We start from the raw sequence: 59,360 nt of genomic DNA, 5'->3' as shown, positions 1-59,360 counted from the left end.
CCATACCTGTAATAGTATATTTTGTGTTAAATGTTTTCCAGCTAATTTGCTTTTAAAAATTGCAAAAACATTAAAGAGCAAATTCTTTACGGACCTATTTGATTTTCGATCGAATAGGTCCGTATTCGGCCGAATCGAAGGAATAGTGCATTCGATTGAATTCAATTCAAAGTTTTTCCCAAAAAAACTTAGATTTTTCAAAGTCCACCGATTGACTCCAAATAGGTTCTAGGAGGTCCCCCATAGGCTAAAACAGCAATCCGACAGGTTTTAGATGGCGAATGGACAAAGTCAAATTTTTAAAGAGACAGTACATGATAAATTTTGATAATTGAATTTTTGAATTTTTTCAAATTCGAATCGAGTTCGGACTATTCCCTAGTCGAAGTACACAAAAAATAGCTCAAAATTCTAATTTTTTTCATTAAAAAATTCAGCACGACCTTTGATAAATCTATCCCTTTAAATATATTTTGCTTCTGAAATTATTCTTGTTTTAGTTGCACACCCACCAAAAAATTCTATAAATGTGCATGTTAATAAAGACAGTATAATAGTTATTAACAGGCTTCAGATTACCAAGAGGAATAGATCTTATTGGAGCTTTCAGAAACATATTACAAACTCTACACTAAGGGGCAGATTCATCAAGGGTTGAATTTCGACCCTCAAATTCGACCATCGAAGTAAAATCCTTCAAATTCGAATATCGAATTCGAAAGATTTTAGCGCAAAATCGAACTATTTTAAGCGATTGATCGAATGATTTTTATTCGATCATAAAAAGTGCCCAAAACCTATCTACAATGTCCCCATAGGCTAACATTCAATTCGGTAGCTTTTATTTGGCGGAGTATTGAGTCAAATGATTTTTTAAAGAGACAGTACTTCGATTATTGAATGTTCGAACGATTTTTACTTCAAATCGTTCGAATCATTTGACCAATTCGATGGTCGAAGTACCCAAAAAATTACTTCGAAATTCTAATATTTTTTGGATTCGAACTATTCACTTGAGCTTAGTAAATCTGCCCCTAATAGTGGCAAATATACATTTTTATAATACACACACATTCCAAAGTCAATTTTAAATCAGAGGGTTTTTTTTAATGTTATATAATCTTTTATATTATTCCTGATTTGTTTAGCTGCAGAGAGCTGCTCATTTTTGCCTGCTGAGCTGTAACTTGGCAAAGCCACATGATTTGCCAAACTAAAGTGGCCAGGTGCATTCATTAAAATATTACTCACAGCTTGATGGTACATTTATTTGGAGGAGAATAGATTCTGCCCTGCTTTCACAGAATATTTCTGCTGTATCCAAGATTTTATTAAAACATTGTACTAAAACATTTAATTTGTGTTAGGGTTTTGATTTGTATTTGTTTGCAAAAAAAAAATTTGTTAAAAGAATAAGTAATGATTTTGAAAAATAAACTCTGCTCAAGCCCAGAAAATCTGTAAGTACGTACCAATAATTAGATTTCCTACTTATATTTTTAATTATTACAGTATCATACAGATTAGTGTGGCAGATCTATTTTGACACCAAGGGGCAGATTTATTAAAGGTCAAGGTGAATTTTCAAATGAAAAAAATTCGAATTTCAAGCTATTTTTTGTGTATTTTGACTAGGGAATAGTCCAAAGTCGATTAGAATTTGAAAAAAAAATCAAAAATTCGAATATCGAAATTTATCATGTACTGTCTCTTTAAAAATCCGACTTCGACCATTCGCCATCTAAAACCATTAGCCTATGGGGGACCTCCTAGAACCCATTTGGAGTCAATTGGTGGACTTTGAAAAAGTTTTTTGGGGGGAAAACTTTGAATCGAATTCGATCGAATGCGCCATTCCTTCGATTCGTATGATTCGAAATCGGCCGAATATGAACCTATTCGATCCCATGTAGAGTTCCTTAGTACTTAACATGGCAATTTTCAATTTAGCATTACCCAATGGTACATACTACACCAAATTATATATTTACAAATATTGTTTATTTAGTTAAAACAGAGTTTTAAAAATAACCTGTTTTATGGAATATATGTGATATATATTATAGTTTTCCTTTAAGATTGAATACAATATTCAGTACGCATATACAGTATATTCATTGAAAATTTTAAAAAGTTAAAACCAATCTCTCCTACTTCTTAGGGGCCAATTCACCAAGCTCGAGTGAAGGATTCGAAGTAAAAAAACTTCGAATTTCGAAGTGTTTTTTGGGCTACTTCGACCATCGAATGGGCTACTTCGACCTTCGACTTCGAATTGAAGGATTCGAACTAAAAATCGTTCGACTATTCGACCATTCGATAGTCGAAGTACTGTCTCTTTAAGAAAAAACTTTGACCCCCTATTTCGACATCTAAAAGCTACCGAACTCAATGTTAGCCTATGGGGAAGGTCCCCATAGGCTTGCCTAAGTTTTTTTGGTCAAAGGATAATCCTTCGATCGTTGGATTAAAATCCTTCGAATCGTTCGAATGATTATTCCTTTGATCGAACTATTTGCGCTAAAATCCTTCGACTTCGATATTCGAAGTCGAAGGATTTTAATTCCCAGTCGAATATCGAGGGTTAATTAACTCTCGATTTTCAACCCTTGAAGAATTTGCCCCTTAGTGTAGAGTTCTGTTTTTAAGCAGTAAATTCCTAAATAAAATCAGTATATATATAAGAGACATTGTGCATTCATTAAACGTCTATACTTGTTCTTGACTATAACTGCCTACAATTATGACCAGTTGGGCATTTTATGGCAATTCAGGTGGGTGATTTTCACTACATTATTCTACCACCTTATCAGTTTGCAGTAAATCTATCCAAAATAAAAACTTAAGGTGGCCATACTCCGCTCGTTTGGAGATGTCGCCAAATGAGCGGATCTCTCCCCGATATGCCCACCTTGAGGTGGGCAATATCGGGCTGATCCAATCGCGGGCCCTAGGGTCCAACGATCGGATCCTAACAATGCCTAACGGGCGGTCGGATCGCGGGACCGCATCAACGGACAGAAGGGCTGCATTCCGACGGGATTTTTAGTCCCATCCGATCGAGATCTGGTCGGGGAAGCCCGTCGGGAGGCCCCATACACGGGCCAGTAAGCTGCCGACTCGGTCTGTCGGCAGCTTTTATCGGCCGGTGTATGGCCACCTTTACATGCCAGTGCACCTACCTGACAGTTGTAAGGGAGCATCTATAAATGAGAGGAGCTGGCAGATAATGCAAACATTGGCCCATATATTTATTGATAGAGGCTTAGAGGCTAAGTTAAATCATATTTGCTTCAAAGAACTTGGTTCTAACACAAGGGGGAAATATTTATCAAGGGTCGAATTTCGAATTTGAAAAACTTCGAAATTCTAAAACCGAAATTAAGTCAAAGTTTTCACCTCGACCTTTGATAAATCTGCCTAGGCTTATTGAAAATGTTATTGATACCTAATAAATGACAGCTCCAGGCTCCCAATATATGGTTTTGTGTGTGCGTGTAACATACTATTGTGAGAGAAATGCTGGATTAGAGGTGGAAGGTGTTTATATTTCTCCCAGATTTCTCTCTTATATATACTAAGCTCCAGGGAAAGTATGTCAGCAGTGAAAGAGTGTTCTTTCACTGCATTTGGCTTTTGGAAAAGCCGGTAAAAAGGGCCCTGGAGTGAATGGAAGTGAGCGGGTGGGACTTCCATTCACCAGGCTATCCAGGTTTTGGTGAAGCCTGGCTAATTAGTGGCCTCGTTAGACTTCAGGGGAAACCCCTTTAAACAGTGAGTCTCAGAGTTACTCTCTCTCTCTCTTCCTGGGGAACTGCCTGCATGCAGTAAGGGGAGAGCCGGACACAGTGAGTAACCAAACAAACAACTGTTTTTTGTAGAGTTGGATGCTAGATCCTCTCTATTGTATAGAGAGGGAGCGACTGTATGTTAGTTAGAGCCGGACAGGCTAGGATTTCTTTTTATGTTTTGTTTTCCAATATGCTCCTGTGTGCCGGTTATATGTGAATAAAGCTGATTGCGGTCAGCCTAAAACTCAATGCTGAGTGTGAACTGTGGTTTTCTGAGACCAATCCGATCCCTGCAATCTACCTAAACCCCCCGAGACGGCACCGTTTGGACGAGTGACGTTACACTATATAAAGTATATAACTTGAGCAATCAGCCTCCAAAATTGCATTGGCCTAATCTGACCCCTGCACTGTAGTGTGGTAACAAGTTTCTGCCTATATTTTTTAAAGACAATATTCTGCAAAATATTTGAAATAGATCAGGTGAAATAACTGAGCAGGAGAATTGGTTGTAGGTATTTTATGCTGTCAAATACTTGTAACTGAATCCATGTTATCAGTTGTTTTATATTTTAATAATATTACCCTTTTCAAATACCTGTGTATTCAGTGATGTTAAGTAAACATGTGTACACTTCCAGTTCTCATAAGGGTGTAGGGTCAAGAGAAGTACTCAGAATGCAATATATGTATCTGTACAGTTTTATAAATTACAGCTATTTTGTAAGACGCGCCGGGAGATGCCAGAATCTTTTACCTCCTGGCGCGTCTCATTGAAGAAGTTGGCGCGCACTTCCTGATGTTGCGCCAACCTTGACGCCAATCGTCATGACACGTGCGTCACGGCACCATGCATTGTGACGTCATAGATGCGGCGCTGGATTTGAATTTGGCGCCAAAACACCTTTAAAGCTCCAGTTCACCATTTTGTAAATGCCCAAGCTAGGCTTAAGTTTACTGTTCCTGCTCAAGCGTATCTTCTGTTCTGATTATCTGGTTTTTGACTTCTGCCTGACCTTCGTTTACAATTTCTGCTGCCAGCCCTTGAGTCTTCGCCTGTCTGACTACGCCTTCTTCTAAATCCTTGCCAGTACCTCATTTACGGACTTATTTTTTTTAAACCTGCACTTCCTTGTTGGGTTTCCGCAGCAGAAAGCCCGGGGCCCCAAAAGGGCGTCGTGAACACTGGAGACCACAGGGTTAACCTGTGCAACCGATTGTACCTATCACTGCGCAAGGTTCTGAGAATGAAATTGTTACATATTTTATCCAAAACCATATGAATATATTTTTCTGTCAACATAAATGTTAGGGGCAGATTTATCAAGGGTCGAATTTCGAGGGTTAAAAAACCCTCGAATTCGACCCTTGGAATAAAATCCTTCGAATTCGATAAAATCGTGCGATTGATAAAATCGTTTGATCGATAAAATTTTTATTCAACCAAAAAAAAAGTGCTGTGGAAGGTCCCCATAGGCTAACATTGGAATTGGCGAACTTGGAATTTGGCGAAGTTTTTTTTAAAGAGACAGTACTTCGATTATGGAATCGTCAAACAATTTTTACTTCAAATCATTCGATTCGATCGGATTCGATCGAATTTGATCAATTCGAAGTTCGACGTACCCAGAAAATTACATCGAAATTCGAATATTTTTTGATTCGAACTATTCACTCGAGCTTAGTAAATCTGCCCCCAACTGTGTATACAACCTCTCATTATTTCAACCAACAAAAAAACACGTTCCAGCCTGACATGCTGTCAGTTAAATTGTATAGTTAAATCTTGTAGTTTGGATTATGTGAATTTGACCTCTCTAAATTTTACTTGAAAGTTTAACAGTTCATGACTTAAATCTTAGGGCAAACTATTAGTAATTCCTAGTGTCTTAAGCTTCAACGCAGGAGGCTTTGTCTTCTTCAGACAAGGAGTTGTAATGAGCCCTCACTACATTGTTAGGATTTGTTGCTCAGTGAATGGAGACAGTAAAATTATTGTCACTTGTTGTTTTCCAGGACTCCTTTATAAGGGGACCTTCTGACTCCAATTAAAGAGATTATGTCACATACTAAAGAGAGAGTCATAGTCTTATTGGCTAAAGCTGTGATTAGTTGAGTCTGGATCAGTGGACTCCGTAGGACACTGGATGACCTTGGTGAAACCACCTTCCCAGCTTAGTTCATAATTAACTCTTTTCACTTAACCTTTTGTGCAGCTAAGTGGCTTGCAGTGCATTTACCAGCGCTCTTACACTGGATTTATGATGGATTGAGTAGACGTAGCATGAGCCTTCTACAATCTCAAAACCATTAAAAGGAGTCAAAGTGTGAAACAGTAGACATCATATTCTGAATAGCAAGCTAAGAATATGGATTATATTTATTTTTTCAGCAAAATTGATAATTTCATTAGTAAAGTATTGAGTACAGCCTGTTTATGAAAGCATTTTTTTTCATAGGAACTATTTTTAGTTTATTAGGGTTAAAATATTCAAAATTATGCCATAGATATTCCAAGATGATAGGAAGTGTAAGGAAGTAGGAAAATATATATATAGAGAGAGAGAGATGGAGAGACACAAAGACAAGAGGTCCTCTGCACTCCCCATTATTGGACATTAAGGGGCATATTTATCAAGAGTCGAATTTAGAATTGAAAAATCTTTGAAATTCGAATTCAAAAAGACCAACCGAAATTAAGTCTAATTTTTTTTTTCTTGGTCGAATAGGTCCATTTTTGATCGAATAGCTCCATATTTGGCCGTATTCGAATCGTATTAGATCCAATTCGATTCAAAGTTTTTCCACCAAAAAAACTTAGGTTCTAAGAGGTCCCCTATAGGCTAAAACAGCAATTCAATTTTAGATGGCGAATGGTCGGTCGAATTTTTAAAGAGACAGGACATAATAATTTTCGATATTCGAATTTTCAATTTTTTTTCAAAATCGAATTTGGACTATTCCCGGCGCCTAGTCGAAGTACACAAAAAATAGTTTGAAATTCTAATTTTTTTCATTTGAAAATTCACCTCGACCTTTGATAGATCTGCCCCTAAGACAATTTAGGGGGAATGTAATTAAAATCACATCTTTGTGAATGTGTAACACTGCTTGCAATGTCAAAATTATTCGCTGGCGCATGTTACATCTCACATTATCGCTAAGCAAAGGTTAGTGTTAACACCTGCTCGGGAGTTTCATTAAATATTTTGGTGCAAAAAAAAAAAAGCTTTGCGATTGCAAAAATTTATTACATACACTTACATTTGGGGCATATTTGTGCTTCATGTGGGCAGGCTTTTTTTTTATAACAGAAGTAGTTAATGGCAAGATTATTGCTTTACAGGACTGAAATTTGAATAGGCAGTTGTGACCCAAACACCACAAAAAAAACCTCAACTGTTGGGGTCAAACCCAAATTGGTGGCAAACCTGAATTGAACTTTTGTAAATTTTTTGTACAAAAAGCTTTGTTAACCACCTTTCAATGACAAAGTGCAAAAATGCACACTTGTTTTACAAAATTCCAGCAAAATAGTTCTGCCTAATTATGTGACTTTTTCAGCCATATTTCAGTTATACCAATGACAACTTAGGGGCAGATTTATCAAGGGTCGAAGTAAAAATTCGAATTTCGAATTCAAAATTTCTATTTTTTTATGGCCAAAACTGTCAAATTCAACTAGAGCATTGTTAAAATGTGAATTTTAAATTCAAATTCGATTTTGAAAAATTAAATTTTTTTAATAAATTTCTATTGGTAAAATTTCAAGTTCAAGGAATTTTAAAAAGACTCCAATGACCTTGGGGGTACGTGCAAGATAACTAATTGGTTGTTTTGTGAAAACAACTAGTGGTGGGCAAATAAATTCGGCAGGTTCAAATTTGCAGCGAATATTTGTGTTTCGCCATCGACAAATAAATTTGCAAAATTGTCAAGAAAATGTGCGTGCGAAAAATCAGCCGCGTCAAAAAAATTCGCCAGAATAGTCGCGCACATCAAAATTGTTGCGCATCAAAATTATTCGGACGCCCATTGACTTTAATGCATTTGGACATAATAGGCACATGTGTAAAAATTGTCGTGGGCGTCGAAATTTATGCACAACAAAATAATTTTGACGCCCATTGACTTCAATGCGTTTTGTGAATTTTTGGCAGTTTCGAATTTTTTTGCAAAATGAAATGGGACAAATTTGTCCCATCACTACTAAAAATAACTACTAATGTATACCATACATTGGTACTTTTGGTCCTGACCAGGATGGTCCTTAACCTACTGTCCCATTTTCTGTGGGACAGTCCCGAATTTCTCCCTACATTGAGGTGAGACGGGCGATATCGGGTTGATCCGATCATGGGCCCTAGGGCCCAATGATTGGATCAAAATGCATTGAGAAACTTGGCTCAGACAACAATGACCTACTGATTACACCTTGAACCAGATTAAAAATTCAGCACAAATGGAGCCCTGCACTTTATATTTGCCACAGGTAGTTGTTAAATACAGGGTTTCCAAGAACCTTGCCTCTCTGGCTCTTCCCTACTTATGCTTTCAAAATAAAGTGCAATCTGTGCTGCTTGTATTTTATAGTCCCATTCTAAGAGTGCAAACCATTGCTCGGTGCAAAGTGAACAAAAAATGGCTGTTTTATCCATGCTAAATAAAAGCATAATAATATTATTAGTAGTATTCCAAAGAAGCACACCAGTTGTGCCAAGGTAATCTCCAGTGCTAGGAAAACCTTAGAATTAACAAATACTCAAACGCACATGTTACGTACAGGGTTCTCTTCCATGCAAATTCAATTCGCTTGTTGTAATACAACAAAAACAGATTTTTTTTTTGTACATTTTTGAAAGCACATCCATATGCCATCTGCACTGAACATGCAAGTAAATTGGGTTATAAAGCCATTCTTGAGCTTCCCTTTGCTGCTGAAAACTCAATTTATGTCTGCGGACCACCCACGGAAATGTGTGTTTGTGTGGGGGTTTTTTTCAATCGATTGTAAAAAGTGAAAAGAAAATAGATACTTGTCTTTTAGCCTTTCCTCTGGCTGCTAGGTACTTGTTCTTTGCAAGCTAATTATATTAACTCTGTGACAATAACTCACAGGTGTACAGACACCTGCACATGCTAAAGTGCTTTCATTCAGCAAAACAATCCTTAAAGGGATACTGTCACAGAAAAACATGTTTTTTTCCCAAAACACATCAGTTAATAGTGCTGATCCAGCAGAATTCTGCACTGAAATCAATTTCTCAAAAGAGCAAACAGATTTTTTTATATTCAATTTTGAAATCTGACATGGGGCTAGACATATTGTCGATTTCCCAGCTGCCACTGGTCATGTGACTTGTGCTCTGATAAGCTTCAATCACTCTTTACTGCTGTACTGCAAGTTGGAGTGATATCACCCCCTCCCTTTCCCCCCCAGCAGCCAAATAAAAGAACAATGGGAAGGTAACCAGATAACAGCTCCCTAACACAAGATAACAGCTGCCTGGTAGATCTAAGAACAACACTCAATAGTAAAAACCCATGTCTCACTGAGACACATTCAGTTACATTGAGAAGGAAAAACAGCAGCCTGCCAGAAAGCATTTCTCTCCTAAAGTGCAGGCACAAGTCACATGACCAGGGGCAGCTGGGAAATTGACAAAATGTCTAGCCCCATGTCAGATTTCAAAATTGAATATAAAAAAATCTGTTTGCTCTTTTGAGAAATGGATTTCAGTCTAGAATTCTGCTGGAGTAGCTCTATTAACTGATGCATTTTGAAAAAAACATGTTTTTCCGATGACAGGATCCCTTTAAGAGTGATGGGAGACTGGGGTACAGAGGCCAAAAATCTGGTAACTCTTCTACACAAGTCAGTCCCATTGCATGCTGGGTATTGTAGTCTTACATTAAACTTGGCAGTCAAGAAATTGTTAAAGAAAAACTACATTACCCAACATGCATTGGGAGACACAGGCTTGGCACACTAGGGCTGGCTTCCAAAGTACAAACCAGCCAAAGGCCCCAAAAGTAGCCCAAATCCGTCCCTTGGCTAGTTTGTACTTTCAAACCCCTCCTGGGCTATGAATTAGTAGCCCAATTTGGCTGGAAAACCTCCAATCTGGCCACCCTGTCTCTCGTGCACATCTCCCTTTATCTTAGGGGGTTATTTAATAAACTTATTTAATTATTTATTTTTTATTTTTTTTATTTTTATAAAATCAGACTTTTAAAAAAAATCACAAATTTTTCGGGAATTTATTAAACCCCGAGGATAGAAAAGTCTGAATCTGAAAATTCGGCATCTCAGATCTGTCGAGGTTGCATATAAGTCAATGGGAGACGTCCCAATGATTTTTTTGATGTGCGTTGGGTTTCATTCGGGTGAAAATTCCGATGGATGAGAAAATCCCAAAAAATTTGATTTTTTTACTGCAAATCAAATTTTTGTGAAAATGTAATAATAAATAAGAGTAAAAAATCTAAGCGGATTTGATCAGATTTTGTAGCAGAAAATATTGAGATAAATTTCTGTAATTGTCTTGGTTTCTCATGTTTTCATTATAGCTGGAACAAAAAATACTGTAGTAATGTCAATACTATTGATCTGCACCAGGACAGTGAATAAACCTTTATACATTCACCCTTTTCTTTTCAGAAACAGATAACAACCACCCTTTGTTCCCAGCAGAATATGAATATATTAGTAATTAGGTTTCTACACAATGTGAACATTTCTGCTTCAGTGAGCTCATGAATAACTTGCGCCCCCTAGTGTTTGTCATTAACAATCCAGCCCTCAAACTGGAACCGAGTTCAGCAAAAAAACAAATCCATGAGAAAGTGGAAAAACAAGCATTCTCAATGGTACATCTTTCACAAAGGAACATCCCAGTGTTCCAATATAGGCTGAAAAGTTTGATTTGCAATTCCCACTTCGTTGATCCAGAGAGGCCTCTTTGCTGTCAGCCAGTACTTGGTGCACCATACCTCCCAACATTTTGGAAGTAAAAAGAGGGACAAAAATTTTTTTCCGCCCGTAGCGCAGCAAATTTTATGACCACACCCCTTTCTGTGGCCACACCCCCTAATTACCATGTTTGTTTTACAAAATTTGGCAGGTTATGAAAGTTTGAAAATATTTCTCCTTTTCTAAACTGTGTTTTTGTGTCTCAAAATTGTTACAAAGTATCTTATTTGCACCTGTTAGCTGTTCTGGGCTCTCTGCTAGAAGCCAATTAAGTGAGAAACTTTGTTTTTTTTTTCTGGCTGTTCAGTGCAGAGAAAAGAGAGAAAAGAAGGACTTTCCAGTACAAATGAGGGACTGCGGGTTGAGCTGTCAAAAGAGGGACTGTCCCTCCGAAAAAGGGACAGTTGGGAGGTATGGTGCACTAATCATGGACCCAATAATCTCATTTTGAGAAGTGATGCATAAAAAGATACCCATTACTGCCATATCCAGATGTGATTTCATAGGCCATTATTTCTGGTTGTGTTCATCATTAAAAAACATAAACTGGAAATTTAATGAAAAGCGCTTAATACGGCAGCAAGATATTGTTTGTAGTCGACTGAGAATTTTAGCTTTGCTTAGAATTAGCTTCGTTTGTAGAGCCAATTTGTGTATTGTGCACACTGCAGATATTTCTGGTCATGTTATACAGGTATGGGACCTATTATACAGAATGTCGGGACCTGAGGCTTTCTGGATAACGGATCTTTCTGCAATTTGGATCTTCATACCTTAAAGGGATCCTGTCATCGGAAAACATGTTTTTTTCCAAAACACATCAGTTAATAGTGCTACTCCAGCAGAATTCTGCACTGAAATCCATTTCTCAAAAGAGCAAACAGATTTTTTTATATTTAATTTTGAAATCTGACATGGGGCTACACATTTTGTCAATTTCCCAGCTGCCCCTGGTCATGTGACTTGTGCCTGCACTTTAGGAGAGAAATGCTTTCTGGCAGGCTGCTGTTTTTCCTTCTCAATGTAACTGAACGTGTCTCAGTGAGACCTGGGTTTTTACTATTGAGTGTTGTTCTTAGATCTACCAGGCAGCTGTTATCTTGTGTTAGGGAGCTGCTATCTGGTTACCTTCCCATTGTTCTTTTGTTTGGCTGCTGGGGGGGGAGGGAGGGGGTGATATCACTCCAACTTGCAGTACAGCAGTAAAGAGTGATTGAAGTTTATTGGAGCACAAGTTACATGACTTGGGGCAGCTGGGAAATTGACAATATGTCTAGCCCCATGTCAGATTTCAAAATTGAATATAAAAAAATCTGTTTGCTCTTTGGAGAAATGGATTTCGAAGACGTAGTATCCTATTCGAAGTTTCCAAAAAATTACTTTGGAATTCGAACTTTTTTAACTTCGAAAATTCACTCGAGCTTAGTAAATCTGCCCCTAAATGTTGCAAAATTGTAACAGTTTAGAGTCTGCGCTTGAATTACTGAGCTGCCAGACTCAAACATCCAACTTTAGACTTAGATTTTGGAAAAAACGTAAAAAAATAAATAATGGAAAGTAATTTAAAAAAGTCTTTATTTCTGGGGAACAATCTGAAAATAACTGAACTGAAAAAAGTGTTTGAAAGGTGAAGAAAAACATTTTTTACTTTGCACAGGCATTTACCCAGTTGAATTTTTTCATTGAAGTTCCTCTAATATGGGAATAGGATTAATTATTTCTTTCCTTTATTTTTTCACTTTATTTCCTATTCTTTGGCTTCAATTCAGCGCTGACGGCTGCTTCACATTCCTGGGAAGTGAAAGAATGGTCTGTCTATTTTTTTAAAAAAAAGGCATAATGATAAAATAGTTGACAAATAACTACATTTTCTTTATTCTGGGGCTCAAGCACATGATGTCGGATAACAGGAATTCATAATTGGATTACTTTTTTTCCATTATGTATTCTTTGGTGTATCAATTCAGTGCTGAAGGTTGCTTCCCATTGCTATGATGTAAAAGAATTTTGTATTATTATTTACTGTACCCAGTGCATTTTTCTGCATTGCACTAAACACCGAATAGCTAGAATCGTTCGTTTTTATTTAATTCTAGTGTATTCATCTCCTAGGTCAAAGGTATGCAACTGTGTTGATATAGTACTAATATGGTAGGCAGCATTATAAAATGCATTGGAGAAATAGTCCCTTGGCATAACACACTCCTTAAAGGAGAACTAAAGCCTTACTAAAAAAAAGTAGCTAGAAATGTTTTACATTATGGGGCCCATTTACTTAGCTCGAGTGAAGGAATAGAGGAAAAAAAACGTCGAATTTCGAATGCTTTTGTTGGCTACTTCGACCATCGAATGGGCTACTTCGACCTACGAATCGAACGATTATAACTAAAAATCGTTCGACTATTCGATAGTCGAAGTACTGTCTCTTTAAGAAAAAACTTCGACCCCCTAGTTCGCCACCTAAAAGCTACCGAAGTCAATGTTAGCCTATGGGGAAGGTCCATATAGGCTTTCTAAGCTTTTTTGGGTCGAACAAAAATTGTTCGATCGATGGTTTAAAATCCTTCGAATCGAACAATTCGAAGAATTTAATCGTTCGAATAGCGCTAAATATTTGAAGGATTTAACTTTGACAGTCGAATATCGAGGGTTAATTAACCCTTGATATTCGACCTTAAGTAAATTTGCCCCTATGTGTTGTGCTTCTGTACCAGCCCAAGGCAACCACAACCCTTTAGCAGTAAAGATCTGTGTCTCCAAAGATGCCCCAGTAGCTCCCCATCTTCTTTTCTGCTGATTCACTGCACATGCTCTGTGCTGCTGTCACTTACTGAGCTTAGGGACCCACTCACAATATACAGTACACATAGAATAGAAATGTCACAATATAAGGCTGATTAGTAATTAATACACATAATTACTACATGGCAGCACAGAAACCAGTGCAATTAGCATCAGAATTTAATAATCAGCAAACCTGTAGCATCAGCTTATATTACAGCCAGGGAAGCTCATTTTCTGCTGGATAATTAGTGACGAGCCCTAAGCTTAGCTTCTCAACAGCCAATCAGAGCCCACTGAGCATGTGAGTGTCACAGACACTTTCCAAGATGGTGACCCCCTGTGACAAGTTTGAAGTCCTGGATCATTGCTGCTATTGACAAGCTCAAACTTTAGCCTCGTGCAATAAGTTCACTATATAAAATATGGCATTTTTACCCATATTCATTTTTAGGGTTTAGTTCTCCTTTAAAACACATACAATGTATCCCATCTTCACATTTATAAAATGCATGTATTTGCAGAACACATCAACAACATGTATCAAATATTAAACTGGGTAATACCAAATGATTCCTGGCAGTTATTGTTTCCTTTTATAAACACTTTTATTTTTGAGCTGACTGCCATTATTTTCTATAGAGATATTATCTCAGCCGCTGAACTATGGAGCATTGAGCTCTAACACCAAGCACAATCATTCATCCCTGTTGCAAATTGCAAACTAATCGTTTCCGTTTTGAAAGTAAATTGTTAAACCTGAATCTATTTTTTGCAGACTTATGATTGTGTCCTAGTGATTGGCGATATTCGCCGGCCTTAATTTTGACGCCCATGAATTGATGCCGGCATCAAAACTCGCGTTTCGTGAATTTTTCACCGTTTCGCAGGAAATTAGTGAAATTTTCGGTGAAGTGAAACGGGGCAACGTTTTTCACCGCCGCTGACATTTTACCGCACACCCATTGACTTTAATGCAATTGGATTATATAGGTGCGCATCAAATTGTCACCGGTGTCTGAATTGTCGCCGGCCTCAATTTTGACGGCCATGAATTATTAATTCATTTAGTGTAGCAGTCAAGCTCCATTCTGCTCTGTGGGCTGTTAAGAGTTTAGCTGTAGAATCCCTAAATATGTTACAATCAAACTGATGTAAATACAAAAGCAAGCAAGGATTGCACACGGTACATAGTAACACTTGGGGATAGATTTACTAAGCTCGAGTGAATAGTTTGAATGCAAAATATTCGAATTTCAAAGTATATTTTTGGGTACTTTGACCATCGAATTGGTCAAATTCGATCGAATTCGATCGAATCAAATGATTCGAAGTAAAAATCGTTCGACTATTCCACCATTCGGTAATCGAAGTACTGTCTATTTAAAAAAACCTTTGACTTCACACTTCGCCACATTAAAGCTATCGTAGTGCAATGTTAGCCAAGGGTCCTTCCAGAGCACTTTTCTACGTTTTTTTTGATCGAATAAAAATCATTCGATCGATTGCTTAAAATCATTCGAATCGTTAGATTCAAAGGATTTTATTGAACTATTGAACGATTTTCATTCGATCAAACCTTTTGCGCTTAAATCCTTCGAATTTGATGGTTTTTTAACCCTCGAAATTCGACCCTTGATAAATCTGCCCCTTAGGTTTACTTAACCTCAAATTTATCTGGTTGGACTTTTTTGGGGCAAAAACTGGAATTTTTCATGGAAACAAAAACTTAAATTTTCAAGACTTATTTTACCCTGATGCTGCAAAAAGCCCAAATTCGAAAATCCACCATCTCAGACCTGTCAAGGTCCTGTATAAGTCAATGGGAGGGGCACCAATCTGCATTTAGCCCAAAATCCGAAAAATTCCGGGTTTTCGGGCAAAAACACTAAATACTTTAGAGATTCGGGGAACAAGTCCGAAAAAATCTGAAGATATGTGTTTTCACTCAATTTTATCGGGTTTTTCTAAATTTTTCTTATTAATAAACAAGGTCAAATCAGGTATGGGAGTTGGTTGTGTTTTTTTTTTTTTTAAATAAAATATGAGATCAATTTGGAGTTTAGTAAATAACGCCCTTAGAGTAGTTGTAAAAAGTGGGGTAAGTTAGAGCCAAGAAGGTGAGCCCCAGGTGGGGGTTCATGTAGGTCCCCTCCTCATTGGTGATTAAAAAGTGAAACCCCTTCCCCTATGGTGGCTGATCACACCCACATGAGTCATCAGGGAGTTGGGTCAACTGAGGTTTATAAAGTAGAAGAGGACTGTGGTTAGGGTTGTGGTCGGGTCTATAAGTTTTCAACCAGCTCATTATCACTACACTAGCAAATGTTATAATTTTCTCCTGAATATGTTTTAACATCTTATAAGCCATATGTAATCATATAGAGAAGGGATCCCCAACCATTTTTACCATTGAGACACATTTAAATTTAAAAAAAGGTGGGGAGCAATATGGCTTTCTAGGGGGTGCCCAATAAGGGCTGTAATTGGATATTTGGTAGCCACACTGAGGCTGCTTTTAACAGTACACATGGAGACAGATTTACTTACGGGCGAATTTTCGCCAGCGTCAGCTTCGCACCCATTGCACCACTTAGCCAGGCGCACATAAGCTACGAATACGCTAAAATGCAATTTCGCTAGCATTTTTTCGGCTGTGTATTTCATAGCAAAGATGCGCTAAGGTTACCGGGTTTCATTACACATGTCCAGGGAACCTTAATACAGACAAGAGAGTTAATATAATGCCCTACACATGAGCCCACTGTAAAATGAATGTTCCATATGTTATGAAATGTCTGGGGAAAACCACTTACCCAAAAAAGTAAGTCAGGACTTTTGCAGCCAATCCCGCTTCAAAAAAGGAAAACTCACCAGATTTTTTTGAACTTTGATGCATTTTCGGCTCACAGGATATGATGTAAGTGACAGATGATTGAGGAAGATCTATCTGCTTTATAGCACTTGGCCTGGACTAAGGTAATGTAACGTCCGTTCACCAGTCACCTGGAGATAGAGTGCTAGTGACCACTAGTGACGGTCTCATTCGCTAGTGAATTTGCGATGTTTCTGATGACGCTGGCCACTAGGCTCATTAGCAAATCTGCCTCTTGGTCTTTATGCCTCCAAACTTGGCTTCAAGTTAGAAATTTAAAAATAAGCATCTGCTTTGAGGCCACTTGAAGCAACATCAAAGCCCTTGGTGAGCAACATGTGACCGTGTGATCACTGATTTAGAGCATGTATGTAACAGATGAGCACAAATAATCATCAACTTACCAATTGGGTTTTGGACTCATAAGAAGTATATTGGATAGGATTTGATGCAAAAGAGATCAACTGAGACAGAAGGAAAGTAGATTTCACCATCAACTTTAGGACAATTGTTCCCTATGTAAAGAAGTGGTGGCTTTTTTATGGCTGAGAGGTATTTTTCACCTGTATAATATGGAAGCTGCCTTGTTTAGTATTTAGTTTGCTTCCTCTGGGACTGTTTGTAGAGTGTCTTCAAAGGGTTGTCTTCAACTGACATGAGTTATTTTCCAGCCGGTTGTTAGATCATTACATTAATAAGAGTCTGTAAAGGGTTATTTAATAAATACAGGAACTATTTGCATCAAATACCTTTGTATCAAGACATTTACATGTCTTGTGTTTAATAACCGGTGTATATACTAGATTTTTTCCCCTCTGGCTATAAATGATTTGTATTTCTCCAAGCAACCTTGTAATATGGCAGCTTCCTAGGGATTGCACCTGTATTGTATATCATTCTGAATATTTATTTTATATAAGCTTATTGTGGACAGAATTATTTTTAAGAAAACCTACTCCTGTCATACAAGAACTATACCTAGAAACCATTATTAGATACAATTCTATCATTTTTCCTTTGTTACACATTTATGGAGAGAACCTTGAAGTGTGGCCTTGGGGACTCCATTCAGTATCAATTGGGATATAAATTATATCTTAGCGTCTGCCTTCCATGACAAGAAGCATTGTAAGCAAGATTTAACACATCATTTTCTACATCAATTAGATGTAGACTATAGACTATAATTAATAGTGCTGCTCCAGCACTATTCATGTGACTTGTGCCTGCACTTTAGGAGAGAAATGCTTTCTGGCAGGCTGCTGAAAAGGGAGGGGGTGATATCACTCCAACTTGCAGTACAGCAGTAAAGAGTGATTGAAGTTTATCAGAGCACAAGTCACATGACCAGGGGCAGCTGGGAAATTGACAAAATGTCTAGCCCCATGTCAGATTTCAAAATTGAATATAAAAAAATCTGTTTGCTCTTTTGAGAAATGGATTTCAGTGCAGAATTCTGCTGGAGCAGCACTATTAACTGATTCATTTTGAAAAAAGTTTTTTCCCATGACAGTATCCCTTTAACTCTATGCCTCCTTCTCTATGGAAAGCAAATACGGGAAAACGTGTAAAGCGGAGCTCACCCATCCATCGTTACCGAAGCCCGTCACTCCTCCAGCGGCATCTCGCGAGAACTATGCCGGAGTAATTGCAGATATAAAAAATCTTCATCCAAAAGCGGCTTTATTATGGCAAACAATGTGAAACAATGGCAATCTCAGTGCAAATCAGCCTATGTGTTTCGTGCCCAAATCCAACGGCACTTCTTCAGAGCCCTCCTTCGCTATGGACCCTGAACATGGTTGGAGAAGCAGCAACAAGTGAGCACATGAACCACCAGGCATCTGCTTGGAGGAGAACAGGGTGGGGTGGCAAGTAGGGGCTGGCAGCCATTGAGGACCTGGTGCTTGCCTTGGGGTCACTAGATTTTTGCCCAGCTCTGCTAAATGGTCCATGTGCATTCAAGGGACCACTTGTCCATCAGATTTTAGTCTTTTATTTCTCTATATAGAAATATTTTCTTCAGTCATATTCTAATCTTCATTGTCCATTACTATTGTTCTCTGTCGCATAAAGGCATATCCCCTTATTACAACAAACAGTCAAAGGAGACCGTGTGCTCATCAATAACATCAGTCCCCTAATTTAATAACCAAAATCTTTTTCAGGCCTCTATTTGGATAGCTTGGATTTTGCTCAGGAAAATTAACTTTTTTAAGTTAAGATTTACAGGATACATGTGGCACTAGTGGAAAAGAGAGAAATTTGGATCCTTTCCACTCGTTACAATGCATGTGCTTAATGCTACAATATAAAAAGGATCGGTTGTTTACTGAAAAAAAGATGGCTCTTCGCAGCTCGAATAAAAATGTAAAGGAAGCACTTCTCCATTGGTTTCATATTAACACAGTCCTCTAAAATGCATGTAATATACGTTCATCTTGAATGGATTTATATTGGTCAGTGTTTCAGGGAGATTAGGAATTAAGAAAAACCTAGGGTGCAAGAAAATAAGCTTTTATCTTGATCTCTAGGAACATTTGCCCTTCGATCATCAAAAAATATCCTAATCCAAGACAATCATTCCAGCATTTGCCTTTTGACTTTTTACCTTGCACGCGGCCCTTTTTTCCTCTCGCAGGCGTGTAATTATCTCCACCAGGTGCAACCCTGCTATACATGACTTTACTATTCAGAGGAGCATGAATTGCAATTTGCCAGCCTTTACTTACTTTACTTTGACCCTGGGCGTATGGTTACTTTGACAAGTAGCACGGCACAATGAAAGGCAAATCAAATGGAGTCACTTAACAATGGGCATTAGCCCCAGGTGACTGGACAGCAGACATTACTGGGTTTCCACTACTCAACAACATGTCATTTAAATGTCTATCCTATAGGATTTTGTGTACATAAATCATTCTAATGCAGGTATATAGAATTATGTTGCTGTAAAGGTTTTACAGAAATGTTTTCATAATTCATAGGTTTTAAATCACATATTTATTTAAGAACCCTGTTTATTTAGATCAGGATAATTATAGTGAGGTCTGTAGAAAGGGATTTATTAGCACAGTTTAATACATCAGTTTTAGCAAAAGGTTCATTCCTTTGATTAGAAAAAAAGACAGTATAAGGAAACAAATCATAACATACAGTCCTGCATCGGGTCAAGTATCTGCAGAAAACCCACAAAGTGGCCAGGTTTTGGGAACATGCGGGTTGTCCGTGGAGACCCTTGTATTAGTGATGTGCATGTTGCGTTTTTTATCTGACCTGCACCCGACCCTAACCTGCCCTCTCTCGACCCGTGCCCAGCCGCATCCGAATTCGTTTTTTTTATAGACCTGCCGATGACATCACAAAAGGGGCGGGGGCAAGCAGACGCGTCTATAAAGCCGTCATTTGAAGGTGGCAGGCAGAGAAAGCAGGAGAGTTCAACCCGCAGCAGTGAAGAGGAGTGCGATGTCTGTCCGAACCCGCGAGTATCGGGCCACCCCGCACAACACTACCTTCTATGGGTTCCCAGGATTGCAGGCTTGTATTCCCTCTCACCATCCAAAGTCAAAAGTAACCTTTTTTCCCCAACCTGGTTGATCCGCCTCCAGAGTGACATCACTTCCGCCCATTGGTGATGTCACGTCCAGTTTGTATGGGTTTTGGGTTGGGTTAAAGTTTCAGGTAGGTTTGGGCAGCAGAGACAGCATGTTTGATAGCGGGTTAAGGGGCCTGAATTGGTTACAGGTCTGCCCAACTGGACCCACGCAAAATAAAAGTAAAATGAATTTGCCAAATAAGGACACGTATAAAAGCAGATGCTGCATGGCTGATTAGTAAATTAGTTCAGTTACATTCCACATGGTTTCAGATAAGCCATCCACCCCCATGGACAAGTTATCTAAAGACAAAATTAAATCTTATAGCAATAAATTGAGTGCAACCCTCCAGGATCTGTCCCACGTGTATCACCAGTGAAGGAGACAACCAGGTAAGCATATTTTATTGTTGTACAGTTTTAATATTTAATGTTGACCCAACGTTCCTAAATTAGATCATACCATTAACATTTAACTCAGCCAGCAGAACAGGCTTGCACCGGACATGCTTAGAACGACTTTGCTTTGACTAATCTTAGATGTATGTACCCTTTATAGATGGAGTTATCTCCCTTTTTGAAGGGATCTCTCAAAACGTAGGACTATGGAATAAGCATAAAATCCAAAATACTGTCCATACCTTACTCATTCCGATACCTCGTTACTAAATTTGTTTAGCGTTTTGGGTATTGAAGAATAAATAAAATCACCCTACAAAGGCTAAGAAATGTGGAGGTTTTTGGTTTCTCCAGCATATAGAGATATTACCAATTGGCTCAATTAGCTCCATTTTCTTATTTTTACAGTATATGTCTTATCTTATCAGTATCTGCCAAACTGAGTACAAATTGAAAAAAAACTTACTGTACGTCTTGCACTTTTAAAGCTGGTGTGCCGTGTGATCATCACGTCTGGCCGAAATTTAGATATTTAGCTGCATCTTTCCTATATATACGAAGTCTTTCTTCCTGATCAATAACACTGGCATCAAGCATGTGACGTGAATTAAAACACTGGTCTTGGTACCATGATTTGCATTGCCTTACAAATAACGGTTGTCTTTAGGCAAACGTTCAGTCTGATAGTGCTGAACTAGAACACAACACAGCAGTGAACTCAACTTCCTTCTAAAAGCAGCTAGCGGAAATCTGAAAAATAGGCACATTTGTCAGAGAAGCAAAATAAATTGTGATAGTCGGGAAGATTTCCCATCAGGAAAAGTATTCTGATAAATAGGATTGGCTTGCAGTTAAATGTGTTCTAGTATTTGTCTCATTCTAATGATCTGTGGGAATGTGTAATGTAAACAATAATAAACACACAACATACAGCCTACACCTTGTTTCTTAAGGCCCCAAACTGCCAAGTTACATTTCAAACTATCCTTGGAAGGTTTCATCGGCAGCATCTATACATCACCATGCGTAATGGCAGCCATCAGCTAGAGGAGTGTAACGGGAGTCTTCTTTGGACAAGCCGTGAAAATGTTCTTGGGATTGTTAAATTGTGCGTCGCCATCTGGCACAGAGACAGGCAAGTGTTGGTTTGCACAATTCCATATTACTTGTGTGTAATTTGGTGGCAGAAGAATAATTGCCTGGGGCTGTTCTACATGACTTGGGCCACTGGTTCCAATAAAAACAAAGCTTAGGGTTTAGATTTATTAAGGGTCGAATATTCATTTTATTTTTTTTGGTGTCATAACTCACACATTTAAATTTTAAAGGGCAAGGAAACCTAGTTGGCGCAAAAACCCTCCCCCCCTCCCGTGTGTTGCCCACCCTCCCTCCTCCCCCCTGGCCTACCCGTCAAATGTCCCTAACTTGTTACCCTTCTGCGCAGGTCCAGTCCAGGGAGTTCACAGACGACATCTTCTTCCATGCGATCTTCTTCCTGCTTTGACCGGCGCATGCGCAGTAGGAGCATTTCGCCCGTACGATCTACTGCTCATGCGCCAAAAGTACATTGTGACTTTTGGCGCATGCGCAGTAGATTCGTACCGGCAAAATGATCCTACTGCACATGCGCTAAAACGCCGTTCAAAGCAGGAAGAAGATTGCGTGGAAGAAGATGTCGTCTGTGAACTCCGTGGACTGGACCTGCGCAGAAGGGTAAGTAACAAGTTAGGGGCATTTGCCCAGCGGCACGGGTAGGCCAGGGGGGAGGAGGGAGGGTGGGAGGGTTTTTGCGCCAACTAGGTTTCCTTCCCCTTTAATCCCCCAATTTGAATGTGAGATTTATCACACCTCGAACATGGAAAAAATTCTAAATCGAATATTCACCACTTTAGGGTCAGTGCACACAGGCAGATTTGGGGAGATTAGTCGCCCGGCGACAAATCTCTTTTTCGGGGCGACTAATCTCCCCAAACTGCCTCCTCTGCCTTCCTGCCGGCTAAAACGAATCACTCTCAGAGTGCCATTCCGCTGGGGATTTATATTTTAGCTGGCGGGAAGGGAGTTCGGGGAGATTAGTTACCACTGAAGAAGGAGATTGTCACCGGGCGACTAATCTTCTCGAAATCTGCCTGTGTGCCCTGACCTTAAAAACTGCAGAATTCCTTAAAAAGTCAATGGCAGAGGTCTATTCGAATTTATTAGAGTAAAAAAAACTAGGGATGCACCGAATCCAGGATTCGGTTCGGGATTCAGCCAGGATTCTTCTGCCTGGCCGAACCCTAATTTGCATATGCAAATTAGGGGCGGGAGGGAAATTACGTGACTTTTTGTCAGAAAACGAGGAAGTAAAAAATGTTTTCCCCTTCCCACCCCTAATTTGCATATACAAAATAGGGTTCGGATTCGGTTTTCGGCCGAATCTTTCACAAAGGATTCGGGGGTTCGGCCGAATCCAAAATAGTGGATTCGGTGCATCCCTAAAAAAAAACTTCACATCAATTTGAAATTCGACTTTGGAACACTGACAATTATTTTAAAGGTGAATTTTAACTTCTGTAAATTTTTTACAGAGGTTTATATATGAATTCATTAGTGAGTTCTTCAACCTAACTTTTTTCTTCAGGCTGCAATCAACACAATCATGCTGTGAGTCACTGGCAGGCTGGTTCCAGTATGAGTCAACAACTGCAATGAACTGTTTCCACTGTATCGATAGGCTGTTTGCAGTGGTTAATGAAAAATGTCAGGTTGGGAAGAATGCCAGTAATCCATTTATATCTCAAAGAGAAAGAAAAAGAAGTAAGGAGCTTGGCATCATCTTTATATCGACAGCAGTAGAGAAGCCAGACTCAACATATGAAGCATTTGATCAGACAACACAATATAAGGTTTATTACCAGCTCTGCATTTGAAAAATAATTGTCAATTTGCAAGATTTGTCACAGAACAGAATGAAAACCACACGTTTCCTTCTTTTATTTAAGCCCAACTTTGTTTCTTTTAATCATAATTTAATTTGTGAAAAAATTCATACAAATAATCTTTCATACAGTGGTCCAGAAAGTTCTCTAGTCAATTCACTGGAAAGCTGCAACATAAATATTGTCACCTTCTTGCCCTGCTCAGAATGGACATTTAGTGGAAGTTGTTGGACTCCAGTATTTCTCACTTGGGAGGACAAACAAATTATACAGAATGATCCCCATAATTAAAGAGCAGAGAGCGAATAACCTGTCTCTGACTTCCTGTTCAGATGCCATTTTTAATGGAAGGAGGCAAATGCGGATAAAAGAAGCTACAGATTGTGGAGGTTGCAGGAAAATGCCTGAGCACTCCTAAGGGCAGAGACACGCTCAAATTCGGGGAGATTAGTCGCCCAGTCTTCTTCGGTGCGACTAATCTCCCTGAACTGCCTCCCGCTGGCGATTTACATTGTAGGCAATCGGTGCGCTTTGTTTTCTGATGTCGTCCGAAGTTGCCTCACAAGGAAACTTCGGGCGACTTCAGAGAAACCCAAGCGCTCTGAGTGCAATGCCAATGGCGATTTAGATTCTAGCCGGCGGGAAGGCATTTCGGGGAGATTAGTCGCCCAAAGAAGAGGCGATTTGTCGCCAGGCGACTAAATCACCCCGAATCTTAGCGTGTGTCCTTACCTTACACTAGGGATGCACCAAATCCACTATTTTGGATTCAGGCGAACCCTCGAATCCGTCGTGAAAGATTCGGCCGAGTACCGAACCAAATTTGCATATGTAAATTAGGGGTGGGAAGGGGAAACCATTTCTTACTTCCTTGTTTTTTGACAAAACGTCCCTCCCCGCCCTTAATTTGCATATGCAAATTAGGATTCTGAATTTCCGAATCCTGCTGAAAAAGGCTGAATCCTGAACGAATCCTGGATTCGATACATCCCTACCTTACACTGAGCCCAGCACAGAGATATATAGTCAAAGTTTTACACATCGGAATATTTTATCTGCCCTTTTAAAATGTTTTAGGACAGGGAGATGCAACCTGAATAGAATACACTGGTCAATCATGTTCAGTATGGGCAACTTAAATACTGAACTTCATATTTAAACGGATTGGGTTGGACTTATAGATCTATTCGTGTCTTATCACATCTATCGTCTAGTCATGTCTTATCACATCTATCGTCTAGTCATGTCTTATCACATCTATCGTCTAGTCATGTCTTATCACATCTATCGTCTAGTCATGTCTTATCACATCTATCGTCTAGTCATGTCTTATCTGTGACACTAAGCAAGTGAGACCCCTGCGAAGCTTCATATGGGTCACACATACTGAAATAAAGATGGGAACAAACACGGCTATATATTAGCCGCACCTTTACAGTGAAGATAATAAAAAAAAATAATAATGGGGGAAAAAAACAAAAAACATGGTTTTGTCACTTTCATATGCAGAATTCTATATTTAATTCCAAATATCCAGAAATTAAATCTTTTTGTCCTGTAACATGCTACAATTCTGAATTGACAAATATTCAAGCAAGTTTATCATTGTTTAAAAAAAGAAAAGTGGTCAGGAGAAATACACACATTAGCCAAAGTGTTACTGTTTGCAGCTGCTGCAGAGCTGACACTCTACGTCCTCTCCTACTGGCACAGTCTCCAAGGACAGAGTGAGAAATTACTCCTTTGTGAATATATTTATTAGTCAAATCAAGCTTTATTGATAAAATGTAATTGAAGACTCTGTAGCAGCAACAGACCCAGCCAGTGGAATTTTAAAAATAAGTTTCCCCATTATTCTCCCTCTCTGCACGCAAAACGATTAGTTCCCCTTTCGTCTTCATTCTCAAAATTGCTTTTCGAAAACCCAAGGAATGCGTTTAAGCTCTAAGGCGGCGGAGGCATTTAACTCAACGTGATTGGCTAAGGGCCCCTTCAGCATAGAATTTAACCACAGAAAGTTCAACATTCATTATGATAAGAATGGCAGGCTAGTAATATTCACTAACATTACAATATTATTAACAAGATCATGGGAATCCAGCTGGTTATGTTGCTGCTTCCTTTTCCATCTAAAACCATCACATATATGTATAGGGTTAGATAAGTGGTGGTGTCACAAACAAGCCAGACCTCCTGTTACCTTTAGAGCAATTTGCAGTCCATAATTAAATACGACCACTTTATACAAGGACAATTGCACTTTACAAAAACAAAAATCATACAACAAAAAAAAAAATTTTTTTTGCTGGAGTCTGATTTACATGTTGAATTCTTGTTTGAATTAAAGGTACAGAAATTTTACAAAAAAAAGCCTGTGGGGAGGAGATGGGGGATAAACAGGAAAACAAATTATTGGGATAATCTGTATCATCACTCTCACCCACATCACATTCCCTTCTGTAAATGGCAAGGTTATGGTTGGACGCTAAGAAGGATCACTGAGGTTGGGTTGTAGGTTCTTTCGGAGGATGAGTGTAAACTCCATAGTTATAGGAACAGATTTACCACATATCATCTGTTGATGCAGAATCCTAGAGGAGACACAAGATGCAGGGAGTGAGACAAATCATTCAATAATCACAAGATACATTTAAAATGGTGAGTTCCTTCACTTTTTCTATACGTAAAGGAGAACTAAAGCTTAAAGGGATACTGTCATGGGAAAAATGAATCAGTTAATAGTGCTGCTCCAGCAGAATTCTGCACTGAAATCCATTTCTCAAAAGACCAAACAGATTTTTTTTATATTCAATTTTGAAATCTGACATGGGGCTAGACATTTTGTCAATTTCCCAGTTGCCCCAAGTCATGTGACTTGTGCTCTTATAAACTTCAATCACTTTTTACTGCTGTACTGCAAGTTGGAGTGATATCACCCCCCCTCCCCCCCTTAAATTGGTACAGTGTGTGCCAAGGAATTGGTAGGGTTTTTGTGTGCCTTCATGTATAGTCAGAAAGCCCCTATTCTATTTCTCATGGCCTGGGTGTAGAGACTGCTGTGCATTTATGAGCGTGGCCAGTATAGATATTCCCATGGACTCATTAATACACAATACACAGTATTCATACATGTAGTGACTTGTCCTCATACAGACACTATTTTATTTAAGGTCACAGATGACACTTTGTGTAGCAACCCTTGCTGAAAGGTCTTGTAATCTCCCATACAGACACAGATTTTCCAATAAAAATATTCAGTATTGGGATTTTTGTCTACCAGTCTAAAGGTACAATCAGTGAGCCCCCCCACCACCATAATACTTCTGGAGGAGAGCACTGCTGGGAAGTAACTACAGCAGCCAATGGGTAAATAGTTTTGGTCAGAAATCTGCATGAAGAAGACTAAAGCAATAATCAGTGTGCTCTGTGCGTGTTTCTATGCGTTAGTGCTCTGTGCATGTTTTTGTGTGTTCGTGCTCTGTGCGTGTTTCTATGTGTTCGTGCTCTGTGCGTGTTTCTATGTGTTAGTGCTCTGTGCATGTTTCTATGTGTTAGTGCTCTGTGCATATTTCTATGTGTTAGTGCTCTTTGCATGTTTCTATGTGTTAGTGCTCTTTGCGTGTTTCTATGTGTTAGCACTCCATGATCTTTGTCCCTGCAGCTGGATGCCCTTTAAAGGAGAAGGAAAGCTACGGAGGCATTTTATTGCCAATAGATTAGCTGCAATATTGCAAGCTAGAATGCTATATTTATTCTGTAGAATGTTTTACCATACCCGAGTAAAAAGCTCTAGAAACTCTCTTTTTGTTTAGGATAGGAGCTGCAGTATTAATGTGGTGTGACATCACTTCCTGCCTCAGTCTCTCCCTGCTCTGGGCTCATTACAGTAGAGAAGGGAGGGGTGGGGGAAGAGGGAAGCAAACTGAGCATGCTCTTGCCCAGGGCAATGAGGTTTAAGCTGAAGGCAGGAAGTCTGATACAGAAGCCCATGAGTACACAATATAAGGAAAGAAATGCAGTGTTTCTTTTGACAGGGGACTCAGAGCAGCACTACTTTGGGGGTTTACTGGTATATTTATATAGACCTTTCTGATAAGGCTTACTTAATTTTAACCTTTCCTTCTCCTTTAAGACTTTATGTCATCCCTGTGACGCAAAACATTTTTTTCTCCCCCCCTAAAAAACAACCTTTTTCAATTTCAACATTTGATCTGTTGTCTTTATATACAAGCCCATATATAATGAAAATATTTAAATTCTACTTACAGTGTCATCATTTCTATATGGATTCAATCTGTTGTACACTGCTTCAATCACACTCCGTCTAGACAGAACGCACAAGGAAAACAAAGTCAGAATATCCAAGAACTAAAGGAAAAATGTCATTTGAGCGGATTTTCCTAATAAAAGAGCGAGTTACACCAGGCACATCACAAGATTTAATCACTATAATATAATGGTGTAGAAAGATCAAATACTGATAGTGAGTATGAAGTGAATTGTGAAAGGCAAAACACTTGTATCAATTGCACACCTGGAACACAACTGGCACGTGGGCTGAAAAGGGCAAATACAGGTATGGGATCCGTTATATGGAAACTCATTATCTGGAATCTCCCATAGACATAAGAATTATTTCCTTTCTCTCTGCAATAATAAAACAGTACCCAGTACATGATCCTGTACATGCAGTAATATGTCCTTATTGGAAGCAGAACCAGCTTATTGGGTTTATTTAATGTTTACAGGACTCTAGTAGGCTTAAGGTATGAAGATCCAAATTACAGAAAAAGACCCTTTATCCGGAAAGCCCCAGGTCTTGAGCGCTCTGGATAACAGGTCCCATACCTGTATTTAAAAAGTATGAACCAATGAACCCTGTCCACACCAGCCCCAACAAAAAGACAAACACGAAGGGGCTGATTTATCAATATTTGAATTCTATTTTTTACCGATTTTTTTTTTTGTTCTACAAATCAAAAACTAATTTTTAATGCAAAAAAACCTTAAAAAAAGTAAAACTATCATCTGAAAGCTTTCTAGGTCATATAGAAGTCAATGGGACCTGCCTTTGGCAAATTTGAAGTGTTTAAGTTTTTTCGCTTTTTTCAAGTTTATACCCATTGAAAATGATAAGGAGAATACAAAAGTTTTATTCAATGTTTTTTCTTATTCAACTGAATTTTTTAAATTCAGATTTTTTTTATATAAATAAACACTTGAGTTTTTTTTAAATTGTTACTTTATTCGAAGTAGGAGAAAAAACCCTCAAACTACACAAATTTGAATTTTGATAAATAGGCCCCCTATTTATACAAACACATATACAACATGCAGACATATTCAAAGAATAATGCACAATATACAAAACATGCTACATAACGTTACTCACTATCAATTTATATATATATATATATATATATATATATATATATATATATATATATATATATATATATATATATATATATATATATATATATATATATATATATATATACATATACATACACACACACACACTCTTGGAAGACTCCTTTAAAGGAGAACTAGACCCTAAAAATGAATATGGCTATAAATGGCATATTTTATATAGTGAACTTATTGCACGAGGCTAAAGTTTCAGCTTGTCAATAGCAGCAATGATCCAGGACTTCACACTTGTCACAGGGGGTCACCATCTTGGAAAGTGTCTGTGACACTCACATGCTCAGTGGGCTCTGATTGGCTGTTGAGAAGCTGAGCTTAGGGCTCGTCACTAATTATCCAGCAGAAAATGAGCTTCCCTGGCTGTAATATAAGCTGATGCTACAGGTTTGCTGATTATTAAATTCTGATGCTAATTGCACTGGTTTCTGTGCTGCCATGTAGTAATTATCTGTATTAATTACTAATCAGCCTTATATTGTAACATTTCTATTCTATGTGTACTGTATATTGTGAGTGGCTCCCTAAGCTCAGTAAGTGACAGCAGCACAGAGCATGTGCAGTGAATCAGCAGAAAAGAAGATGGGGAGCTACTGGGGCATCTTTGGAGACACAGATCTTTACTGCTAAAGGGCTGTGGTTGCCTTGGGCTGGTACAGAAGCACAAAACATAATGTACATTTCTAGCAACTTCTTTACTTAAGCTTTAGTTCTCCTTTAAAGGATTGTATTTCATTCATGTAACACACAATCGGGTAAACTCACTTGCTGGCCAATTCGCCCCCAGGTGGGAGATGAGGGATGTTCTCGGAGGCTAATGTGCGCATCACATGGACTAAGTCTGGTACACCTTCTTCACCCTGCTTCTTTATGATGTCTAGGAATTAGAAGTACTTATTTTGTAAGTGATATTCCGGTTAACATAGATTTCTTGCACAGTACAACGTCATACATTCATACAGGAGAGTGAATACAATTGGTTCACATGGCTTACACAGCAGTCATTTTATCCGTAGATCATAAAATAAGCATTAACCTACCTGCGAAACAAAACAATCAAATTCAGATGTCTCAAAAACCTTAAGGGCAGAGACACACGTGGAGATTCGGGGAGATTAATTCGCCCAGCGACAAATCGCCTCTTCTTCGGGCGACTAATCTCCCCGCTGGCTAGAATCGAATTCACACTTGGATTGCTTAGTTTTCCGAAGTCGCTTGAAGTTTCCTCATGAGGCAACTTCGGAAAACGAAGCACTCCGAGCCGGCGATTTTGATTCTAACCAGCGGGAAGGCATTGCGGGGAGATTAGTCGCCCGAAGAAGAGGCGATTTGTCGCTGGGTGACTGAATCTTCCTGAATCTCCAAGTGTGTCTCTGCCCTAAATCTAACATGACTGGTATCTACTGATCAAGCCCCCGTGCTCCCCACCTATAATCATAAAACTTATGAAGACAGAGTTACAAATTAAACATGAAACAAGTGCTCTGAATAAAATGCAGAGATCTCGATTGGTTTGCGAAACGTGTTTATTTGTGATGATAAACATCTAGTCAGGTCTACAAGGTTCTATTGCTCTATAGGCTTTACAAAAATAGACAATTTTAATTCTAATTAAAACAATTGACAGCCTTATATAGTGAATTACATTTAACATACAATCTTCTCTATACCAATACATTTGTTTAATAAACCGTCTCCACAACAGATCACAAGTTATATTCCTATATAATTTGTTATAACAAATAACCCATGCTCCCATTAAAGGACAAGGAAAGTGTAAAATAGAATAAGGCTAGAAATGCTGTATTTTGTATACTAAATATAAACATGAACTTACTGCACCACAAGCCTAATCAAACAAATGATTTATGCTTTCAAAGTTGGCTACAGGGGGTCACCATCTTGTAACTTTGTTAAACATCTTTGCAAGACCAAGACTGTGCACATGCTCAGTGTGGTCTGGGCTGCTTAGGGATCGTCATAAACAAAGCTGCTTGAGTTCTGCATGGCTGGGAAGTAAGGCGGGGGCTCCCCCTGCTGTACATAAGTATGATTGTTTCCCTGCAGAGCAGTTAGGGACCGTCTGACAATTCCTATCCACAGCAGTAAATGAAGGGAGAATTTCACTGCATACTGTCAGGTTTCTTATAAAAACGGTACACATTTTTTAATTAAAGTATATTGGAGATAGGTTTTTCATTAAATAAAGTAAAAATGGGATTTTATTTATTTGCCTTTCCTTGTCCTTTAACTAACCATTTGTTATTATACCTCTAAAATTATAAAAGCGGAAGCTAGCTTAGTACACATCTCATTATTATTACTCGGACGCACGTACATTGTAACTGGGGCGCAAATAAACCTCAATTTGCAGAAAAAGTCAGCTACATCTGTACTGTTTGCTAATTGTGTGACCCTACCAGGAGTGTTTTGGAGTAAATATTAAGTTGAGATTTAGAAAAATATCTATTGAATACTAATTTACAGATTCTTGTTTAGTTTAAGGGCAGGACTAGACGAAGCGCGTGGACCCGACACGTTGCAATACGGCTAATCGCATACGACGTGTCGGATGTTTTACAGAAAACGGTAGTGAAGGAGAAATCGCAGGAAACACTACATTGATCCGACTGTCAGATGAAAACGCAGTGTCGGGTCCACGCGCTTCGTCTAGTCCTGCCCTAAGAGACAGAGACTCACGGTGGAACGTCAAACATATATTTTCAGTTAAGAAGAAAGGAAACCACCCTTTCTACAACATGAATCTAAATCTGATCTAAGGTTACAATTAAAGCCATACATGGGTCATTCACAACTGCCACCTGATTGGACCCAGCACAAAGATGTCCAAAATCAAAGAATCATCCTGTAAATCTATATTAAGTTTAAAACATTCCAAAAATCATTTTAAAAAGATAGGCATATAGAGCATATGGTACTCAGCCTTACGCGTTTCATACCCTCCGGTACTTAATCATAGGCATTGATATTACCTATGATTAAGTACCAGAGGGTATGAAACGCATAAGGCTAAATACCATGTGGTCTGTATGCCTATCTTTTTAAAATGATTTTTGGAATAGACGTATTTTTAACTTAATATAGTTTTACGGGATAATTATTTGATTTTGGACTTTTGTACTAGGGGTTTTATCCCAGTAACTATGGGCCCTTTTGGGCAGGTCCTTAAATGTTAGCATCCCATTATAATTAGATTTTTGTAGCAGCACATAGATGGCCAAATCAGGTAAAGATCAGCTCGCTTGGTGACCTCGACTAACAAGCAGATTTGGTTTATAGCCAGCTTAAAGGGCACCAAGTCCACACAGGGCAATTGAGTTCCAGGATTTTGCCCCAGTTCCCAGGGCACCCTCAAATAGTCAATTTACAAAATTATCCCGTGAACTAATAGTTGTAAAAGTCAAGATTTGTATTACATTAACATAGTACATATAGTACATACTGACCCATATAACCCACCTTACGCGTTTCTTACTTAGACACCTATGAAGCAGGGTTTTCCATATGAGCGGTTTTATGCATTATATTTTTATAGACCTACATTTTTCCTTTAATATATGTTGGACATTTCTATAGTATATTTTAAGCACCACGGCAGTTGGTCTTTTTGTTTCCTGCTATGTATTATTTGGACATAATATATACTCAACGTAAGTAAAGGACTAATGACTTGGTTTTCAGGAGAAAATCTCAAATAAAATACAGAAACAACAATTCTCAAAGTAAATTTGAATGTTTTACTTTAGGTGGCCATAACGGGCCGATAAAAACTGCTGACAGACCGAGTCGGCATCTTATTGGCCCGTGTATGGGGCCCTAGGATGGGCTTCCCCGATCGATATCTGGCCGAAAGTCCGCCAGATGTCAATCAGACGGGACTTAAAATCCCATCTGATCGCGGCCACATCTGTTCGTTGATGCGGTCCCGCGATCTGACCTCCCGTTACCATTCGTTAGGATCCAATTGTTGAGCCCTAGGGCCCTCGAGTTGGGCATATCGGGGAGAGATCCGCTCGTTTGGCGCCAAACGAGCAGATCTCTCCGTGTATGGCCACCTTAAAGAAAGGGTTACACGGATCTGAAAAAGTCCATTGTTTGGTCTTTACCCTCTCGTTACAGCACAGATCCAATGCCTTGCACTTGTGTATGGACATTGGTTACCAACACCTGTTCATGGAATATTGAGAAATAAAGCAAAGGCAACCGTGCAATAGAGTGCAGTGATGTACAACGAGGAGTTGTACCTGTAAGTCAGCAGGGCAGTCTTGTGTAATTGTATGTCAATATATAAGCTTAGCTATAATAACATGTCATGGCTTCATCTAAGAACACATTAGTAAAGGAAAGCAACTTAAGAGCTTTAAAAGTGTCCAGATTATTAGTTATACTACTCAACACTCTGAAGATAGATACTAGTTATAGTTAGCTTATAAAATAATTTGGTGGTAGTAACAATCACAAAGTTGCTACTAGTAGTCTTTTGGCATAAAGTACTGGTATTTGTCAATATGTAGCAGCAATCTCATTAGGAAAGACTTCTCTATATCAGGGCTTCGTCTGCGAACAAATCCAACAAGGCAACAACAGAAGGATTCATTTGTTAATCCCGCGAGAGCAAGTGCTACAGTGCTAATGGGCAAACAAGCAAGTCCTTTAGTGTTTACTTATGAAGCATTTGTGGCTCAGGGAATTTTGCTCTCCCAAACTGCATCAAAGACCTAGCGCTCAGTGCAGAGAACATCATCAGGGGGTGCATAGAGTGCTGCTCAATACTGACATCCAAAAGAACAGTTCAGTATAAAAAAATAAAAACTGGGTTAATAGATAGTCTGTGCAAAAATGTAATGTATAAAGGCTGGAGTGACTGGATATCGAACATAATAGCCAGAACACTACTTCCTGCTTTTCAGCTCTCTAACTCTGAGTTAGTCAGTGGGGCTCATTTATCAACACTGGGCAAATTTGCCCATGGGCAGTTACCTATAGCAACCAATCAGTGATTAGCTTTTTAAAGCCAACTGTAAGAAGAACAATGAATGCAGCAATTTGATTGGTTGCAATGGGTTACTGCCCATGGGCAAATTTGCCCAGTATTAATAAATGACCCTCAGTGACTTTAAGGAGGGCCATGCGAGACATAACTTTTCAATGAGTTTGCAATTGATCTTCAGCATTCAGCTCAGATTCAAAAGCAACAGTTATGACCCATGTGGCCACCCCTCCTCTTCTTCGGGGCAATTAATCTCCCTGAACTGCCTCCCTCTGGCTAGAATCTAAATCGGAGGCGGAATGGCACTCTGAGCGCTTCTTTTTCCAAAGTCTCCGAAAACAAAGCGCTCAGAGTGCCATCCCACCAGCAATTTATATTATAGTCAGAGGGAGGCAGTTCGGGAAGATTAGTCGCCCGAAAAAGAGATTTGTTGCCGGGCGATTTATCTCCCTGAATCTGAGCGTGTGCCCTGACCCTTAAGGGCCAAGCATCAGGTCTTTGTGCATTGAAAATGACAAAAGAGAACAATGTCTTTTTTTAAAAGCTTTTTTCTCTTGCATTTTTAATTGTAAATGACCACCAAGATTTTAAAAAAAAAAAAAATGTGCTTCATTTTCTTTCTGCTGATATAAATTTGTAAGCAAGGCCGTCTACTTTCTATTAACCTTTCACACTTTGGTTGATGCTTTTTAACCATTGGTACATTCAATGACACAATTCTTAGCAGCATCAGAGAACTGTCAGCGAATGTATTCAATTATACACGTGAACTGGATTTATGAGCTTCTACTGGGAAATAAGGGATTCATTTTAGAAAAAAAGTAAACTATATAGAATACATTGGGAGAAAGTCGTTATTTGTGGTGTAAGTATTTGAAAAGTAAGTGTTGTGAAGTTGTACTGCCCTATTTATATTTAGCAGCAATCAGGGATGGGCGAATTTGACCCATTTCGACAAAAATTTGCCGCCGGAGAAATGTCGCCGACCCCCATTAAAGTCTACGGGCGTCGAAACAGGGCGAAAAAAATCGCCCATCCCCAGCAGCAATGTCCAACTGGAATTCAACAGGCAGGTATTGACCCTACAAATGATTTTACTGGTACCCTGTATGTCCAATGGCTGCAGACTTCTTTGTAGTACTTGCACACAGCCAGGAACTTTGTTTTGTATCAAAAATTCATCTGCATGAAAAAAATACACAGTGCTAATCTGTGTAATATGAATTGCAAACATAGTTAAGTATCAGTTCACTATGAGTTAGAGGTATTTCAACTTTGAATTAACTTTTTAGTATGGTGTAGATATTCTAAGAATTTGCAATTGGTCTTTTTATTGTTTTTCAGTTATTTTCTTTTTCTTCTGCAGCTTTCCAGTTTCATATTTCAGCAGCTTTCTGGTATTTAGGGTCTCATTTACCCTGGCAACCAGGCAATGGACCCGTCACCCAGACACAAAGATTTGTATAATAAAAGTCCTTTTCAATTTAAAAATGAATTCCAATTTCTATTTTTTATTAAAGCATTGATAGCTGTTGTAAGCTAATCTGAGCTGTCAATCAAATATTGCCTGCCCCTATAGAGGCGGGACAGATATTTACTTTCACTTTCCATTCAGCACTTCCTAGATATCACTGCTCTCCCCACATTCCCCCCCCTTCTCTTGGTTGTGTAGCCAGGACATGGGGATGGACATCAGGTCCCCCATTCTGTTGCACAAACAAGATTCTGAGATGATACAAGGCTTGTCTTTAAGAACAGTGTCCACAAAATGGCTCCTGCCTGCTTGCTGTAATTATGAATTCCCAGCCTGAAGGAAACAAGATTCAAATAATTTATATAGTGTAATTAAAGTTCATTTTGCCTGACTAAATAGGATTATGAATAATTTTTTTGGGTGACGGGTCCCCTTTAATAGAGTGACCCCGCAACCAGGACCCGCAACATGCATTCTTACCCACTTGGAACCGCTACTCGACCCTATCTGCAGGAACCTTATAATCAGCCCGGATCCGCTGACCATCAAGAAACCGGAAGTGCTGTCATTGTAAACTGGAAGTGACATCATCGGAAGTAGCCGTGACCAGAAAAAAGAAGTAAATATCGCTATTGAGAAGACCCGCTGAACCGCAAACCCGCACCCAGAACTTCTCTCCTCAACCCGCAAGGTACCGCAGGTAACCCGCTGCAGGACTCTACCCTTTAATAAGAGACTGGACTATGAATAGGCAAGTGACTGAATATCAACATAACTAATATAAAGTATCAATAACAATACAATTGTAAGCTCACAGAGCAATAGTTTTTTTTTTGGATGCCGGGGTCAGTGATTCACATTTGAAAACTTGAATGAGGCAGAAGACAAGGTCAACCTATAAAACATAAATAATGAAGACCAATCTCAAAGTTGCTAAGAAATGGACATTCTAGAATCTAGAACATACTAAAGGTTAACTTAAAAGTGAACTACTCCTTTAAAAAGCAAAGACAACAAAATAAAAAGACAAACGTTTTTAAGGGGTGCCTGCCTGTCACCGCCATGGTCTCCTATAGGCCGAGCATTTCTCATGCTACAGAATTGAATTGTGAACAGTCGGGAAAGGTCTCTGACCGCTATAATTCTCCCAAAAGAGCATATCGGTGCCCTTAGAAAAGGCAGGGCCCTGTAAGAAAGGACATATCTACAACCAATAATGGGAACTCTATCATATTTTACAATGATATTTGTAAACACACCATCTCTCAAACAAAAATGCATAAAATAATAATATATGTAGGGGCATACGGATATATTTTAGGAATGCCCAAACTTTACTAATGCAGGGTCTGCTTTTAGTGATGTTGTCCCATTATGAGCTACATCCATAAAAGCAGTTATTCTGTTCCATGCAAATTATTACTTCAGTACAGGATCGAGATCCGTTATCTGGAAACCCGTTATCAAGAGAGCTCGAATTACAGAAACCGTATATTGTACATGATACAAACTAAGATATAATTAATCTTTATTGGAAGACAACTAGCTTGTTGGGTTAGATCCGCTCGTTTGGCGTTAACCCGATATACCCACTAACGGCTGGGCGATATTGGGATAGTCCGAACGTCCAAAGGACCGATATCGGCATCTTTAATCTGCCCGTGTTTGGTGACCTTTAGGCATGTAAATAAGTACTAGTGTAGTGATTGTCTGAGTTCAGGGAAAAAATTCTGCTAATGCAACTTGCCTGTAAAATTGTGGAAAAAAAAATCAAGAATGAGGGTGAGAAATCTCTTTCTATGCATAGACAGACAAGTATGTTTGTTTATAGATATACAATACCCCTAGTATTTAAAGGAAAACTATACCCCCCAAACAATGTAGGTCTCTATTAAAAGATACTGAGTAAAACAGCTCATGTGTAAAACCCTGCTTCATGTAAATGAACCATTATCATAATAATATACTTTTTTAGTAGTATGTGCCATTGGGTAATCATAAATAGAAAATTGCCATTTTAAAAAATAAGGGCCGCCCCCTGAGATCGTAAGATTCACTGTGCACACATACAAACCACATGTAAGGTCACATGAGCCAATTAACAGACAGAGTTCTGCCTTTGGCTTCCTCACTTCTTCCTGTTACAGTTAGTGTTGTAGTATTTCTGGTCAGGTGATCTCTTCCTGTTACAGTTAGAGCTGCAGTATTTCTGGTCAGGTGATCTCTGAGGCAGCACAGATAGAGTCACGAAATGGTGGTTCAAGGCAAGAGATGTAAAAGGGCAATATTTATGTAAATATATATTCCAGTTTGGTAAGATTCTTTAATATGTCATTCACTTTGATATAAACTATCTGTTGCTTAAGTATTCATTTTGGGGGGTATAGTTTTCCTTTAATGAAAATCACAAACAGACAATTCAAAATTGCAGCGAGCAGATAAAACACTGACATTTGATCATGTTGGGATTCTGTTGATTCTAAAAGCTACGGATATTTATAAATATAATAGAAAATAATAACCATAGTATCTATTGAAAATATATACTTAAGACTGTTAACTACTGCCAGGGATAAAAAAATTAAAAAAAAAACACACATAAGAACATGTATCTGCAGTTAACATGACACATGCCAATGATTAAATTAATATTTGACTTTAAAAGACTTATAGACAGGCAGGTGAGGGGACATGAGTGTGCCTCCCACTACCTGGGCCTTATAAATTTAGGCAGTATATATTCACGGGGGAAGCTCAGGTCTTTATTCTCCATTGTGCACTGCAAATACCAAAGTCCCAAGTAAACAAATAAAAAAATAAAAGGGTCAGTCAATTTAATTATTAGCAATTAGGTAGTCCGATGCAACTGAAGCTTAGATGCGCCAATGTACATCATTGACCCACTTGATTTAATCTTTTTATACAAAAACACACTTACCTACCCACAGACTAAAGGTGGCCATACACGGATAGATCCGCTCGTTTGGCGATGTCGCCAAACGAGCGGATCTCCCTCCGATATGCCCACCTTGAGGTGGGCAATATCGGGCTGATCCGATCGTGGGCCCTAGGGCCCAACGATCGGATCCTAGCGTTCGCCAAACGGGCGGTCGGATCGCGGGACCGCATCAACGAACAGATGCGGCCGCGATCCGACGGGATTTTTAACCCCATCCGATCGAGATCTGGCCGACTTTCGGCCAGATCTCGATCGGGGAAGCCCGTCGGGGGCCCCCATACACGGGCCAATAAGATGCCGACTTGGTCTGTCGGCAGCTTTTATCGGCCCGTGTATGGCCACCTTAACTCAAGAAGTTCAGACAGCAACGGCTGAACTGTATAAACTTGCAGAGAGAGATAATCTGCCCTATGAATAATGTTGTATAATGTTAACACAGACATAATTCTGATGAACGTCAATAAATATGTCTGCTGTGTTTTCCCTCATGGAATATACAACCTGATTATGTGGGATTATTATACAAGGAAGGCATTTACAAAACTATTAAATTCCTCTAACAACCACCAAAAAATATATATACTTGAAAATAAGTGTTGATAAACAAAAAAAAAACAAAACACGTCAAGTAGAGATGCACCGGATCCAGGATTCGGTCTTTTTCAGCAGGATTCAGATTCGGCCGAATCCTTCTGCCAGGCCGAACCAAATCCTAATTTGCATATGCAAATTTGGGGCAGGGAGGGAAATAGAGTGACTTTTTGTCACAAAACAAGGAATTAAAAAAGGTTTTCCACTTTCCACCCCTATTTTGCATATGCAAATTCGGATTCGGTTCAGTATTTGGCCGAATCTTTCATTAAGGATTAAGGCGAATCCAAAATATTGGATTCGGTGCATCCCAAATGATCCTGGCAACCAGAAAGCAGTCGGGCTATGAACAGGGCTGTCCAGCTGAAGGCCTTAAAGGAGAAATAAACTACCAGTAATAAAAGCCCCTACCTACTACCCTAAGAAGTCCACCCTCCCTGCTTTCCCCGCCCCCACATAGTTAGTTACCCATGAAATTGCCTGCTTGGCTATGGAAATAGTTTGACAGCTCCATCCTGAAATATAATGGTCTACAACATGTAGCCTTTATGAATACGAAGGGGTATATTTATCAAAGAGTAAATTTAAAGATCGTCACACTCCGCCAGAGTGAAATTCCGCCTCTCTCCATTCATTTCTATGGGATTTTTAAAAGAGTATTTATTAATGGGTGAAAGTGAATGTTCACCCATTGATAAATACGGCTTTCAATATCCCATAGAAATGAATGGAGAGAGGCGGAATTTCACTCTAGCGGAGTGTGACGATCTTTAACTTCATTCTTTGATAAATATACCCCTAAATGTATAGATTGTAAGTGCACATAAAACACACGTGGTTATGCACACATGCTGCGGTGCAAACGTGTCTTCAACAGAAAAATGATAACGTTTTATACAACTTTTTCCCTAACGACCACTGTGCTAAAATGGAAACTATAAAACTACTAACTTCTTTACATACTTGAAGACTTTATCAAGTGAATGGACATCCAAAAGAACAAATTTATGAAAATGAATATTTATCAATGTTAATTTAAAAGTTAGTATTTAATAGTAGCAAAGAAGTAAAATATAAATCGCCAAAAAAAAAAAAAAAAAGTCGCACTCCGAAGCATTAACAAGTGCTAAAATGTACAAATCTGACCTTGTTCAAACCAATTCTCAAAGTAAGGACTATTGGGGGCACATTTACTAAGGGTCGAATATCGAGGGTTAATTAACCCTTGATATTCGACCATCGAAGTAAAATCCTTCGATTTCGAATATCGAAGGATTTACCGCAAATACTTTGATCGATCGAAGTAAAAATCGTTCGATCGAAAGATTCGAAGGATTTTAATCCATCGATCGAACGATTTTCCTTCGATCAGAAATAGCTTAGAAATAGGCTAACATTGTAACTCGGTAGGTTTAAAGTGGCGAAGTAGGTAGTCAAAGTTTTTTTTTTAAAGAGACAGTACTTCGACTATCGAACGTTTGATCAGTATTTAGTTCGAATTGTTCAAATATAAGTCGTAGTCGAAGTAGCCTATTCGATGGTCGAAGTACCCAAAAAAAAAAAAAAACTTCGAAATTCGTAGTTTTTTAACTTCGAATCCTTCACTCGAGCTTAGTAAATGTGCCCCTTAGTATTGCAATTTTATCTCCGCTACGTTGTTCATGTTTTGTGTTAATAACGATGAGTGCACTTTGGAACAACCATAAAGACAACACTAATGAAACTGAAGGCAAATCTTTTATGAAAATGGTGCGTATTGAGAGTGTTTGTAGAAAAGACGCTCACATCACCTGTGAACTGAACATTAAATGGCACTTAAAGGCAAACTGAAGAACAAACATTCATTTTAGGTTACTTATTTTGGTTAAATGATCCACCTTCTACTCTGCCTTCCAGGTACTTGTCCAGTTCCGCCTCCCTTTTCACTGCCTCGGGCAATACTTTTGGAGCACTTGGAAAACAGATCAGTATGACACTCATGTTGTCTCTGCTTCCCTGGAGAAATAGAAAGGATACATTGAGATTAACAAAGATCCAGTATATATAATACCTTTGGATTTACTGAATGAAAAATTAAAAGAATACAAAAGTATTTTTCATGTGCTTAAAGGAGAAATAAATCCCCTACCTACTACCCTAGGTAGTCCCCCCCCCCCGCATAGTTAGTTACCCATGAAAGACGGGCAGATTTGGGGAGATTAGTCGCCCCAGGCGACAAATCTCACTTCTTCGGAGCGACAATCTCCCCAAACTGCCTTCCCGATGGCTAGAATGAAAAATCGCAATCGATATGACACTTGCGTCGCTTCGTTTTCCGAAGTCGCTCGAAGTTTCCTCATGAGGCAACTTTAGAAAACGAAGTGCTGCGAGTGCCATCCCGCTTTCGATTTTTCATTCTAGCTGGCGGGAAGGCAGTTCAGGGAGATTGTCGCCCCGAAGAAGAGAAGATTTGTTGCCGGGGCGACTATCTCCCCGAATCTGCCCGCGTGCCCTTACCCTAAGAGTTTGCTCACGTATCGGTGCTGATTAAACGTGGAGCTCATGGGGCGCCATCTTCCGGATCTTCGGTCTTCCTTCCCTTCGGTATTTTCAGGTACTTTTGGCGCATGCGCCGTTGCTATGAACCAGAACACTGCTCCAACTGTGCATGCGCTAATACGGAGCTCAATTACAGAAGAAGATTGGAGATCCTGAAGGTGGCGCCTCATGAGATCCGCTGGGTTTACTCTGCACCAATTTCAGGGGTAACTAACTATGCAGGGGGGGTTACTACCTAGGGTAGTAGGCAGGGGTTCTTCTCGTTGGGGGGGTTTATTTCTCCTTTAAAGGGCAGATTTAAGAAAATGTGAGATTAGAGCACTCCACAGACTAACTCACCTGCTTTTTATTTATTCCTATGGGGTTTTTAGAAGTGTATTTATTAAGTGGTGAACTCTAACTTTCCCCATTGATAAATAAACTAGGGATGCACTGAATCCACTATTTTGGATTCAGCTAAACCCCCGAATCCTTTGCGAAAGATTCGGCCGAATCTTTATGCAAATTAGGGGTGGGAAGGCAAAAAAATGTTTACTTCATGGTTTTCTGACAAAGTCACGCAATTTCCCTCCCAGCCCCTAATTTGCATATGCATATTAGGATTCGGTTTGTCTGAATCCTGCTGAAAAAGGCAAAATGCAGAACCAAATCCTGGATTCGGTGCATCCCTTAAAAATACTTCTAAAAATCGAAAGAAAGTGGATGAATTTTTCTGCGGTGAGCTTTAATTACACACTTTGCTAAATCTACCCCACTAAACTTCAACATAAGAAAAACATTCACAAATAGAAAATAGAGAGCAATTGAAAAAATGCTTTTCTTCTAAACACTGAATTGAAAAAAAATAAATGTTTTAAGGTGAACAACTAATTTGCAATATTTTGAATACATTTCTCAAATGCATCTGTTGTATGAATTATACCAGCTGACTAGTAACAAAAGAAAATAGAATAGAAAATAATAATAGAAAAACATTGAAAAGTACCGTAAGAGCTGTTAACATGTGGGGTGGCTAATAACGGAGCTGTAAATACTCCAAGTTTACTGGGATCCTGTACTTAGGTATCATCATGGCTTCTTATTAGGGATGCACCGAATCCAGGATTCGGTTCGGCCATTTTCAGCATGATTCGGATTCGGACGAATCCTTCTGCCGAGTCGAACCAGAATCCTAATTTGCATATGCAAATTAGCGGCGGGGAGGGAAATCTGGTAACTTTTTTTCACAAAACAAGGAAGTAAAAATGTTTTCCCCTTCCCACCACTAATTTCTATATGCAAATTAGGATTCGGATTGGTATTCGGCCGAATACTTCGTGAAGGATTCAGGGGTTCGGCCGAATCCCAAATAGTGGATTCGGTGCATCCCTACTTCTTCTAGAAACAATGTCCAGTATAAGTCTTCTCGGCTCTTTTGGGCCGGCATTCCTGTTCATTACTGGGGCATTAAAATAGAAGGAAAGCCTAAATCGCTGTGGGGGTGCTAATCTGTTAGGCTCCCCTGGTAACCTACCCCTTACCCCATTGCTGGCACTTCTACTCTTAAAAGAAAAACCCCACAAAGGCTTGGAGTTGTTTTCAGGAGGGCTGGCATTATTTGTATAATTACATATATATTTGCGCTACTTACTGCTTAGTAAAGCAGACGGACTGATACTGGGGTGCAGGGAGAATATCTGTTAAACAGCGAATTTGGGCAAAGCCTGTTTACCTCTTGCACAATTTGTTGGTTGTTTTTGTATGTAAACCTATTATGTTTAATGTATATACCCATTTATTGTACCGTGCTGCAGAATTTGTTCGAGATTTCTAAATATGTGTTAATAATGAAAACCATATCACAACTGAAACAAATATGGAATAGCGTAGAATTTAAAAGACAGAACTGGACTGAAAGCAAACACTATGGAGCACTGGTTTTAGGGATGTACCGAATCCAGTATTAGGTTCGGGATTCGGCCTTTTTCAGCAGGTTTCGGATTCGGCCGAATCGTTGTGCCTGGTTGAACCAAATCCAAATCGTAATTTGCATATGTAAATTCGGGGCGGGTAGGGAAATCACATGACTTTTCGTCACAAAAGAAGAATTTTTTCCTCTTTTCCTTTCCTGCCCCTAATTGCATATGCAAATTAGGATTCGGTTCAGTATTCGGCTGAATCTTTCACCAAGGATTCGGCCAAATCCCAAATAGTGGATTCGGTGCATCCCTAACTGGTTTACAACTAAATTTCATCTTTTGCCATCCCCTGTAAATCAAGCATATGAAATGAGTTAACAAACCCTCTTAATTCCAGAAAAGCAACATGTAAAGCCTGAGGGACAGGGCAACATAGTATAAGATATATCTGGAACTTCTGCTAAGCTCTGCTTCACGGTTTTAAAGGAGAACTAAAGCCTAAAAATTAATATGGCTAAAAATGCCATATTTTATACTGAACTTATTGCACGAGGCTAAAGTTTCAGCTAAAGTTTCAGCTTGTCAATAGCAGCAATGATCTAGGACTTCAAACTTGTCACAGGGGGTCACCATCTTGGAAAGTGTCTGTGACACTCACATGCTCAGTGGGCTCTGATTGGCTGTTGAGAAGCTAAGCTTAGGGCTCGTCACTAATTATCCAGCAGAAAATGAGCTTCCCCTGTAATATAAGCTGATGCTACAGGTTTGCTGATTATTAAATTCTGATGCTAATTGCACTGGTTTCTGTGCTGCCATGTAGTAATTATCTGTATTAATTACTAATCGGCCTTATATTGTGACATTTCTATTCTATGTGTACTGTATATTGTGAGTGGGTCCCTAAGCTCAGTAAGTGACAGCAGCACAGAGCATGTGCAGTGAATCAGCAGAAAAGAAGATGGGGAGCTACTGGGGCATCTTCGGAGACACAGATCTTTACTGCTAAAGGGCTGTGGTATAGAAGCCCAAAACATGTCTGCCCTACTTCTTTAGTTTAAGCTTTAGTTTACCATTAAAAGGTGCCCAGAAAACATAATGTGAGCCTACAAGACATTAGAGAGAACGGTGACTAAAAACAAGAAACCACCCCCCACATTTTTTTTTTTTTTGCAGGTCAAGGACAAACAACAAATCAACATCCTTGGCCCTGGGAAAAAAAAAAAACAATCCTATTGACCTTCCAAACAGCTTTGCCACAATGGATCACTAAGAACTTAATCTTGTCAGGATGAATGCAGTCAAATATATAAAAAATAAAGTACCTTGTACAGGCAGGTGTCCACTATTTCATTGCACACCCTTTCAAGGTCATCAGTAACTTCAAGTCTTGACCCCACAAAATCACACAGCTCTTCGTTTCCCATGACATCCCAAATACCATCACATGCCAAAATGATAAACTGGTCATCTTCTTCTGAACGCTCAATTTCATAAACTTCAGGCTCGGGCGAAACAAGCTGCTCCGTAGGGCCTTTTCCATGGACACATTTGTAGTCAAAGTCACCCAGAGCCCTTGAAACAGCAAGCGACCCGTTTACACGTTGAATCATCACAGAGCCCCCGGCATTTTGTATGCGCTCCTTTTCGAGAGGATTGCTTGGTTTATGATCCTGTGTAAAGAAATGCACTTTCTTGCTCCTGCAAAGTAAACCTCTGGAGTCTCCACAGTTGATAAAGTAAATGTGATTTGGGGAGAGCATCACCCCAACAGCCGTCGATCCACTTCTGTCGGCGCCATGTTTCTTCTCGGAGATTACCCTCATATGTTCATCAATCTGGAGAAATCCGGTTCTGATTCCATTTTTTACACTCCACACAGACAGATGTCCATCTGTCCCTTTGAAATCCTGGTTGCTTGTGATGTGATCCAGCAAATGCTCACAGCAGTACTTGGCAACCTGGGATCCAGCGTGTCCATCATAGACCGCAAAAAATGACCATGCATCAAGTCCATTTGGTAGCCCAATAGCAGCTGTATGGGCATCTTCCATTTCAACGCGCCAACCTTGCATGCTACTAAGCCCATATCGCAGTTCATTGCCCTGCCCATGAGCATTATGCTTCTCCATCTTTGGCTTATCTAAAAATGCTCCCATTGTGTATCAATTCTTTACTCCTGGAAAATAATGAGATACACATAAATTTGTAGTTTTATATACAAATGCAGTACATACATATCACGAGACAAGAAACTAGAGAGATAAAAAAAACTGAAATTAAATAAACACTTATATCCTCGTTCATCCAAGACATCTGCACTGCCTCAAACTAATACAAAATAAACGCTCATAAACATCATACTGCTTTCCGGTATATGTCATCTGTACCTTGTACAGATATGGGACGTGTTATCCAGAATGCTTGGGACCTGGGATTTTCCAGATAATGGATCTTTCCTTAATTTGGATCTTCATACTTTAAGTCTACTAGAAAATCATGTAAATTTTAAATAAACCGAAGAGGCTGGTTCTGCTTCCAATAAGGATTAATTATATCCTAGTTGGGATCAAGTAGAAGGTACTGTTATTACAGAGAAAAGGGAAATCCTTTTTAAAAATTTTATTTATTTTATTATAATCGAGTCTATGGGAGATGGCCTTTCTGTAATTCTGAGCTTTCTGCATAAGGGGTTTCTGGATAAAGGATCCCATACTGGTATATGGTACTGTGGATTGTATTCTTGGAAGCAGAGCAGCCAATAGTCTAGAACAGAGGTCCCCAACCTTTTTCACCCGTGAGCAAAAATCAGATTTAAAAAGAGTTGGGAAGCAACACAAGCAGGTAAAATGTTCCTGGGTGGTGCCAAATAAGGGCTGTAATTGGCTATTGGTAGCCCCTATATGGACTGGCAGCCTACAGGAGACTGTTTGGCACGACACCAAGTTTAAAACTTGCCTCCAAGCCTGGAATTCAAAAATAAGCACCTGCTTTGAGGCCACTGGGAGCAACATCCAAGGGGTTGGAGACCAAAATGTTGCTCGCGAGCTACTGGTTGGGGATCACTGGTCTAGAAAATAAATACAACCTCTGAGACGTAAGGAACAGTAACACAAAGAATGAAAGTGTTTTAAAGTAAAAAAACTGACCAGACCCAAAAAAAGGGGTAATGCCACCTAAATAGATGAGCAACACATAACTGTGTATACAGGTCTACAATACAAAGCAGCTCTTTATACAACCCAATGGGATCTGCTTCTTTAAAAGGAGAGCAGAGGCGAGTTTTAAATGACAATACTACTGTTTTGCCCATATACATCCAACTATGTAATATTATACTGTACATGACAAAGTACCCCAGCTGAACACAACGCAACCCTGCTGTTTGAGATGTCAATAGTAAATCCAGTTACATCCCCGGCTAGGAATATTCTGACTCCTTTACAGTTTTTAAATATTTTAAGTAGAACAATAGAACAACTATATTCACTGATTGATTATTTGTGCTGGTTATTTATATGACTTGTAAATGTCTGCTTCAGAGGCGTACCTATGAATAACCACAGGTTGTTGGCACCGTCGTTATGACTCAGCATTTTGTGGGCTTACTCTCTTCCTGCAGTTTCAGGGAATATATTACATTATCTACTCTACAAAAACAGATATACTGTTTTGGATTCGGCCGAACCCCCGAATCCTTCGCTTAAGATTTGGCTGAATACCGATCCGAATCCTAATGGGGGGGGGGGGAAGGGGAAAAATTTATTGTGACATAAAGTCACTCAATTTCCCTCCCTGCCCCTAATTTGCATATGCAAATTAAGATTAGTTTGGGCCGGGCATAAGGATCCGGCCAAATCCGAATCCTGCTGAAAAAGGCCGAATCCCGAACCGAATCCTGGATTCGGTGCATCCCTATAAAATAATCAGCCCTTCAAAAAGAAGTTAGTGGTGCACAATAAAGCAGTAATACGTAAAAAAAAACCTATATGCTCTCTAAAAGATGCTGTAAAATCCTAACTGAACCAGGAAAGATGCCTTCTATATGTACTAGACAAAGGGACAAAATACATATTAATTCCATGTATACTGTAAAACCATTTTGCTTTCACCTGGACAGTCATGTCAAGCACTGTGTATTTGGTACCGGTGTATTTGGTACCTGTGTATGTATTTGGTACCTGTGTATGTATTTGGTACCTGTGTATGTATTTGGTACCTGTGTATGTATTTGGTACCTGTGTATGTATTTGGTACCTGTGTATGTATTTGGTACCTGTGTATGTATTTGGTACCTGTGTATTTGGTACCTGTGTATTTGGTACTGGTGTATTTGGTACCTGGCATTACCGTTTCTGATATATGTACAAGATAATGTTCCAAGAGTACAGTAGACCCTCTAAACATGAATCGCATAAAAGATGTTCAAAGATGAAAAATTGAAAAGGGAGGAATATCTCATCGACTTCATTGCGTCAAGTTTAAACACTTGTGCACTTTTAAAGGCATGTCCTACACATCAGACTAAATTCAGCTCTGTCTGTCGCACAAAATATTGATGGAAACCCTAATCCAGCCTTCAGCCTAATAACAGTAATCACTGACCTCATACACAAACAAAAAAAGAATGGCCTAGACTTAAAATTCTAATGAACGTGTTCTGCTCTGTGCCTTGTAAAACAAGTACTCCGTATGCAATTTAAAGTCCCTGGCTGCGAGTTTGATTAGACCAGAAAGCAACAGCAGAAAATGATTTAATAGAGAAAAAGCTACTAATAAATGTAACCTGTAAAAGTAAACAAACTCCAAACTCTACTTTAACCTTTCTTGAACTCTATATAAACACAGTATAAACTATCACTAACTGTATCCAGATCCCAACCAGACTTCCCAGTAAAAAATAACTCTCAAGCGAGTCACAGTAAAGCAACAGGAAAATTGCTTTTAACATTTTATATGTAGCGATAAATTCTTCCTTACGACTGAATCTCTTCCTATACAAGAAAGTCAAGGTGGCCATAGATGTAGATATCCGTCTCTCCCGGATATGTCCACATTGAAGTGGGAGATGTCGGGCTGATCCGATCGATACGGGATGTCAGATAGTGGGACCGCATAGACACACAGATGCGCCCGTGATCCAACGGGATTTTTTTAACCTGAGATCTGCCCGACTTTCAGGCAGATATCGATCGGGAAAGCCCATCAGATGGCCCTACACGGGGCCGATAATCTGCTGACTCGGTTTGTCTGCAGCTTTTACTGGCCCATGTATGGGGGGGCCTTAAGGCCACTTATGGGTAATCAAGATTCAGATGTGATACTCATCGAGAGTACAGCAGGGAAAGAGGGGGGCCTAAGAAAAAAAATCTCTATTCAACACAATAGGTTCAGGCTCAAAGCTCTGCCTTGAGAGAAGCCCCCAAACGCTGCTAAGGAGCCGGCCATACATTTTAACATTGTTTCACTCAATTTGGGTTTATATGCGCGTATCAATTATTGACAGACACATATTAGCAATACTAGAACACTTGAGCAACTGCACTTCCATACATTTGCTACAATTTAAGATAAGCAAAGAAAACCGACTGTGACTCACAGCTTAAAAGGCAATTTCAGCTTTATAAGCAAAACATTGCACGAAAAATGTGTTCAAACTTTCATAACCGGACGAATTTTGTAAAATGTATATGGTAATTAGGCTGAGCTGCTGTTTTTGTTCCTCTTTACATTTTTCAAATGTTGGGAGGTACGAGATACTAATGGCTTAAGAAGTCATTCTGGCACTAATCTACTTATTGCAGTGTGGATGGCATAAGTAGTATTTCGCCCGAAGTTCCCTCACGAGGAAAACGAAGCGATCCGAGTGCTATCCCGCCAGCGATTTACATTCTAGCCGACGCAGTTCGGGGAGATTAGTCGCCCTGAAGAAGAGGAGATTTGTTGCTGGGGAGACTAATCTCCCCGAATCTGACCGTGTGCCTCTGCCCTAAAGAGAACAATTCCAATATAAATCTCAGGAACTGGGAAGTGTTTTCCTTTGGCACATCCCAAAAAACAAAAAAAAAAGAAAAGGCTCTGAGTGTTCTTATTCTTTGATAAAGGGAAGTAAAGAAATGTTCACATTATTTAAAAGCAATAAAAAGCAAATAAATTTACTAGAATGCCTACAAGTTAGAATACGGAGGGTAGAGACCTGCACGGGTCTATTTTTAAAAGACCAGCACCCAACCTGGAGCTGCTTAGGCTAAGCCGTACCCGCTCCCGCATATCTGCCTTCTGATGCCCAACGATTTTCGCCCGAACCCTCCCCACAGCAATCGCTGCAAAAGCCAGAAGTGACGTCACGCAGATAGCTTTTTGCATCAAAAAAAAAAACATAGGAAAAAAAAGCATAGGATTTACTTTACCCCAGGAATGGCAGCCTGTAATCCACCCCACTGACGCAGATCAGGTACCCATGGGCCACCCGCACATTAGGCACAAAAAGTATATTCCATCCAAGACCTTATCACATTGTAGGTATTCCCGACATGATGCAGGACTCTAATGGAGGGTATTCTGGCACTTCATTTCTCTGCACTCCGCCCAGCAACCCATCAGCAGCACTCAATAGTAAAAATCCATGTCCCACTGCGACACCTTCAGTTACATTGAGTAAGAGAAACAACAGCCTGCCAGAAAGCAGTTCCATCCTAAAGTGCTGGCTCTTTCTGAAAGCACATGACCAGGCAAAATGACCTGAGTTGCACCTACACACCAATATTACTAAAGAAAAAATACACTTGTTGGTTCAGAAAGAAATTTTATATTGTACAGTGAATTATTTGCAGTGTATCATTTAGAAATAAAAACAACATCATAAAAATCATGACAGAATCCCTTTAAGATGGCTGACACTTTTGGACATGAAACTGTGGCTAAAACAGTGGAATCTATTTAATTGTCAGACTGTTGCTAGACGTGTCTGCACAATTAACTAAATATAACAGATAAGCTACAGGACATTGTAAGAAGCGCACCCTACTTTTCCATTGCACTGGATGAAAGCACAAATATGACTGATACTTGACAACTCGTTATATTTGTTGTGGATCAAGAGTTTCATATTTTTGAATAGCTTTTGGAGATAGCACCTCTGCATGGATCCACAAGAGGCGAATATATATGTATAGAAAGAAAGTTTGCGGCACTCACAGGGTTTATGTTGCAAAAAATCAAAAAAAGGTTTATTTAGCCTCAACGTTTCGATCCCCCACAGGGATCTTCGTCAGGAGCAGTATACAGACATAAAGAAATCGAGCACAGCGCGATGGATCATCACCGAGACGCCTTTTCTGAAGAGGAGCGGTAGCAACGTTTTGGTAAATTATTTCTTAATAAAGGCTTTGCGATTTTAAAGTTTCATTTGTCTTGGTGTTTTTTTTCTATGTATACCAACTAATTTTTTAAATACATTTTTTGATGTTACTGGTCCTTTAATTCTCTGAATTTAAGTTTGCAAGGAAGAGACTAAAATGTGAGCCAGCTTTATAGTCACATTGCAGCATTTAGCAACACGCTTCACCTGCTAAAATCTTTCTTAGCAAGGAATGACCTGACTCTGACCCGACGCATTTTGAACGTTATGAACATTTTCAGCAAATTAAGGAAAGTGGAGATATTTTAATCCAGTTTGTCGCTAAGATAGACATTAATTTATTCATGAATTTAACACTTGATTTCAGGACTTTGAAGAAATAGAGGCATATTTTAGACTTTTCAACGACCGCTTAACACAGACATCACAGCTCAAGATACAAAATACCACATGGAACTATGTGAGCTGCAGGCAGATAAGTATCTACTTTCCCACTCAGAGAAAGGAGTAGCATTGTTCAAGCTGCTCTCCCAAAACGATACCCTCCCTGTCTTAAGAGATTTTGGAAGGAAAATTGCATCAATGATTGGCAGCACTTATATCTGCGAAAAGGCTTTCTCCGACATGGGTTTCATCAGATCAAATACAGAAACAGCGATATATATGCGACTCTGCCCTGCAGCAAATCAGGTGCATTTCCACAACATCCATATCAGTGGACATTGATAAACTTGCTGCACCCTCATTCTGTTTTTCATTCCATTGTGTTTACTGCACTACCAATCTTCTCATTGTTTTAAGTACAGGTATGAGACCTGTTATCCAGAATGCTCGGGACCTGGGGTATCCCGGATAACGGATATTTCGGTAATTTGGATCTTCATACCTTAAGTCTACTAGAAAAATATTAAATAAACCCAATAGGCTGGTTTTATTTCCAATAAGAATGAATTATATCTAAGTTGGGATCAAGTACAAGGTACGGTTTTATTATTACAGAGAAAAGGGACATTTTTAAACATTTTGTATTATTAGATTACAATGGAGTGTATGGGAGACAGCCTTTTCGTAATTCAGAGCTTTCTGGATAATGGGTTTCTGGATAACAGATCCCATACCCAATAGGTTTGTTTTGCTTCCAATAAGGATTAATTATATCTTAATTTGGATCAAGCATAAGATACTGTTTTATTATTACAGAGAAAAAGGAAATCGTTTTTAAAAATTCGGATTATTGATTATAACGGAGTCTATGGGAGACAGCCGTTCCGTAATTCAGAGCTTCCTGGATAATGGGTTTTTGGATAACGGATCCCATACCTATATTTCTTCCCTTGAGTTTTCATGGCTAACAGTGCCGGGCCAAGTCGGCCGGGCACCCTAGGCAACCCGGCCGACTACATCACCCCCAACCCGCTCGCACCGATGATGCGTTATTGCGCATGCGCCAACAAAGCGCTAGTGCGACTGCACCGATGAAGGCATAGTGCGCATGCGTGGACTCACAAGCAGTTGAATTCAGCTGCCGCAGCTTCTGGATGCAACGGTCCAAACTAGGGGAAGGCGTCAGAAGAGGTACGTGCCTGGCGCCCCTCTACGCTTGCGCCCTAGGCACGTGCCTCTTCTGCCTACCCCTAGTTCCGGCCCTGATGGCTAATGACTCTTACTCGATAATTATTCTGTTGGCCAAAAATAAATGTGCATTTAGTTATTTGGTGCGGTTACTACAAGAAGTACTGTATGTTTTGTGTTGAAAAAATATTTGCTTTTATTGTTCTTGATCCCGGTCTGTATATTTTCATGGAATATTTAATGTGTTTGACATTTTGAGTTTGCATTGTATTGTAGAATACCGTACAACTGTATGGGAATGTGCTTTGGGTTTATGATTAGGATGTGAGGGTAGTCCTGCTGTGCACTTTCTTCAGTTAGCTATTGTCGTCATTATATTTGGTGGTAATTGTGTGTATATGGGTGTATAAGTAGGGAGCTTATACTTAACAGCAGAGGTAGGAGAAAAATACAAATTTGGCAGTTTCTACAGATCTAGCATGGGTATTAACTAAAAAGGAGTGAAGTAAAGGGGTGTGTATTTAATAGAAGGTGTGGTTTTTAAATACACAGGTGTGGTCAAGATTTTTCCCATTTGACTACCATAACTGGCCCTCCACGTAAAGGTCTGATAAATTGCAGCCCTCGATATCAATGACCACTGAGGTCCCCATTGACGCAAAGATCTTTCGTTGGTGAACGATCGATTTCAGCTCAATCCAACCAATCCTTCTAAATTATCGTGAGGTTAGTGGGAATTGAACAATTGTGCCATCTTTCGATTTTTTGTCCGACATCTGTCAGAAAATTGATCGGCCAGGTTAAAAAAATGTATCGACTCCAGTGCAACCTATCTATGTTTGCAGGGCCAAGCGGGCAGCTCCCCTCGGTTTTCCTCGCAATATCGCTTGAAATGGTCTTTTTAGTTAATGGACAAATCGTACGTTTAAACGATCGTTTAGAGATAATCTTTACATCTATGGCCAGCTTGGCTAAAGGGATCTTGAAAATGTTTAGACTAAATACACTAAAACAAACTAAAGCAGCCCATAGACGTGCAGATTTTATTCTTTGTGAGATGAACGCTCGTTCATTTCAGTCTAAAGTTCTACCTTTAACCTTTTGAAATTAAAAATATGAGTGTTGCTTTAGGTAACGTTCCCATTATATAAACAAGAAAAAGTAGGTGCATACTAAAAGACATTGGGGCTCATTTATCAACACTGGGCAAATTTGCCCATGGGCAGTTACCTATAGCAACCAATCAGCGATTAGCTTTTAAAAGCCAGCTGCAAGTAGAACAATGAATGCAGCAATCTGATTGGTTGCCATGGGTTACTGCCCATGGGCAAATTTGCCCAGTGTTGATAAATGACCCCCATTAAGGCATACACTTTAACATCTAAGGTTGCGGTCACATTACCTCAGATTACCAGACATTTTTATGCGAATATTTCTATTCATTCATGACTAGAAACTCTGATGTGAACTACAATGATACAAATTAGGCCTGAATTCAGTTCATTTACACAAAACGCTGCTCATTTAACTTTTAATAGAGGTAATGGACTTATTATCCAGAATGCTCTGCACCTGGGGTTTTCCGGATAACAGATCTTTTGGTGATTTGGATCATCATACCTTAAGTCTACTAGAAAATCATTTAAAGGAACAGTAACGTCAAAAAATAAGTGTTTTAAAGTAATGAAAATATAATGCAGTGTTGTCCTGCACTGATAAAACTGGTGTGTTTGCTTCAGAAACACTACTATAGTTCATATAAACAAGCTGCTGTGTAGCAATGGGGGCAGCCATTCAAAGGAGAAAAGGCTCAAATTACACAGCAGATAAGCTCTGTCTGTCTAATTGTGTTATCTGTTATCCATTAGATAACCTGTGCCATTTAGCCTTATTCAATTTCCGCCATTGCTCCACAGCAGCTTGTTTATATGAACTATAGTAGTGTTTCTGAAGCAAACACATCAGTTTTACCAGTGCAGGGCAACACTACATGATATTTTCATTACTTTAAAACACTTACATTTTTTGGTGTTACTGTTCCTTTAAACAATAAACTCAATAGGTGGCTTTGCTTCCAATAAGGATTAATTATATCTTAGTTTAGATCAAGTACAAGGTACAGGTATAGGATCTGTTATCCAGAATGCTCGGGACCTGGGGTTTTCCGGATAATGGATCTTTCCTTAATTTGTATCTTCATACTAATATACTAAAAATGTATATAAACAGTAAATAAGCCCAATATGGTGGTTTTGCTTAGGCAAAGGATTAATTATAGCTTAGTTTGGATCAAATACAAAGTACAGGTATGAGATCAGTTATCCAGAAAGCTCCAAATTACGGAACGGCCATATCCCATAGACTCCATTTTATCCAAATGTTTAAAAACGATTTCCTTTTTCTGTGTAATAATAAAACAGTACCTTGTACTTGATCCTTATTGGAGTCAAAACCAGCCTATTGGGTTTGTTTAATGTTTATATGATTTTCTAGTAGACTTAAGGTATGAAGATCTAAATTAAGGAAAGATCCATTATCCTGAAAGCCCCAGGTCCTGAGTATTCTGGAAAAGAGGTCCCATAGTTTTATTACTACGGAGAAAAGGGAAATGATTTTTAAAAATTTGAATTATTTGGGTAAAATGGAGTCTATGGGAGAAGGCCTTTCCGTAATTCGGAGCTTTCTGGATAACGGGTTTCCGGATAACAGATCCCACACCTGTACTTAAAATATCGGGCCATATTCATATATTCATATATTCATATCCCCTATCCTCATGTAACACTGGGGTTATCATAGGTGTAAAGGACAAGTGCTTTGTAAGTAGCTACATGCAGACTAGGTATTGTATTACAATATAAACTTTTCTAACCAAAAAAGATGTATATACGTGTGAAATAAAAGAACTTAACTTCACAATACAACAGTGAGTGCTGATCCTCCGTTCATTTATCACAATACACACACACACACACGTATATGTGTGTGTATATATATATATATATATATATATATATATATATATATATATATATATATATATATATATATATATATATATATATATAACCAATACAAAAAAAGCCGCACTCCTAGGTCTTATCAAATAAAAAAATTTTCAAGTGTTTGTTTATTCAACGTTTCGGCAACAATTTTCTTCAGGAAAGACGGCACGCGGATTGTTGCCGAAACGTTGAATAAACAAACACTTGAAAAATTTTTTATTTGATAAGACCTAGGAGTGCGGCTTTTTTTGTATTGGTTACATGTTCGTTTGACCTGCACCCAGGCTGTTGGCCTTTGGGTCATGAGTGCACCGTAGTGGGTTGTTATATATATATATATATATATATATATATATATAAATAAATAAATATCTATATAAATATCTATATATATATATATATATATAAATATCTATATATATATATATATATATATATATATATATATATATATCTATATCTATCTATATGTATATGTATGTGTATATATATATATATATATATATATATATATATATATATATATATATATATATATATATATATATATATATATATATATATATGTATATATTTATATATGTGTATTTATTCAAGCTCCTATCACAAAGCATGAGGTATGGGATAAGAAATTAGGCCGCACGGGCACTTGGCTACATTATTAGTAGCAGGTCTAACAGCGATGGTTATAAAAGGGCAAGAAAATGGTAAAAAAATTGTCCCCCTGCTCGATCTAGATAGTGTACAAAGAATGTCCTGGCAGCACACAAGCTATTATTTAGTATTTGCCAAGATCCTTCAGCTGTCAGTTGATTCTGGTGTTTACAACTGAACAGAGGGGCTGGAGGGCTGCTCATTGTACCCTGTAGATCTGTAAAGAAGTGATTTTGTATAACTGAGGCAGAAAATGCAAATCACAATCTAACAGATTCTCTGCTCCTGGGCTACACTGTGTTCACTGCCTTCCCATAATCTAAAGTAACTGAAATAAAGGGAGACAAGTGCTGCTTAAAGGGGACCTGTCACCCAGACACGAAAATCTGTATAATAAAAGTCCTTTTCAAATTAAATATGAAATCCATTTTCTATTTTTACGAAAGCATTCATAGCTGTTGTAAACATTTAAAAAATCTCAACTGTCAATCAAATATTGTCTGCCCCTCCTCTATGCCTCAGGCAATTACTTTCACTTTCCATTCAGCACTTCCTACATGTCACTGCTCTCCCCATTCCCCCGTTCTCTTCACCATTTAATTGTGTATCCAGGACATGGGGATGGACATCAGGTCCCCCATTCTGGTGCACAAACAAGATTCTGAGATGATACAAGGCTTGTCTTAATAACAGTGTCCACAAAATGGCTCCTGCCTGCTTGTTATAATTATGAATTCCCAGACTGAAGGAAACAAGATTCAAATAATTTATATAGTGTAATTAAAGTTCATTTTGCTTGACTAATGTGATAAAATAGGATTTTGAATATTTTTTTGGGTGACAGGTCCCCTTTAAAGGGGAACTATTGCAAACATTAAAATTTAATATAAGCTGCATCATACTGAAATAATACACTTTCTAACTACAATCAATTCAATTTTCTGAAATTGTTTCTGAAATAATCAAGTTTATCTTCACTATTCCTCTCTCAGCATCTGTTTCTCTTCATTCTGTCTTCATGCAGCAGTTGGGTGTCAGATAAATGATCCAATATATCTTATAGGGGGGCTTCTTTTCCTAATAGATGTATTAGAGCTCACTCAAATAACCGATTCCAGTACAAACAAAATCTAACAAAAATAACTGCCTTTTGCACAAATCCTGCATGTAGAGAGACATGATGTCTGGTGATTTGAAAGGAAAACTATACCCCCCAAACAATGTAGGTCTCTATTAAAAGATACTGAGTAAAACAGCTCATATGTAAAACCCTGCTTCATGTAAATAAACCATTTTCATAATAACATACTTTTTTAGTAGTATGTGCCATTGGGTAATCATAAATAGAAAATTGCCATTTTAAAAATTAAGGGCCGCCCCTTGGGATCGTAAGATTCACTGTGCACACAAACATAACAACAAACCATAGATGTTGGGGCAGGGCTCCACGGAATTTTCTGCCGTGATCCGACGCGCTGCGCCAAATCACAAGCGTCATATCAGATTACGACGGAAATAAGGTAATTCAATTGTCGGATCGTGTTGCAGCGTTGATGCGACACAACTGTCAGATGCAGACGCTGCACCCGACAGTCACGTTGCATAAACAATGCGACACGATCCGACAAATTGAATTACTTACCTTATTCCCGTCGCATCCGACGTGACGCCTGCGATTTGGCACTGCGTGTCGGATCGCGGCCGAATCATCCGTGGAGCCCTGCCCTTATGTCACAGGAACCAATTAACAGACAGAGTTGTTTCTTTTGCTTAAACACTTCTTCCTGTTACAGTTAGAGCTGCTGTATTTCTGGTCAGGTGATCTCTTCCTGTTACAGTTAGAGTTGTAGTATTTCTGGTCAGGTGATCTCTTCCTGTTACAGTTAGAGTTGTAGTATTTCTGGTCAGGTGATCTCTTCCTGTTACAGTTAGAGTTGTAGTATTTCTGGTCAGGTGATCTCTGAGGCAGCACACAGACTATCATGATATGGTGGCTCAAGGCAAGAGATTTAAAGGGCAATATTTACTTAAATATATACACCAGTTTGGTAAGATTGTATCCAGAAAGAATGTGAGGACCTCCAATAATAAAGAAACAAATATATAAAAAGTAGAAAAATGTATTAGGACATAAGACCTTGTTTCTTTATTATTGGAGGTCCTCACATTCTTTCTGGATACAGTGTTTTGGACTTTGCACCTTGGGACTGAGGTGAACTGTGAGTGAATCCTCCGCTACTAATTTAATAACAATTTTGTATTTTTGATTTATTAATTACTTTTTGAGTGGTACTATTTCCTTAATGTGGCAGTAGCACAAACTCTGTCTTTATATATGATGTTTTCAGTTTGGTAATATTCCTTAATATGTCACTTAATATGATGTAAACTATCTGCTGCTAAAGTGTTCGTTTTAAGGGTATAGTTTTCCTTTAATAGAGTGAGCTCTAATACATCTGCTAGGAAAGGAGCCCCCCTATAAGATATATTGGATCTAACTGTCAGTGAATCTCTGACACCCAACTGCTGCATGAAGACAGAATGAAGAGAAACAGATGCTGAGAGAGGGATAATGAATATAAACTGGATTATTTCCAGAATATTTAATTGATCCTATTTAGAAAGTTTCTTATTTCAGTATGATGCAGCTTATATTAAATTTTCATGCTCATGATAGTTCCCCTTTAATGTCGGCCAATGTGTGCGAGTGAATGAGGCCACACACACAGGGCACCACAGGATTGCCGTCCATAAGCTTCTCAGCGCTTGATACAGTAGAAACAAGGTGACAGACAATGTCAAGTTCTGTCAAGGCTGGAGAACTTTATTAGTCGGCCATTGATAAGGGCTAAAGAGTGATTGTCTCCTATGGAAAGGGCCTATGTTTCTGCTTAGCTGTCCTACAATATGCCTGCACTTCTAGGCACTGTCAGGCCATGAGTTCAATGAAGCTCAGTGTGAGGCGGTGCTTCGGGCCCTACACGGCACTGCGGCCTTGCCGCCTCCGCTCTGGATCCCTCTCACCTTTTCCTTATCATTGCGCAGCGACAAATCCACACGCACTTACCGGCTGGACTGGGTGCGAGGCTGCCGCTAATGAGAGGCTCTTGCCGCCCCTCTTCAGATCATTCACACGGTGACAGGGAGCGTCTCTGAGCCCCGGGCTGACCGACGACTCATTCCTCTGATCTACCTGCCCCTTCCTCCAGACCGGAGGAACCGAGGAGAAAAGCGGCGGATAGGAAATGAATGACGCTAGACGGGGAAAATGTATGAATGAGATGGGGATATAGAGAAACGCGGAGGCTGGGGCGGCCGAGTCCAGGGAACGAGGGATCGAGCTCGCGACACCCCCTACCGCCTCCTCCTCTTTTGCTGGGTCTCCTTGCTCGCGCCTCGTGTGCGCGCTTCTTTGCTGGAGTGCGCGCGTCCGATAACGTCTCCACGTAACGTCATCCGAAGCCTGAAGTGCACGTAAAAGGCCCGGATGTGTGGGTTAAGGCAAGATCCCTGACGTCACTGGCGGAGTTCTTAGTGAT

At 39.1% G+C, this 59,360-nt stretch overlaps 1 protein-coding gene across 1 annotated transcript; it reads right to left on the bottom strand.

Annotated features, from left to right (window-relative positions):
- Positions 1-24,832: 24,832 nt before the first annotated feature.
- On the bottom strand, positions 24,833-59,107 carry ppm1a.S (protein phosphatase, Mg2+/Mn2+ dependent 1A S homeolog). Its single transcript, NM_001086897.1, is given in 6 exon segments — positions 24,833-25,926; positions 27,602-27,659; positions 29,528-29,639; positions 40,675-40,792; positions 44,556-45,409; positions 58,889-59,107. Coding segments are annotated over 5 exon segments (1,152 nt in total). The 5' UTR covers positions 45,390-45,409; positions 58,889-59,107; the 3' UTR covers positions 24,833-25,896.
- Positions 59,108-59,360: the final 253 nt, after the last annotated feature.

The sequence above is a fragment of the Xenopus laevis genome, chromosome 8S, assembly GCF_017654675.1.
Source record: "Xenopus laevis strain J_2021 chromosome 8S, Xenopus_laevis_v10.1, whole genome shotgun sequence".
Classification (NCBI taxonomy): domain Eukaryota; kingdom Metazoa; phylum Chordata; class Amphibia; order Anura; family Pipidae; genus Xenopus; species Xenopus laevis.
This window is presented reverse-complemented; position numbering and strand designations above follow the sequence as displayed.